Genomic DNA, 72,089 nt, shown 5'->3' on the forward strand with positions numbered 1-72,089 from the left:
TAATAACTTTAGCCCATTAATCAATGCCTGCTTCCGTCAGGTTCAAATCTCATAATTATATTTGTAGCCCAATTTCATTTTAGTGTTGCCAAGTAACAAAGTCTCTCCACTACCATTAAGTATCAGCCCAACATCGGCTCCATAGACATCTAAGCACTCTAACATACCATACATCTTTCTACCAACTACTCCTTTATTAGATTGTAAACTCTAGTGAGTAGACCAAGACTGACTTATGACTGGCTGGCTTGTCAATTTGTTAGATATTTGTGTTGCGTAAATATCTAAACGTTTTTGTGACCAAAGAGCAGTTGAAGCCATATCATCTAAGTCTTCTTAAATAGGTTAATTTATTATACAAAGCATATATACATAAAGCACCAATTGATGACAGATGACCAGATGATTTAACTGGAGTGCTGTGGGTTCTTCTTCTTGACGGAGGAAAGTGTGAATAGTCGTAGAGGTCTAATGTTCTATCCTCTAACAGGTTTTTATACCCTTTTTTCTTAATAAGTCTATATAGGGGAATAGCTTAAATACTTTACCATTAATATATATATATATATATATATATAGTGAAGAATGCAAGACTTTCTAACAGCCAACAGTCATGCTAGAGTATACATATACTGGTCTTAACAGCACACTTCTGTTCATATGGGTCACTTGGTGTTGTGGTCAGGTGTGTCAGCAATACCTATTGCTAACTGTCAATGGGTGCTGCCTTTGCCACAAGTCAGTGCCTGAAATTAGTGGAAATAAAAGCATATAGGAGTACCAACAGCGTAGCCACATGCATAGAATGCATAGTACCTACTGTAAAGTTTAGTGGAGATGGGGTAATGTTCAGGTTAGTTCCAGTGAAGGGTAATGTTAATGCTACAACATGCAAAACTTTGTGGCATCAGGTTGGGGAAGCCCCTTTCCTGTTACAGCATGATTGTGTCCATGTGCACAATGTCCATATAGACATGGTTTGAGGAGTTTGATGTGGAGGAACTCGAGTGACCTGCACAGAGCCCTGACATCAACCTCATTGAAGACTTTTGGGGTGAATTGTAGTGCCAATTGCAACCCAGGTCTTTTTATCATCATCAGTACCTATCCTCACAAATTCCATTTTGGCTGAATGGGCACAAATTTCCCCAGACACACTGCCAAATCTTGTGGAAAGCCTTTGAAGGAGAGTGGAGGCTGTTATACCCACAAAGGGGGTGGGGCAGGCAATTCCATATTAACACCCATGGTTTTGGAATAAGATGTCCAAAAAATACAAAGGATGTTTGCATGCTGGTCAGGTGTCCACATATTTTTGGCCATATTGTATATTTTTCAAAGACAGATATGTTACTCTATTATATTGATGAGATTGAGCAATATTGAAACAGCTCTCTGTAGATAGAACTCTCTGGTAAATGTGATTATACCATATTCCATGCTTGGAGCTATCTACAGTATAAATTAGCAGGTGTATTTAAACAAGGGATCCTAAATAAAAATAGGCAAGGAATCAAATGTGATCATTGTTTCCATGGTTCTGCTTTGTCTTACTTTACAACAAGTAATGGTATTTTTTTTAGATATACACATTTCATAACGAGTTGTCACATATGTATTCATTATTTAACTCTATATTAGATTATAAGTGTGTTTGAGCAGGGCCCTTCTTCGGACGGAGCTACATAATTGAGTGATTAATTAGCTTCCCATAAAGTCATACTGGGGATGACAGGGCAACCTTGGCACTTTACGGCCCTCTGCCACCAATGGCTGGATACGCGCAGCCACACAATATGTTTTTATGCTCAGGTAGCATGCGTATCCAGATGGCCACTCTGAGTCTCGTTTCTATTGTAGCAATGGTGGCTACCAAATGGTGTTAATAATTTATCATTATTTATCATTATAGAAACCATAAATTGTGAGGAGGTAAGGATATTGTTAATTAAGCTACCCGTATTCAACAAGGGATTCAAATTATGAGAAACAAAGAAGAATTCATATTAAAGTACTCTGTACTTTAAATAAACACTTACCTGACCTTATGCTGAGGATCGTAATTTGCCTGATGTTAAATATAATGTACATTGTTAGCTCACATTTCTTTGTTTCAAGTTTCTGTTTGAATTTATATTATGTCCATACACATATTTCCAGGACTGTGGTTTGGTCATTGATCCTGAGCAACCATGTGGATTACAATCTCTCTCCTCTGAGTCCTTGTCCAGACTTTCACAAGCACAGCAGCGGAAATGTGACAGTGGAGATGCAAGAGGTAGGCATTCTAACCATGTGTCACAAGGACGCATAATAAAACTCATTGCTAAAATGTTTTCTTATAAGAAGGATGAGGTGAGTCTAATCATGTCAGATAACACAAAAGGCAGTAAACCATAAAGGGATTTATATACTAAATTATGAGTTGTAGTGAGATAATCGCTGTCATGTTGAGTTGGGTCTTTATAATGAATATTTCATCTGACGAGGTAAAATTCTTCACTTCAAAGCAACTCACTGTTTCAGTGAATAAACCCCTAATGATACCTCTGATACTCAATATAATTTATTATCACAGCCTCCACTACAATGAGATTATCTACATGCATGAGCTGGGTAAGGAATGGTTTTGTAATGTGATTTCAATTGTTGCATGGCCAAAGCGATGTTAATAGTATATTTTTGATGTGTTCCATACAAGCACACTCATACTTCGAAAGGGCATGTGAACCGTGAATGTGTCTGTCCGTCACTAGCATCTGTACACCCAAATGTAATTGGTTAAATGCCGTTGTGGCTCTTTCATGTTCAGGACATAACCTAGCCTGGCAAAATACATATTTGATTTAATTGTCTAATTAACACACTGAAAAAAGAACAAATGTTTCAGACATTCCTTAATGGAATTTTATGCCAGGCATAATACTATGATTAAACGCTGTCTCACACAAAATGTATAAGAGAGTGCTACAACATTTCTTTATGTGAATGCAAAAATATATATATATTTCTTATAATAATGTAATGTAATATATATATATATATATATATATATATATATATATATATAAAATAATAACAAGGGGAGCGTATTTTACACTCTCATCTTTTGACTAGCTGTTAATCTCTGCCCCTTTAGTATTCTGGGGTGATTTTTTTCACAGTCCTTTTTTTTATATCTTATGTTATCTATGTTATTATATTATTCATATTTTTTCTTAGGTCAATGGGTTGTCCCCTGTATGAGCTGTACAGACAATAGGACATGTGATTGGCATGCAGTATCATGGCAAACTTACAATTGTCAGCATACCATCTTATCGAAACTGGAACTGCAGCAGTGCTTGAAGGACAGAAAAGTAAGTTCAATGCTACCTTGCACTGACAGAAGAATTTCTTCTGGCGCTACAAAGTGTATTGTTTGGCTATATATGTTTATTGTGAGTAATATGTATCCATCTAACGAATAGATCCCTGAAGTCCTTTAAAGCTTGTGTGACCTCTTTTTATATATCTGTCTAATAGCAAGTATCACTTTTAACCTACGACCTGATAGATTTACACATATATGCTTCATTTATTTGGTTTTTGGCATAATTAGAAACCGATAATCACCAAAAACTAACAAACTACCAATAATGGTAGAGGTACATGCACTGTACATATATAAACACCAAAACCTATTGCAAGGAGAGCACGTAAGGAAAAAAGGTATATACAAAGTAAATCTTTATTAAACAATATGATTTAAATACATATAAAAAATATATATATAATATAAAAGCATCTCGGCACCAAGACACATATAGGAAGGTACATATGAACAGAGGCACAAGACCACAGGAACTAGGATGGAAATACGTATGTATATGAAGGCACAAATAAGAAACACAAGGATGACCACAGCGATAAAGTGAAAAAGAACAAATTAAATAACATACAACAATGGTACATCAGTGCTCAAAAGTTACTAACCAAACCTAGTAATGAATGGTGCCAAGTCCAAACGTACCAACCCCAACGTACGTTTCGCTGCAATGAGCTTCGTCAGCGGGCGTGATACATGAAAAAAGATAATAAGAAATCGAATAAAACCGATAAAAAATGGTAGTGCATATGTAACACACAGACAAATAAAATATGCAGAGCTACTCATTTCATATTAATTATATTCAGTTTTGCTTTATTATTTAATGCACTACATGTGCTTAGTCAGGTCAAAGAAATCAGCAATCAAGATGAAAAACCCCAGAACAAAGAACTCAAAATGACGTGTGCAGTCATCCAATCAGAACAAAGAGATTTTTTTTTGGTATCTTAGATTACATTTATTAAGTCCTAAGAATGCCCCAGTGGGACAAATCCACTTAATTAGCATGACTTCCTTGCAAGGAAATTACTTTGTGTTTTGATCAGTACAAAAGTGCCCAAGGGAACATATTTGATGTAGTTGGGGACTTTGGACTATGACATTGCTGTTTCCGGAATATTTTGCATAATAATTACAGTGTGATGCATATTTATGGTAATTTAGTTTTAGGACTACATTTTTGTTACTTTGTTACTTTGTTTTTCAGTAATTTGCACAAAGTAAAAGAAGAAATTGGCATGTTTGGTTTTTATTCCATTCAGCATTTTGATAAAAAATGTCAGTTCTTAAACTTTCTCTGTACATTTAACATATTAAGAATTTGCTACAAAACTTTGTGATATTATGAGAGTTTGGATGCACTACATGAGGAGATGTGAAAAATTAGCGGTCACATGGCATTCCAGCCCAAAATTACCCAAATAGTAATTACTAGACTTGTGCATTCCTATTCAGGTGAACATGAAAACGAACACGAAGGTTGTGTTTCCGTTGTTCAGCCCGAATACGAAACATACGAACATGGCGGCGGCAAAACTTATACGAAGATGAATACACACAACACGAAGAATCTTTGTGTTCATCTTTGTTTACTAAACTCCCTGGTCCCTTCCCCATCTAGCCTACCTTATCTACGCAGCATTGCAGGGGTTAACGGGCCATAAGAACGACTTTATTGGTCTCTCCACTTTAATAGTTAAAGGTCTGTACGAGCGACTTTATTGGTCGCCGGCAGGGAGCTTCTTTGCCATTGGTTTATGGCAGACGAGCCCCCTGCCGGTGACCAATAGAGTCGTTTCGAACAGACTTTTTAAATCCTGGTGCCGCAACTTGGCTCCAAGGGTTAAAGGTCTGTACGAACGACCAATAGAGTCGCTCGCCGTGCAAGTGAGTCTATTGGTCGCCTGCATGGGCCTCCTCTGGCATCAACCAATTGGCCCCTGCAGGCCCTTTAACTCCTGACGGCGAACCTACGGATTTCCGCTCCCGTTAACCCCTGCAATGCTACATAGATAAAGTAGGCTAGATGGGGAGATTAGTAAATGAAGACAAACACAAAGATTTCTTCGTGTTGTGTGTCTTAGCCTTCATATACGTTTTGCCGCCGCCATGTTCGTATGTTCGGTATTCGGGCTAAACAACGAAAACACACCATTCGTGTTTGTTTTCATGTTCGTCCGAGGACAAATGCACAAGTCTAGTTTTAATGGTAAGTAAACATGCTAGACTCCTCCAATCAAGGCAATATGTAGAGATATCTATTGACTGGTCTGCATACTGATTGATTGAAACTGGTAGGGCAGTGCACTCAGAAACCCACAGCCATTGGACCACCAGGACATGTAGTTTTGGTATGTTTAGTTGAAACAAACTTTCCAAAAAAATACATATTATACATGATCAGTAACATGTTGTGAATGTGTTTTCCCCTTCCAAAATCAGGTCCTCTTCATTGGAGATTCCACCAACAGAGGAATAATGTACTATTTGATAGAAAGGGTAAATGAAACATTGCAAGAGTGGCAGAAGTCTCACTCCATGACATTTTACAACAATGTGAACCAAGGAAGAACAGCGGTTAGTTACTCTTATTATCCTCAGTTCTGGATAAACGACACCCATCGGCCATCCTTTGAACACGCACTAGAGCAACTCATTAAAAGGTATTAACCAAATGAATATAGGAATATTTTAATTTTAATATAGAGTAATTTAGAAACCGCAATATCACATTGTATAATTGTATTATTAGAGTATTGTATTATTTAATATATTTAATATTCCCAAGACCTGAAAAGTAGCAGCAACAGACTGCAGAACAGCTTTTCAGCATGTTCTTGGACTATGGTATTTGACTTTATCCAGAGAACCTGTTTCATTAACCTAGTCATTGGCGATGCTCTGACAAAACGTTCATTTGTGTCCTCTCTGATTCTTTTTGTGTCCTTTTGTTTTGTGTGTTTATTTTTCTGAATTTTAGATCACGCCCTCTTAAGAATATGAACCAGACCATACTGGTAGTTGGTGGAGTTCAGTGGCTCAGCCCAAACCACTTGCTTATTATTCAAAGAGTTTTGAAAAGGTAATAATTCTAACATTGGGATCTACACGGAGCACTTTTGTAACTGGTACTCATAGTCAATTGACGCTTTGAATCTTCCTTCCCATGATCTTCTTTAAAACTGTCCTTTATTTTAATATTGAACTTCTCCAAAAACTTTGATGTAGTCTGAGCAGACCTCTCATACCATGAATGAAACTCATGGAAAATATGTAATGTCAAGGTTATATTTAATATAATTATTTATATTGAGGATGAACTGTTCACATTCTTAATATATTTACCACTTATGGCCATATGAGGAATTGTAAAGTTATATATTAAATAGTACTAATAGTCCCAATTACCCGGCAACAGCCTACCAGGAAATTACCCACATGCCCCCTAGCCATACAGTTACAAAAAGTGTCCTATTTTGCCAGATTGTATCATGTGACACTGTATCATTTTTAGCATTCATCATAAAATTATAGAAGCAACATAGCTTACCACCACTATAAGGGATAAGGCCAGAGATCATACACAGGAGGGATAAACACCAATAATAAAATGCTAAACTGAAATGTGATGAAGACTGAATTTCACTAGAAACCAAGCCGGTAAATAAGATGACAGGCGCCCCTATTAGAAGGTATATAGTAGGTCAATCTGAAGATTTCTGATTTGCCCATTCATAGTGTAAGTGTGCACTTCAACTGATTTTGCTATGTAACTCAATGCTTAGACTTTGGCTTAATGCATATTTTGAATCTACCAATAATGTGAAGATGCTTGTTATAAAGAAAGCACCTAAGCCTATGCCATTATCTGAATAGAGAATAAGTTATACCCTGTAGAAAACAGTGGCTTCAATACCAGTCCACATACGGTCAATAGCTGCAATGATTCTGGTACAAGTGGAATTTGTCACATAGTAAAAATCTGAGGAGCAAAGGGGCACTGATTAGAATAAAGCAGTGTATTGTTACACTCGTAATGTGTTTGAAACCGACAGTCGAAATGCAGGAAATAGCTACTCTGCCGGTCAAGTTTGGTTTCAATAAAAGTCAGCACAACAAGGACTTTTAGTGACAAATTTGCATATTTTTCAACTTGCTACTTTTATATGGTAAATGTTTCCTGTATTATGTTAATTTATGTATGTTGAGTTATTAATATATTCCTCCATAAGCAGTCTGTGGAAAAAAACATGTGAACCAGTGATGATTTATCCCAGTCTGCCACTAAGTACTAACAAAGCAACTGATTGTGGTATTCACAGAATACTTACTACCATACCTTTAAAACAATGTACAATAGCTTGGCACATTGGTCAGCAGGTAAAATTCAGGCCCAGTGTTAATTTAGGGCAAGGGACCCCATTCCATCATGTAATCTCCCGAGGTAGCCTCCATGTTAAAAAGTCACCCATACACTGCAGTTTTCTGGTTGGGTGGTGCCTCACATCTGAGCAAGGACAACTCTCTGGCTGCCCACATGACCTTTATAGCCACCATCCTCTCTGCTGGGACACTCAAAAGGACAAGCAGCATCGGATGCCATAGAGGCTGGTCGGCTACTGCTGCCAGCAAGAGTGTTACAAATCTGTTCCTTGAACACAGTGGATCAGAATTCAAGGCAGGGATGTGGGAGGAATGTTGCGGTGTGGAACTGCGAGGTTGCATGTGTAGTGGCTATACCACCAATAGAGTGCCTATGGGTAAGGAAAATTGACCGTCAAGGTGTGAAAGACAATATTAGACCTACATTGTCTCCTTTGGGAAACTATTATCAGTAAGAATAGTTATAACAGGTTGGCAGTTAAGTCAGATTAAACTATAATGAAGTTGGTAGTTGAGTACACTTTAGTGAATTAACAAATTATTTACTTTCAGCCAAACACTCTAACTGTTCTGAACAATAATATGTTAAATAAACTTCATAATCATTCCGCATTCTCACTCTCAACCAAAATTAACCGAAATATTTAATTAGCTCCCTTGGGAGATTTTAATTAGGAGAATAACTATTATTATTTAGTGGCAGCAGTTTACATAGGGCTTATTACATAGTTTAAAGGGTAATGAAATCTCATTTGACAGATAGAAAATGAAATATCAGAGTCTTCCAGGGACAAGTGGAACACGTGGTACAGATAGGGTGTCTAAGAGCATGACAGTGTAGGTATAACAATATTGGTTTAGGTGGTAGTAGTTTTAAGACTGAAGAAAGATGGATATTTTCTAAAAAGTGTGTTCTAAAGATCAGAGCCAGCTCTAGAAAAGTGCATCATTATTAAAATGTGTTTCTTTTTTTTACAGGGAAAACCTGTCAAATATTTTGGTAATAGTTAAATCGACAGGGATGGGTTTCCACCTACCAGTACACAGAATTCGCTCTTTGACCCCGGTATGTATTAAATATGGATTGTTGATTGATTTATCTTATTGGACTGAATTACTTGCAAACTGATTTGCAAAATGAAATGAGAACTAGGCATGTCTGGTGTCTTTCACCTTGAAGCTTAGCTAGGAAATCTACACTTTTATAAACAGAAGATAGTTTTTTTGTTAGATTTTAGCCCAGTTTTACAGACTTGTAAGAGGTTTTGAGTTCTTTGTGAAGATTGGAGATGAGATCTAATCCTGATGAGACCCCACTTGCATGCTTCAGACAGAGCTGAGACCACCAACGTTTTATGTAAACCTTTCTGTCCCTGTAATCACACTGTATAATATGTTGGTAGTCTTAAGTAATCCAAAGCAGGAGGTTGTCTAAAAGCATGTGGTGCGCATTACTACGACTTTTATAAATTCTGAGATACTTTAATATAAAATGTACGTTAACTGATGTTGTAGGACTGCATCATTGTGCCAGAGTAACCTAATCTGTAGGTGTTTGTATTGTATCCTAACATGTCGCACAGAACACACTATATATATTTAATTTATTAAATTTGATATGCAGCGTTTGACGAAAAGTGTAAACATGTGACTGTAAAGCCGCAGTCTGAAAGCCGAACACATTTGGATTTTGTAATATTACAACATAATTCACTCAGTGTGTGAGATGCTGGGCCTGTTCAATGTTGACTAAAGTATTCAAAGAACACATCCAAAGTGACTAATGCACACATTCCTCTTACCGTCTGATAAATACAAGCAAACTACCACAGGAGTGCTTTAATAGGATTAAATACAGCATACAGCTCTGCTGTGTGAATGGCGTTCGGAGGGCCAAATGTGAACTGGGGTATTCTATAAATTGTTTATTTTGCCTCCATGCAACAATAATGCTGCTCCTCCATTTCTGCCCTCATAATAAAATACTCCCCTCCTTTATACTGAATGTTCTTTCAGTGGGATAAGACTTTCCTCCTCACTTATCACCTCTTTCTTTTCCTGCTTACCTGTGAAACTTTCTTCCACCTAACTTAAGTAAAATCTCCAAACCCTCTACTTCAGAGAAGCAAACCATCTTTGTAGCTAGAACTTACCTGCCACAGATACAACCTCCCCACCCTACCTTCCTCCGTACCTTCATGTTTCTCCTCACCCCATTCCATCTAGAGTGTAAGCTTGTGAGCAGGGCCCTCCTTACCTAATGAATCGGTTTGTCTTAGTCTGTCAATTTTAAACATATATATCACCTACATTTTTGCGAGGACAAAGACACACTACTACACTTGGGAGGTTTAGGAATACTTAGTACGAAAATTATCTAATGCCCATATAGTTCATTAGTGGGCTCTGTATTTATGTTTCTAACTTTCAAAATAGTTCTGAAAATCTATGTTTTAAAAAAATTATTTTTGAACAAACATAGATTTGCAGACTATTTTACACTTCTTTTTCTGTGTAATGTTAATAAGTAGGGTACAAAAAGCTAGACCTTCTTTACTGAAAGCCATGTAATTTTTAAAAGAGGCTAACCAACATTTTGATGACATGATATCACAAAAAACACAAATGTGAAACAGACTAAATAGAAACAGGATTTGAACAACATTCAAAAGCCAAACCCTTCTCGGTGGAGATCAGGGAGCTGGCCGCAGGCCCCAAGGACCTTATGACAAGCCAGTTGGCCAGTAGATCATAAACTAAACGAGTGGGTAAAATGTAATTTGGGGTTTTGCTGTAAGTTAACTGCCTGGTGCTACATTATATTATGTGGTGGTAGTTGTATTTTGTGAACACGTACATGTGAAACGTAGTCATTACTTTCAGAGGCTGTAAATGCCTCAAATAATCCATTATCTCCTTCCCTGCATACCCAATGATCAAGCAGCAATCTGCTGTTTTTAAGTAAGCAATGTAGATATTAATGTCACATCAGTATAGCAAAGCAAACTCATTTTGCTGCATGTTAAACTGTTTTGTGAATGCTAATTCAGGAATCCAGAGTGCTCCACATTTTCTACCTGGCAGCAGAAAAGCACAGGCATCTTCGGGATAAAAGGAACACGTAGCAAAATTATACAACAGGCGCTGAGCCTATGACATGCATGACTAATCCGGCTTACATGTGTGTCCTTATATTACAAAGCTTTATCCTTAAAGGTTGCTCCTTTACCCTTATCAAACAACACAAGGGTAACGCCGAAGAGGCAAGAAACGTATAATCCATTTATTCCTAAAAATTACTCCTGTCAAACCTTTAGGGCACATAAGTATAAGGTATTTATCCTCTGTCTACTGTACCAGCTCCCACAGCACAGGAGTTATCATCGGAAATCTAATATTTTTTCAAGATTACTGTTATCCTGACACTGTATGCGTTGTTAAAATATATAGAAATATGAGAGGGGAAAGCAGAGTAGCTCTAGTGCTGCTATATTAAAGTTGTGATGTTAAATATGAGTGGGGTGGAACTTTGCTCGGAAATGGTGTTTTAAAATAGTCAGCCCCTATAAACAGGCAAAATTCCTTACACATCTGTTTTAAAGGACAAAGGTTATTAACAAAACGCAAACTTCAATCTTAAAATTAATTAAAATAGTTACAAAGATTTCGAGAAAATAGAACACCCATGATGGAGATGCAGCATTTGAAGCGTAGTTGGTTCAGTGCTGTCCTCTTTAACATCCATGATGTGCACCCTGGTGGCTACATGTGGAACTGCCATACTCACATAGAAAAAGCTTTCTAACACCGATAATACATCATGGGTCATGAAGTGGTTAAATATACTTTTTCCATAACCTGAAATCATATGTAATATAACTGACAACTTTTGAGTGTAATTCAACTAATGTTAGTCACACACAACAACTTTAAGGTTACAAGCCAGGTTACATAAAATCATGGCGAACACATTTGATCAACCATTCAGGATTATTTAATTGGTAAACCATTAACCTCATACCACCATAAAAATAAACATTCAATATAATTATCGATGCCTGTTTTTTTTCACACAGATCCAGATAAAACAGTTACATGATGAAAACCTGCTCATTTTGAAGACAGCAAAACTCTATGGTTATGAAGTAGTTGATACATTTAGTATTACCATGGGACGGTACAAGGAGTTCTTGCAAGGCAAATGTGGATGCCACTTCCATGAGGTATGTAAACTCCATGTAATGGAAGTGGCAAAATGCCATATCAATTAATGCTTTTCTCAGTTGTCAGATCTTTTGACTGAATATTAAAACAAATTACATTCCCCATGAGATGATATTCTTAAAGTGCATAACTACGTAATCCCTCTTTTCAATTTGATCCATGATCAGTAAGCAGGGCTCCATTGCCCTGCATTGCTGTTCACAGTACCTCATCAGAGGTTTCAGGAGGCTCTGCATAGACCAGGCATGTCCAAAGTCCGGCCCGAGGGCCAATTCCGGACTGATAAGGCCCCACAGATATGTTGCCCAAATATAGATCTGTTTTGTTGATATTAAAGGCAGAGTGATTTAACACCTGTTTAGATTTGTCATCCAAGTCACAAAATGAAAAGTATGCCGTTTTCAATAAACTTTGCATAAAATAGTTAATTTGCATTTAATTTTAATGGTTCAAAGAATGTCAGGCAAAATGGTCGGCCCTCGCACATGTTCACTTCATCAAATCTGGCACTCTTCGAAAAAAGTTTGGACATGCCTGGCATAGACCCTCTGAGTAACTTTTTATTTCCAGTTAAACTTGGGAACTTCTCCTCCGGCATGAAAACCATAGGATGTACTAGTAATAGTATGTCCTTAGGCCGTGAATTGATAAATGCATATGATAACTGAGAGACCCCTTTCTATGGAAGCTGGGAATAACTCATGCGGGAACAAAATATCACTTTTTGCCTTATTCTCCTGGCTCGTCATTAACTGACAGTGGTCATAGTAAACACTTTCTCTACAGCATTAGTCTTGAGTACCAGTGTACAGGGCTTATTTTCAGAACTGGGCTGTTTCTGGACAGAAACATGAGCTAACAAATAGGTCACATATTTGGCTAAGTTGCTATAACATAATTGGATTTGATTCTAGTTTTGGAAGAGGTTATAATATTTTTACAAATATGATTTTATTTATTCCCTGCCGGGTCTGTGGAGACTAAAAAATTGTAAGCGGAGCTTTGCTTTTGGCTAGCCCTAAGCCCTTTGTCAGTGGACAATCTTTGTTCTGTATAATGGCTTTGTAGCTATTGTTTGAAAGAACTTTGTTGAAAACACATATATTTAGTCCAAAATATGCATAAATGGCACCTTTTGTTTGATCTGAGTGAGAAGGGAATATCAATTATCACATACTGATGCCCTCACCCCGCAGTATGAGGAGCGTTCTACTGCTGGGGGCGGTTTTGTGATGGCTTGTCCTCCAGGTGGGCCAGGTCTATGTTCATACGTACAGCATTTCACTTGCACAAGCAGAGCATATTGACCCCAGGTGCTTTCCCCTTCATGGCTTGTTTCTAGCCTGAAAGTAACATGGCAATTTACTAGAAAGACTGGGGTTACAAAGCAGATATTAGTTGTGGCTTAGCAGCTCTTTGGGGTACAGAGAGACTGAAGGATGTCAGTTCTTTTATATTAAATAAAAGATTGACATGACTACATCTTCTACTACTTTAATGGTCATATTTATAAAGACACAATAAAAGTACTTTTGACATGTAAATAAAAATCAACACAATTTGTGACAATGCATAATGATACCATAACACTAACAGGATCAACTGTCATTTCAGGTTGTGAAATCCAATGTTTTCAAGGAACATTACACAAGGAAGATGAGATTGTTTAGAAAGTATACTTTGGGCGGCATGCCTTTTCCTCAGCTTCAAGAACTCTCACCAAATTTTGAAACGCCTTATCATGTAATGGGTCCGGTGAACCAGGCCTATTCTGAAATCCTTCTCAGCAGGATGTGCGTATAAAAATGCAAATGAAGAGGGTCTCCCAAAAAAAGCCCTTGGACTGATAATGCCTTTTGGTACAAGGAGCAGACTGTCTTTATTACAGACGTCTCTGATGGATTCAATATGTACAAGCACAGACATGCGGTTTTATACGGAGAAGATGGAGGATAGGAAGATTCCTTTAAGTAATGCCAAGTTTGGGATGAACATTACATATTCTGATTGTAAAGAGAAGCACAATTGTACAAAGTTGTATTTGTATATATGAAAAAAAAAAGAAATTATTTCAGACAAGCCCAGCTGACTTTTAATAATGAAATTATGTTTTACTCAGGTGGTATGAATGCGTAAAACAGAATATATTAAAGATAATTCAAAATGAGTATGTTTAAAGTATATAGACATATGTTTTGGTGAGCAATGTTTTTGTTAAACAACATAGTTTTAAAACCAATAAACCGTTAGAGAAGCAATATAACAATATGGAAAGAAGACACATTTTGAATCTCATAAAACGTGGTTATCGATCAATATCTTTTCAACTTGAAGACATTTTGATATAACATCAGAAGAGGTTTTAGGGACACGTTGAGAATTTATGAACTGTGAAATTCATAATGTTCGATTTTCTGCACAGGTCAGCTGATCCTATTTGTAAATAGATTTTAGTATTTTATGCGCCAAACATAATACTTTTTTCTGTGAACGTATTTAAAGCCACACAGGTGCGCTTGAAGAAATTTATGTGCCTTTGGAAAATGAGAGTGTGTCATTTATCTACACCTCCCAAATAACAATATAGCAAGCCCTAGAGAAATAGAGAGGAGATAGATAAATACATTTGAATGTTTAGTCCATTGTCAGTCCATGATGAACATTTTGCTTTGCTATGTTTATGTATCTCCAGTTACTTGACTTTAATAGGGTTTTTTTCTCACTGCAAAAACATGATCGTAAAATCTACCACACTTCTGTTATAGGAATATAGCTGCAGATCAAGAAATTAAAATCTGCTTGTGACAGCTGAAACCACGATTGATGAATGTATTGAATGTGACATCATAGCAATAGCATTATTTGTTTCACTCTTTAAAAGTTCATGACTCTTCACAGTGGTTTGTCACGTATTAGGAAACAAAGAAACAGTCCACGTTGCACTGACTTCTCTTCTGCACATATATCATATTCTTGTTATTAGAGCGGGCCTTTTCTGGCTCCACTCGCATAAATCCTCCCCAAAGCATACAAGTAGTTCATTGGGAAGAAAAGGAGATTAAAATACAGAGCTATTTAGAGCCTACTAATCACTAATTTTCTAAAGAAAAACATAATTTGTCCGATTCCAAAGGAAACACTTTAGCAGACTTTGTCATCAACATATCTAATTTGAGTACCCCTCAACTGTCTTGAGATTGGCAAGCAAAAAGTGGCCATCATGCATACTCTTTATAGAGAAACCATTGAAAATGTGTGTTTGTCATCAGAAGCACATCTAGCCCAGTGTATGGGTAGTCCCAGCCCCTAATTACATACAGCCCCCCCCATGAGAGGGCAAGCTTCAAGCAACCAACCCAGGTAAGTTTACAGGTATAATAGTTGGCCTTCATGTTAACACCAGTCCTACTTTTAGTCACATAAGTCTGGTGGGCTATCACATTTATAGCTAAAATTTACCTAATACATATTAAACATTATTTGTTTCTTAATTAATTTTGAAGATGGATACCCTTGAGTTTTTGTTTTCTAAACTTTTGTCAGCAGTATATCATTAACCTATGTTGTAGGTTTTTTCTTCAGAATGAAGACATAGGTGAATGAAGACAAAGACTGTGTTCAACACTTACCAGTGTTAGCTTCCTTGATGCTCGGAATTATTAATAAATATTTAGTGGTGTACTGTAGGTATTCTGCAAGGCAAAAATGGTGGACCAAAATCTAGGGTGTTATCACTTATAAATTTATTAGGTGGCATATTTTCCCATACCTAGTAGTATCAAGGATTAGATCTGGTGCACAACGGTTTGGGTTCCCTATACTGCATGGTCCTAACTTCCTGATATTTTCACCTGATATTAACTATGTTGGGCTAACCCCATCCATTACAAGAGACAGGGTCATGGATGCCATAAGAGAAATATCGGTAGTAGACTTGTGGCACCCAGCAAACCACCTAGTTCATCTATTTGGTAGGGACAGCACTACCAAAAGAGAGTACTATATATTTTGCACACGTTCTACCTTATGATATACGCACCACATATTTATTTTCTTAAATCTATTTTAACAAATAATTGATTGACAATGCATTTAGACGTGTAATATGTTTCAGAAATTTCAACAGGTCATTGATTTTTACTTGTCTCTCCAGGATTCAAACAACGCAGAATGGCTGCAGGCCCTAAACTATCAGTAAAGGTGAAATCACATAAATATGAATCTTTATTTGTTTATTTGAAGATTGATTTCAAAAGCTCTTCTGTTTTGGAAACAGAATGAAAGGTCCCTGCGGCGTATGTGCATATGACAAATACTTGAACACATTTAAGGTTTTGACGTCTTCATTATTGCATACAGGGAGATTAAAGAAGTTATTTATCAAATATTGCCAGCTGCTTTTGAATGTTACAATAACTGGTCTTAAGTATTACTGAGCCTGACCTTTAATGGAACATACCTAAGGTATCTTCTCTGTCCTAATATCTAGGGCACCTTGCCTTAAAGTCATCTGGTGGTGATATGCAATGATTCTTGTATCGCATTGATATCTCTGCCAAATTCATGGAGGGATAATATGGTAATGTTCTTAACTCCTCATAGCTACTAATAACATTAATGCTTGGACTGCAGTCTATGGCAGCTGATAAAATACCATAATCTGTTTCTTTTTATATATGCCCTGAAGAACTGCAGCATATACTAGGCTACATTTCAAAGTATAATGAAAGAAATGTCATTGCCATCTTTCATTACTTTCTATAAATATCTTTTACCAATATAGTTAAGAAAAAGTATATATATTTACAGGAATGTTCACCCTAAAGGTTTTTTTCCTGCGTGTTTTAAATTGCTCATACATTCGTAAATGTAAAGCTTAAATGTGAAGTTTAGCAAATTTGTGAAAGTTCACTGGTTGGCGATGCTGCTGGCTCATTAGGACTTTCTCTATTGTGATGGGGAAACAACTTTACAAATTCAAAACAAATGTTTTTTTTACATCCAAAATTATACTTTAACCCCTTAATGACAAAGCCCGTACATGTACGGGCTCAAAATGCATTGTTTTCAATGGGTTTAGGGACTGCCCATTGTCCTTAAGGGGTTAAATCATTTGATTGATTATTTATTTTTACACCATTTTTATAGAACTAAAATCATTATAAATATAAATTATAAATAACGTAGCAGGGTAACTTTAGATTGGCTGTTCAGAGACTCACAATTTTTCTCTAATTCAGTAAATATATCCTAAACGCATATAAATACACAATAATATAGTACGTAACCCAAGGATTATTGGTGATTTTTATTATTATCGACTATTCTCAAAAGGTTTATTTGGTTTTAAAATTGGAATTTTAATTAATCTCAAATGTCCATTAAATATTCAATTTTACGGAACAAATATCAGAAATGTAACACAAGTCTCCAGCTTGGATAAAAGACGTTGGGAGGTTAATTGTACGAAATTATTTTTGATCGTTTTTAAAATACTGCCATTCCGTGAGATGTTGAAACCTTAAGAATTAAAGCCAGGCTGCCAAGTAGGCTGCATTTTCTCAAATAATAGGGCTTATTTACCAAAGCAGGGGCATGCAGATGAATTTGAAGAGTTGCTATTTTAATTCACCAACATCACTAAACATTACAAAGGGCTTGGTGAGCTTCTCGTTTAAGGGGAGCTTGGTTGGCTCTGTATAATGTATAGTTGAAATTTTACCTAACCCATTCAGCTATGCATTATGCAGGGCCAGCTAAACTCCTTTTTTCGGGTGAAACTTGGCATTCATAATGCCTAAATGAGTTGCTGAATTGAAACTGAAACTCCCATTCAAACTCATCTGCAAATTACCCAATGATCCCTATAACAACATTTAGTAGACAATATTGAATACACAAGTTTGTTCACAAATTGCCTAATATCTTATAAAGATGAAATGCTATTGTATACAGAACGGTACCATGTTGTTTTTTTTAGTTGACACTGTTTTCACTGTTGATGAAGGCAAAATTGCCTTAGACATTGGTGGACCTGTACAACAGAGTCTTCTTCTGGAGCAGTTCCACTTCCAGTACCCTACCACTTATTTCGCAATAATGTCACACACCTCACACCTTTCACTGAGTGACTGGGCATCTCCCATTGGAATCTACAGCAGCTAGCAAGAATTAGGCAGATAGGTTAATTCCTTAGCTTAAAGATGGCCTTTATCCTTAACCTAGGACCTAGGACATCACCCTTCAGACCCCATTGGAAGCCACTGCTCCTATGTGAACAGTCACCTTTAATAAAGACAAAACTTGGTTATGTATAAAGCGATTATTGTACTGTGTTTAGTGGTGGTATCACCATACCAACAAATTAAATCAGAAAGAACAATCCAATGGCTGCTATGTCGATAAAAAACACTTTTATACATAATCCATAAAGTATAATTAATAATAAATATTTTCCGTATATATATATACTATACCTTTATTTCATTCAAGTGTTTTCTTTTCAGGATTATATACCAGGTACAAACATATTAACCAGGTAACATTAAGTTAGAGATTAAATAACAAAGACAACCTGGCACCAATAAATACACCAAGCCATTAACCTCTTAATACCCAGAGGTGAATTTAAATAGACTACTAGGGCAAAGCATTGGAATCTGTTAGGGAGCTGAGGGCAGCTGAGTCTTTATTTGGGGAGTGTGGTTACAGCAATATTGAATTCATTTTAATCTCCAGCCTCTGGAGCTCTGCAAGATGTAACAGTGTAAAACCTGCCACTACAGTAACAGGCCAATGAAAACAGAAAATTAAAATTGATTTGCTAAAAGAGTCAGAGAACATTATGTAGTGTTGGGAGAATGTATAACATCTGCTTTGACTTATCCAGAGCCCCTTAATCTGCTATGCATCACATTTAAGTAGCTAATTGTATAGAAGGAGCCTTTTTCAGATGTCTGCAGAAGCCAAGCTCACCCACCGATTAAAAGTTTGTCTCTTAACACATGGAAACTCCAAGGGAAGCTGAGGGGAGAACTTTACCCACTTACTGCTTATTAATCATAGGCTATGACACTATACATGACGTGGGCAGCAACTCTCAATATGCCCAGGCAGCCACAGCGTTACTATTCCTGTTATTTCCTGACACACAATGGACCACATAATTTACTCTAGATCTTAACGGGTGCAGTATGTAACCTACCCATAGTTAAGTACTATTTATTCCTCTCCACAAGGATCAATAACATTATAACAGCACATTGCCTTCTCCCATGGAATCTGCAGCATTAACCCCTAGCAATGTAAGTCCAGTACGAATGGCTGAATTTATTTGATGTTCTTAAGGCCTGCAATATACTGCAGTGACTAACTCAGTAAAAGATCACCAGGAACAAACAGCTGGCAGTGAACAGGTTAATAATATCAGGCTGGAGAAAGTAGTATCCATGACATAAAGTGAGTATAAGCCGAGTCGGAGTTTCTAGAGACAAAACAGGAATTGTTTACTATGTGGGATTGGAATCACAAGTCACTGGGCCAATGCATGGCGTTTTGCTGTTGTAAGTAACTAAATTGTGGTTATTAATGCGATTTCTACACGATAGATCGCAAGAAACCCAGCTTACGCATTTCGCATCATGCTTTGTGCTATATGTTTTAAATGAGAATCTGGCATATTGCACAGCGATTGTTCCACGTAAAATATACAATCTTCCCAATTAATTGTTCCCTATAAAATTAATGTGTTAGTGTAAAGTGTGTGTCCCTATAGCAGTGAATGTGTTAATGTATAGTGTGTGTCCCCATGGCAGTGAATGTGTTAATGTATAGGGTTTCTCCCCCATGGCAGTGAAGGTGTTAATGTATAGTTTGCCCCCCACCATGGCAGTGAAGGTATTAATGTGTAGGGTGTCCCCCCATGGCAGTTAAGGTGTTAATGTATGTTGTGTGTCCCCATGGCAGTGAAGGTATTAATGTGTAGTGTGTCCCCTCTATGGCAGTGAATGTGTTAATGTGTCCTTTATGGCAGTGAAGATGTTAATGTGTAGTGCCCCCCATGGCAGTGAAGATGTTAATGTGTAGTGTGTGATTGTCTGAAGCATTGTCTGCAGTGAGTTAACCCCATCAAGCAGCAGCGCATAACTCCAGGACCTCATGCTGGAACTGCCACCCAGTAGACCTTTGCACCCTCCACCCCCAGCTGGGGTTCTGGCCAATAGCAGCTCTCCCGATTAGATACATTGTTATTCATTAGACTCCAGACCAATCACAACAGGAATTCCATTGTAAATGAAAAGTCTTAACGGGGAGATTGGAGAAAAGAAATCTAATCAGAGGGAGAGATCTCACCTAAGGCGAAAAGACTAGTCTTCCTTGTGCCCAATAATTGGCAACCGAACCCCATCACAGACATGCCAGCTCTGCCAATCCCAAAGACATATTAAACATTTAGTCCAGAGATGGTTGCTGGAAGAAGAGCTCAGTTCCCACATCCCTTTGTCTTCTGAAGTACCTGTTACACTCTGAGACCATCAAGTCCAAATCCACAGAGCTTTCAGGATCAATGTTCTGGAGATGGAGAAGGGGGCTCCTTTTGGATTATATCACCTGTATGTCCTTTCCACTATCCTGATGGGGATTTTCCCTTGTTCCCAGGGCAACTGGATGTAGGTATCTCTTTCCTTTTGCATATATCATTATGAAATTGGTTTGATACATGGTATTTTATATAATCTTGTAGAATGTGCTGCCTTTCATTATATTATTGTAATAGTTTTGTAATTCTTTGTTGCAGATAAACATATATATATATATGTGTATGTATTTATATATAAACCGATTATATTATATGCCAGCATCACATTTTACAGTTCCCAAACTAAATATCCTTCTTCTCGTTGAACATCTGGAGTCTACAAACAAAAAATGACAGATCTCACCCATGTTTACTTGAGGTCCAGAAATATGCTAAACATATTTAACTTTCATTGTAATTCAGGACTCCTTTGTCAAAATATTCCAGTTTGACCTCCCTTTGTTTCAGTTTTGGCACAAACCGTTAGAGACACATTTATTGCTAAGGATTAAAATATTGTGTTAAATCTGTTTTCATACCCTTGATGTTTAGGGGGGAAAATACATCAAAGTATCATTTTCTTCTTGTCAACTTTTACTCTAGATCATTGCAAAATACTTTCCAAAATCAGTAGAAACTGTTGCATATCCCCTGGGAAGTCTTCACTGGAAATATAAAAATGTTACCACATATAAGGCAAAGAAAATAAATATTTCTTTTAACATCTTATCTAAATGCTCTTTATTAGACGTGTTTTTGCTTCCCGTCTTACGCAGCTCTGAAATAATCCTTTATTGCCCTAAATCATTTATATATTGGTTTATAGTATCAGGCTGAAAGTTTATTTCCAAGGCAGGATTATATATTTTTTTTTTCTTTATTTTTATTTTTTTTACACTGCGTTCATTATTTTTACATTTTAATATTAAATTATAATATAAATTAAATTATCTTATTATTATTTTACATATTAACATTATAAAATATTAAAATTAGAATTTAAGATAGATACTTAGTTTATATCCCATTTTATTGATGCAGTCTCTTCCACATTTGTTGAATAATTTCAAGTATTGTAATATTGTCAGAAAAATGCCAGTTAATATTTCTAACTATATTTAACGTGAATTTACCTTTTCTGCATTTGTATGATTTCGCATGGGGTCATTCTCGCTAGTCTTTAGTTAACTGACCACATGTTGTCACCATAGTCTGAAGAATTCAAGGATTTGTTTGCTAATTGGAGCCACTAGTAATGAATGGAACTAATATACTGTAAATGACACAAGACTGCTTTGAGAGCCACACTGGCTTGGTTAACCATTTAAATGACAGGTGTTTATCATCTCTCTGTTCCTCTAATGGTTATTATTTGTGAAGTTAAAAGTGTGAGTTCCTTTCAAAACTTGGTGTATTATTTGAGAAAGAAAGGGTCAGCCAATACGCAATGACCCCAAACTGCCTGGAATTAGCACTTAGTTTGTGATAGGATGCTTGTAAATGTATATAGTGTTCTATTTGTGCTATGTATCTGCCCCTGTGCCATGCAAAGTCTATATATGAGATATTGCTAACCTACATATTTGGATAAAACACTATGGTATTTATATACAAAACAGAATTTTAGTGATATTGTCCAAAACCATTCAGTGATGTATTTGTATACTCAGACATTTCTGTTGCAGTTAGGTATTAGGCTAATTTCTAAACTATTCATTAGTCATTATAGGAATAGAAATAGTCTACTGATCTAGTTTGATGAGCTTGCGAGTAGCCTGACTATACTGGTCAGCTCTCCATAGGTGGCACTCCCATAATAAGAGGGTAAGCATCAGCTTTGAGCTTTCAATATGAATCCATTTAAGAGACCTAAGCAAGTGTAGAATAGTTTCTCAATCTGTACACACATATCCTTCAGGGTACATCTTTAAAGTTCAGAAAGTAACTCAGAGTCTCCGAAATAAAACAAAAACAGTTGTTTTTAGGGGGGTTGGGTAATATGTAAGTCCTGGGGTTTTTTGGCTGTCCGAATATGTTATTGGTGATACTCATAATGAAGGTTGTGAAATAATGTCATATTAATAAAAGCAAATATGTAAGTGAAAACCCGTAGTCTTTCCACACCTTAAAGTATGACAAGTGATATAGAATCCCCCACAATGTACTTTTAGTACATTGTGGGGGATTCTATATCACTTGTCATACTTTAAGGTGTGGAAGGACTAAGGAGAGCTGAGGCACCTAACACATTATTTGTTCATTCATTTTATGTATGTACTGGCTATGGCACCTCAGTCTATAATTTATGATCTGCCCAGCTTTCCACAGAGTACCCCATCAGTTGAGCTTCCAGCCTGTATACATGAGCTGCATCAATTGAGATCTCACATCAGTGGAACATACACACAGTTTAATTTGGATTGCAAGGCTGCAGCTTTCCTAAGTATGGTATCCCTCAGTAAAATTATTAGCCATCTAGAAAAAATATAGGGCTTCACCTTTATTCTTGAGTATTTTATTTGCATCTCACATTATCTTTTTATTTAATCCAATCCCCCCCCCCCTTCATTAAGCAGCAGTACCAACATTTTTTCTTTTTTCTCCCCAACCCTACATATGAGACTATGAAAGAACAGGGTTAAAATCATATTGTAGATATATTAGTGTTTATTCTGGTACTAAATCATCCACCAGTGATTACTTAACTGCTGCTGGAGGAAGCTCTATAATCTGAAGAGCTGTTCATTTGGTAGAATACATTTGTTAAAATTTGGCAGATGAGTTGAGATGATGCTGCTCTTTCAAAGCTAATTTAAAGTAGTCATTAAACACTCAACTAAGTGTCTCATTATAAAGATTTTATAAAGGAAATTATGGTAAAAGGAACTGCAGAACGTGTAGTTACCCTGATTATTTTAACACACTGGTAACACATTTATTCCAATTGTTTCTTAGAAGTACAGCCTCATGATTAGAATAAATGTAGTCTTTTTACTGGGAGAGAACTCATCATTCAAGGTAGTTCCCCAGCACAATGTCTGTAGTATGATCAGCAAACTGAGATACAGCAACACCTATGTCTCTGTATGTGAGAATAATTCATCATCAATAAAAGACCCGAACCTTCTGGATACATGAAGGTTCCACATCATATCACAGGGTTTAATACTTTAACCTGGTAAAAGACCTTTGTGTTCCTAATCAGATGCATATTTGCTAGGCACCAAAAGCTATTTGTCAATTATTGATAATGTCACTCCAAATAATGCAATAATATAATCCATGTGACCTCTGAACAATAGTACATTTATAATATATAGTACAGGATTGGTGGCCAAAACTTTACTTCAGATTGACTCCATACATTTCTCCTGTTTTCCCTATTCCATCCTTGATCACCCCATTTTGGAGTCTTTTCTCCTTCACTTGCTTTTTAATCTTTTCTCCAGGTAATTTATAATTTCAAGCACTTCAGTCACTTTAAACGTGCTGATTGTACGTAACTCTATTTTGACTACTCTGTGAAAAAAAAGTTAGCGTTACTCTTAAATATAATTAGGAGCTGGAGAACCACAGCATGAATGTAAGTTCTAACCAGGGCCCTCCACACCTTCTCTATGCTTATATTTGTTGCTCTGTGTAGCTTCTTGTACAGCACTGCAGAATCTTTTTTTGCTATATAGTTAATAATAATAATAATAATAATAATTTATTAATATTATTACTATTATTATTTAAGGTATTTTGACTTATGCAGATGGTTCGACATACAGGATTATTTCTAAAGGAAATAAACATTCTAAAGTTCATAAACACACTGTACATGCTTTGTACTAGGAAAATAGATTTTCTTTTATTTAAAAATATCCTTCAGCTGTTTTCTTTTAGCTAGGGCCATTATAAAATATCAGTTGCCTTTTTTACGAAGTTACTAGAGAATAAAGCAAGGCATGGAAGGACTAATTGTTGAGCATTGTGCCATCAAAAACAAAATAAAACAAAAAAAAACAACACAAAATTTGCGTATAGCTTATATTACAAAAACTACTGATATGACATAGCAGAATACACCGTTACATACAAGAAATTACAATCATTTTAAATTTGCATTGTGCAGGGCCGCCATAGACCTTACATTGAGAAGCCCCTTATCTACAAACTCATCAAAACAATTCTCCAAAGTCTCATATTCCCATCACTTTTATTCCTAGTTGTCAGTATTTGGAATATTTGGAGTATATGTCAGTGATGTATATTTCAGAACATTGTCAAAAAATAGTAAAAATAACTTGTATTTAACATAGTAAAATAAATAAACTAAATATAATTGTTTAAACATTCAATTTATTTTGATTTATTGGCGCAATCTCAATCTGCTCTCTTAGTCTACTCTGTCCAGTTTGCTTTAATTTCATTGTGTACTCAAAACAAATAATGCAAAAAATAATTGTATATAGGGCTAAAAACTTAAAAACTTAAATAAAACATAGTTTTACAATTACTTAATTGGAGGGATGATATGTCACTGGAACATAGGGAGGAACCTGGGTGTTTCCAGAGGGGGTTTTCTATGAAATGTGACAGAATTTTAGGTAAAAAGCTTTGGTTTTGTCACGACACAGCGTACAGAGGAGACACCGTAGTCAGGTAGGACTGGCAAAGGATGGTCCAGAGAGCCGAGTTCAGGATATCGGAGAGCAGGATAATCGAGGAGCAAGCCGAGGTCAGGATACCAGAGATCAGGATAGTCGAGGAGCAAGCCGAGGTCAGGATACCAGAGATCAGAATAGTCGAGGAGCAAGCCGAGGTCAATAACAGGAACAAGCAGGAAATAACGCGTACTGGGAAGGCACTACCGAGATAGGCACGACCATCAGAAGGCAAGGTCAGAGTGTTAGAGCGTCTCTTAAATAGTCCCAGGAGTTATGGTACTAATTAGGGATCTCCCGCCAAATATTCAAACTGCCGATACGTCACTTCCTGCGCGGCCATCTTGTGAATGGCGTTCACGTAATCTCCCAATATAAGTCGATGTAGTTTCCGCTGGAGCCACTAGGTAGCGTGAAGAAGAACGTGTCCGGACACCAGAGCTGGACCTGTGCTCCGGCTGAAGCTGCTGGGAACGCGGCGTGGATGAGGTAAATCCTCCTTCAAGCTGCAGCGGCTGCCTCCGCTGTGCAGAAGCGGGGGGGTCTCCCCCTTCTCCGCGGCAGCTGCGTCTGCTGTGCAGAAGCGGGGGGTCTCCCCCTTCTCCGCGGCGGCTGCGTCTGCTGTGCAGAAGCGGGGGGTCTCCCCCTTCTCCGCGGCGGCCGCGTATGCTGTGCAGAAGCAGGGGGTCTCCCCCTTCTGTGCGGTGGCTGAGGTTGCCGTGCTGGGGCAGGGGGTCTTCCCCTACCTCGCGGCGGCTGCTGCTGCCGTTCAGAAGCGGGGGGTCTCCCTCTTCTTTGTGGCAGCTGCGGCTGCCGGACCGAAGCGGGGGGTCTCCCCCTACCTCGCGGCGGTTGCCGTTGCCGGCCGGGGGACCCGGAGGATCTCTCTGCCGGTAGCGTGACAGGTTTATAGTTTATTTAATTATAAATTAGACCTCTTAACAATCAGCGTAGCATATATCAATAGATAAATTGTATGCCAACCAAGTGGTGAATTATCCATCATACATACTATTATATAGCTAGGGGTCCCCAAAATCTGATGGGGGCCTGGTGCGCATATGGATAATCCATACTCTACCACCAGCATGCATCCCAGTAGTTGGACTGCACAAACTGTAGCCGGCAGACAGGGGGCTCAGTTGGTTCATTATATATGCTAGACCATATTAGACCGTATCAGAAGGGCAGCAGCATGTGGATGTAGCACCCCGTGATATTTATCAGCATCACCTTACCTTCTGATCTGTTTTCATTTTGTGTTTCTGCAGGTCTGCGTACCTGTGTATGCTGTAGAGATCAGTGTAAGGTTTTGTTTTCCAACAAAATGTAATAATTTCAAACTAGAGAGTCAGAGGTTTAGATGTAATGTCAGGACGTTTTACTTTAACGAGTGGAGATCTATAAATTGAACAGCCTCCTAGCAGAGATAGTAGAGGCTAATAAAGTGAGGAAATTTAAATATGCATGGAATCCAAAAGGAGACCAAGGACTGATTAAGGTCTGAGTCTTTACATTTGGAAAAACTGGCAGACTAGATGGGCCGCCATTTTTTTTCTTCTTTTTTAATTTTAAGTTGTGCGTATTTTTTTGTGCAATGGTTCAAGCAATTATTTTTTAAACAAAATGGTTATACGAGGTGCAGTTTGATGTCTAATGTAATAGCTAATATTTTTAAAAATTGTTTTTTTTCTTCATTTATTTCAGGTGGTTAGGTGTTACATCTTTTGGAGTGCCTGAGAAATTAGGTTGTACAAATCTCCCGCTAAGTGTTCGCCAGAAGGACTTGTGTAAGAAGAAGCCACACTTGTTGTCCAGTATCCGTGAGGGAGCCAGACTGGGAATTCAGGAGTGCAGAAACCAGTTCAAACATGAAAGGTGGAACTGTTCAACTTCCGCCAGCATTTACACGTCCAGCCCATCATTCTCCCTGTCATCCATATCTTCATCACTAGCTTCAGCTCATTCAATCTTTGGCTATGAACTGAGCAGTGGTAAGTAATTAGTAACATTGCATAAACCCAAATGCCAGGAAAGGCATAGGATGTTTATTTTCCAAAGCAAAGACATTCAATTATTCACAATGAATTATTTCATATTTAACAAATGTTATGCTTCTGCTGCCAGTCGGAACAATGCTTGCTATTTTATCTAAATATACATATATAAGTACCAGTTAACGACAACCTAAAACATCTTGTAATTGCAGTCCAATAAATAAAATAAATAGATATATTTAACCGTTAAACAGTTCAAAATGTTAATTTGTCGTGGTTTTTTGCCAAGAAGTGTTTTCAGGGCTTTTGCATGTAGTGAAAATCTAGGTGTTATTCCAATAAAAATACGGCGTGGCTGGAGGAAACCACAGTGTGATCTAATTGCTACATAAAAACAAACTCTGGAAAGTCCGCAGGGAAATGGAGATGACTTTTTAATGTAATGTTCCATATGCATTATGCAGTACATTCTGCGCTGCGTGAAACTGAGTTTCAGATTTCTAGCCTTTAAACAAGTACTTTCCATGCAGAAAAAAAACTGAGAATTCGTAGATTAATGTGTTATGTTAAAATATCTTTGGATCCAAATTGATCATTCTTTCCCTTTATACTTTGTCAGATGTAGATGAATGAAGTGCAGTTGGTTTGTTAACTATTAAAAACTGTTATTATCAGCAAACAACATATAACATATACAGTAATTAAACAGAATGAAGAAGGCAAGAACCAAGATGAAGGTGTATGAAGAGTCTGTGATTGGAAATGAGCAATGCTTTGGATCACTTAATTTACCCAATAACTAGCTGTAGGGTTTAGTATTGTTCTCCTGTAGAACGCCAAAAGATCTTTTCAGAAGATACTTCTTTGATACACATACCCACTAATGTTTGACACCCTAGCCATAGTGACCAAATGTTTTATACTGTTACAACATGGTCTGTTGCCTCAAATTACATAACCAGGGCTGCATCAGGTGACCACAGATTTTTGGTGACCATTCAAAGCATCCTCTTCCTACTAAGCCTGGGCCGCCTAGGTTAATACAATGTCCCAGAATGAATGTATACAGACTTATTTTTATGTTCTTATGTGAACATAAACATCAATTCTGTGAAATCTAGCATTTTGGATATTGCTTTATTTAAGAGGAAGGTTGTCATGGGACAGCATGCATTGACACAATATGCTCTTTAGGCCTAAAGCTGTCAGCCCTCATCTCTATTCTTTGAGGATAGCCAGAGGTTGGATCTCTTTCCTGTTGCTGAGGAAATCCATTTTGTTCCTAAACATAAAAAAAGAGAAAGCACCCCCAATAAAACAACAAACACTGCTACAAAAAAAATAATATTATTATAAGTGGCGCAACAGAGCTGCTGGCTGTTAAGAGAAATATTTGCATTGAGGGAATTAGGAGACTATGAGCCAAAAGCAAGAATTGGAAAACCATTAGGCCTAGATAGATGTTATTAATTATTGTTTTCATTTTAGTCACTGCTAGTGCTCATCTTGGGTTCAAAATAGTTAAGGACCATGGCTTGTTGGAGAAATTTTTCTGAAAGGAGACGGCCTTTTCCATTACATTAGAAATAGTCACATGGCAGAATATTGATTTTATTTTGTCATTGAAAGATAATACAATTATAAGTATCTTTTTAACACTCATTGCTGTCTGTGGTGATTTTTCGCTTCATTAAATCATTGCATGAAATAAAGTGGAATATTGCTAAAGCTTTGAAAGGCTTCTGAAATATATTACCTTATCTTATTATTTCAGGCACTAAGGAAACAGCTTTTATTTCTGCTGTGACGGCAGCGGGTCTTGTACATTCTGTTACAAGATCATGCAGTGCTGGGAACATGACTGAATGTTCTTGTGACACAAGTCTGAAGAACGGAGGCTCACCCAGTGAAGGATGGCACTGGGGAGGCTGCTCTGATGATCTCCAGTATGGCATGTGGTTCAGCAGGAAGTTTCTTGATGCCCCATATAAAAACTCAACTGGACAAGACTCTGATGTGCTAAGAGTGATGCATTTACACAACAATGAAGCCGGGAGACAGGTATTTACTTTTATCATTTGCATACACATCCATGATAATATTCCATGCAGAAGATTCATAATTTGCCTCCTCATGTTGTGCTTCACAAACAAACCAACTGCAAAGTCTTTTTTGGATAATCACCATACCTGGGAACTCTCCGGGTTTGACCCAGAGATTGCCGGGTGAACGCTGCTCCTCCGGTTCTCTGGGTCAAGACCCGAATCCTCTGGGTCAAGACCCGAATCCTCCGGGTCGCGGGAGCGGGATCTTGACACGCCCCGCTCCCCGCCCATTTTTTCCATTAAATGGGGTGTTTCCAGCTGACGTCAGTGTGCAGTCCTGGCTGTGTCCCGCAAGGGAAGGCTCCGGGTAGCCGAGAAGTTCCCAGGTATGATAATCACTTCTCCATATTAGCATTACCGAACCCTTAAAACCCTGAATTTAAGCTTATCTCAGATCAAATTTGAAAATCCAACTTTCAACATACTAAACAATCTTCTAGGTATGTAAAAGCGACTGCAATACTCTTCTGCTTTAGCATTTTGTACAAAATTAAAGTACAGGAAATAACAATTGAGAGGCTTTCCTGTATGTATACTTGAAAAGAAGAAATTGTTGTATCCACTTGCTAGTATTGTAGGTAAATGACAAGTCATTTCTAGACATGTGCAAATGGGCCAAGAATGATTTGGACACATTTCTTGGTTCATTTTTGGCCCATTCATTTTGTTGAGAAATCAGGGGACATTATTTATCGTTGCCCAGTGCCCACATTCACTGTCATTCACTCTCATTCTAGTTCACTATCTCTCATGCTCTATAAATGCTTCCCTACCTTCTCTGCTGACCACTTCCACTTCTTCTTCATCTTCTTTCTTCTATCTTCGTCCCCATCTCCATGGACATAACTTGGCTCGGATTTCCTCCAAAATGGCGGCACATCCGGTGACGTCCTTTCCTCCAATCCTCCAGTTGGGTAGAGGACATCACTGGAAGCACTTCCATTTTGACGGAAGTTTGCGCCAGACATGCGGCCCTGAAAACCATGCATATTTCAGTGTTCCTCTGTGGATTTTTAATCATTTGAATTTATAATTATATTATTTCTGGTTATTAAACACTATTTGGTTTGCTCTGTCATGTTGGAGGGGTTAATATTCAAACCCATCTGTTGGAATAACAACTATATTTATGGTTATATCTGATATTTGTGTGTTGTATATAGGTTAGGATAGACAATTTGCCCCATAAATAGTGCACAATCATAGACAACTGTATTGGCCATACTTCTTTCAGGAAGTAGTAACCTATTGTGTATTTAAACCCTCCCCTTTGTTTGCATCATTCCTGATTAGCATTTTTTTATGTCTCTTTCATTAGGCTGTGGCCAAACTTATGACTGTGGACTGTCGTTGCCATGGAGTATCTGGGTCATGTGCAGTGAAAACATGCTGGAAATCAATGACTTCATTTGAAAAGATTGGGAATTATCTGAAAGACAAATATGAAAACAGCATAGAGATATCAGACAGAATCAAAAGAAAGGTACGAAGAAAAGAAAAGAATCATCGCAAGATTCCAATACAAAAAGGCGATCTCATCTACACTAACAGATCCCCAAATTACTGTGTGGAGGATCGCAAACTGGGGATATCCGGGACACGGGGACGGGAGTGCAACCGTACCTCTGAAGGCCCAGATGGCTGTAATTTACTATGCTGTGGCCGGGGGTATAATACGCACGTAGTCCGACATGTAGAAAGATGCGAGTGTAAATTTGTGTGGTGTTGTTATGTGCGTTGCAGACGATGTGAGAGCATGACCGATGTCCATACCTGTAAGTAAGGCTTTCCCTGGACAACAAGGAACATGGACAAAAATATTTTGTTTTTTACAGGGTAATATTTCTTGGAATACTGAGCATAATGGTGGGGTGAAAAACAACAAAACCCTGGGTATCTAATTCCAACATCATCTAAATCTTATTCTACGATATAACCCTTAATCCAGGGCTAGTTCATCATCAACTATGCAAACCAGAATGTAGCCATTTAATGCTGTAAATGTGTTCATACCTGCTGTTGCTGATATGCCTAACTTTGACTTTATTAGAAATAGGTAGAGCCTCGGTCCCCCCAACCTACCAGGAGGTTTAGAACTACACGAAAAATGTTTTTAGTACATAATTTACAAGGCACTTACATAATCATTTTATAGCTTTCACTTTCTTGTGAACAGTACCCTACAAAAAAAGTTAAACAGGCAATTGCAATTAACAAGGGGTTAGCCGAATGCTTTGTTATTTAGTAAACCGCCTAACACACAGGAGCCTTGCAAGGTTTTAACGGACTAGGTAAAAATCATTAAACAAATACACACTCCAAGAAAGTCGGTCTGCTCTATCTAGTGGCAAACTATCCTTGATCACAGGTACAAAATAATTTACCAGCAAAAAAAAAAACCCCAAAAGCTAAAAAATGGAGCATCACAAGATAACATTTCAGTAACATTTGTTAAAATATGTTAACTGGAAAAACTATTAAAAACGTATATATATTTTCATGTATAAAATACTTTTATACAGGCTTTAAAAGTCTATAAGTATACTGAATTTCATGTTTAAAAAGAACAAAAAGAAAAACTATTTTTTAGTATGAAAATGTGTACATTTTGTAAATTTAATAAATTAATTATGCAGTTGTATGCACTGGGTTGCAACCAAAATTCTTGTGTATAAAACACATTCTGTATTTTAAAAATGAATTGTTTTCTATATATATGTAGATGACTTTAACCTACAATTAATTTGTTGTCCAAGGGCTTCAACTTGTAAATAGTTACATTTTCTATATTGTTTGTAGCTGAAAATGTTAACGAAAAAACATGTTTATATGTATTTGGAATATTAAAAACAAAGTTTCGAATAATTAGAGTGCGCATTGATGTGTTCCTCTTTTCTAAAGATTTTCGTTGGAGTTAGGAGTTCTGGTAATTGGGCCTGGATTGACTTGGCAGCAAAATGGCTGCCATTTGTTACTGAGTTAAGAGTTGTAATAGTCTCATACAGAAAGAGAATATATTAAAACATGTTAGTCTGCTTTTATTCTTGATACATGAAAGAATACTGCAATGTGGTTTATATATATATGATAAACAATAAATATCTAAATTTATATATGTTTGTATATAATGATAAAACTATATTGGGATTTCAGGTAAAGGCAAGACTTCATATCTGCTAATAGAATAGCTACCTAGAAAGGGACGCTTGGTTGTCAAAGGCGGATATATCCGAGGCCATTAAGCTTCTCCCTATTTTACCCTCACTGTGGCAATGGCACGGTATCCGTTGGGAGGGACTGTACTTTTTTTAAGCTTACTTTTGGGTCTAAAAGCAGCCCCTGGCTTTTATTTCCAGGCTTCTAGCCTTGCTACCATTAGCCCCCGATTCTGACGCCGTCATCCGTTTAGACATAGAGTCCCAAGCAGACCTGGCCATGTGGGATAATTTCTTATGGCTTTGGAACAGCATTTTTATGTTCATTCCACAGGCATCTGAGGGTTCTCCGGTAATCATTCGCTGGCGGGCTCTTGGCCTTCTGAGATCCTTTGGTCGCCTGCATTCACGCAAACATCAGCCCTGATTGAAATATATCCCCAAGCTCAGGTTTGGGGTCACTTATGGATGGTGGTTTTTTCTAAGACAACTAGACCACAGCACTCATTCTTCATAAAGGTCGTTCAGGTCCCTGATTATTGTCTTTCATGTGGAAACTGATTTGGTTATCACTTAATCATCAGTTCCATTTGTTTATATCACACATACCAGGGGTGGATAATGTGCCAGCAGATGCCCTATCCCGAGCTAACTTCCCTATGTTCTTTTCAGAGACCAGAAGCAGACCCTATAGCCATGCCTGTACCGCATTTCTCCCATCTCACCATGAATTGAAAGTTCGTATGGACAACGCCATTTCCCTAATTAACAGCTCCCTGTCTCACAATACTTGGAAGGCTTATACTACAGCATGGAATACCTTCTTGAGTTTCCGAGAGCTATGCCCTGCCTGGATACTCGTAACACGGGGTATATACTAACTTTCATCTCGTATTGCCATACTTCGTTACCCTGGCATTTAGTACCATTTAACTCTATTTGAGAGGTATTCAGCATTTTAAGTCTCTGGCCAACCCTGACATTCCTTGTTTGCTTCCCACCCGATAAAAGCAGCATTAACGGGGTTACAGAAGTTACAATGGACATCATTCGACTACCTATTTCTAGAAACCAGGTTCAGGGTATCTCTTCCATACTCAGTACCTCTCCATTTGGGGTGCTGCAGAGCCTGGTCCTCAAAGAAGCCATCTTTTCAGCTTTTTTTTTTTTTTTTGCTACCTGGGTAGGTGGAACTCAACGTGTTATACTAGATACATTCCGGATCCACAGAAGGCAATAGCTGTTGCATTTTCTAAACTTGTCGAGTAATTACTCCTGTTTTACTAATGTTTTTGGCCTCTTTTTGGCATACTGACCATCATGATCTCGGAGGGCCCTGCTCAAACGAGCTAACAATCATATATATAATACAAGAGGACAATTTTCCGCATGTGGCTTTAAGATGGCTCCATTTTGTCTGAAGTCTAATAATCCCTAGATCCCTAATACCATAATACCTCAGTCCATGGGCTGATAACACGTAGCTATTCGGGAACATGATTGTCAGCTGGGTTTTAGCCATTAAAATGTTTGCACTGCTTATTTGTCTTTCATAGAAGACATGTAGAATCCACTATTTTATCTTTGTCCTCAGAATCTGCCTCTATCAGGTACTACATTGCCTCAACTCCCTACTTGTTTAATATAGTCCTACTGGAGAAGAACATACTATGCAGATAACATTTATATTAAAAACAAAAATAAAGCTGATAATCATGAGCTATGTATTTGTTTACTATTAATTGGTAAAAGGACAGCTTTGCAATAAACTGCATAGGGTAAGTGGGTAGCAGCGCAATACATTATTTTGTGGGGTTATTGTAATAATCCTTGCCAATACATAGTGATGCCATAAAATAACTTGCCACCAAGAAGAGTATGTATTGTAATATACAATTAGTGGGAATGAGCAAAGTTGTAGAGTTAAGATTTTTTATTTTTTTTATTTTTAGAGAGATCAGGGCTCAAAGTCTGATAGATAACTTCCAGTAAAACTGATATGCAGATTCAGATGTGGGCTATCCATTAGGCACAATATCCAGCACTGTAGCAGTAGTACTCACCAGTACAAGTGGGACAGCCGTCAATGCAAAGGAACAGAAAAAGAGCAAACCTCCTTGAGAAGATTTTTGTGTTTATGCACCTAGGGGTCCAACACACTGTGCAAGTTACTCTGTACCTTTTTTGGCCACAAGATAGAAGGGCCACTTACCAAAATTATAGGAAGCGTTACTTGAATTAAATAGCATCGCTAGAACGGTGTCATTGGTGTTGTTTCACCGATCTAAGAAAAATAATCTTAAACATGAATTTATACAACTTCACAAAAGGGTAAAATCAAAGTTTTCCTAATACAGGAAATACTACAACAAAGCCTTAAAACCTTTACATTTAATAACCTATTTATGTCATATGAATTACTATAGCTAGAATGAAGCATTCCTTGAGAAAATGTGACATTTTATTTAGGGCTTTCAGAAGTATGAGGGACAATGATCCTAATGTTATAATACATTATAAAAGTGTTTAATTCACCAGAGTAGGTATTACATCCACATTAAACAAAAAGAAAATCTTATTAATGGGTATTTTCCTGGAATGTGGTCATAGTGTTTCAGAGTGTCACAGGAAATAGGGAATTGTGGCATTTAGCTCAATTAAGAAAAAGCTTAAGGAACATCAGAACGAGGATCCCATCAATTAAAAAAAAATGGATACCTCTGAGGTCCCAAAAGCTTACCTGCCTCCAACATTTTTATATATTGGTCTAATATCACCTTCACTTTAAGACCCCATTTACTTTCACATCCAAACATTTTGGAAGCCATACGCACTGTTTAGTAACACAGTCTTAGAGAGCCATCTACTGTCGACTTTCTAATACACATTGAAAAGTCACAGGGTAATCAACATCAATTAGTTTCAGACAACAGAGAAGCAAGACAAGTTAGGTTCATTGTCTGTGCTGTTGGCATGAACAATATTTAAAAAAGGAACTATTTTTCAATGTTAATATCCCTTAAGATGTGTCAAGAAAACACAAATTCCAACATTTCGCAAACAGGATAAAGAGCTAGACTTTTACTCCACGTGGTGTGGCTTTCCTTTTTTTGTGTTTGTAGATCTGGTCAAAGTGTCACTTTAGGAACCTTCTATTATAGCACCAAAACAAATTGGCACTGTTTTAGTGTAGCTCTCACCCTGGCTGTCATGAGACAATTGTGTAATGGTGGTATTTCACCTCCCCCAGAAAATAAAACAAAAAGGCAGAATTTCAGTAATGTTTACTACTTTTATTCTTCATTCCAAAGAAAATGGCTTCTAAATCATAGTGCAGACCATTTTAGTTTTTAAGCAGATGCCGATATAAAAGGTGTCAAACCGCTAGGAACACCGCATTCAGGCCAAACTGCTATGTATAATTTGTGTAAAATGCTATATTCGCTTTCCATCTAACTCCCAAATACCTGCAATGTGCATTACCTTTAGTTTTATTAGCTCAAACAGTTGTTATTCTAATAACTGTAAACCTCCTAATTGGTACAAATCACATTTTTAAAAAAAACATAAGTTAAATATTGTTATGAAAAACATTCAAAATACAAGACAATACCACAAGAGGGCACACAATCCCATCTGAAAAAAACATGGAGCCTGGTGTTTGAAATGGTTACCATCTAGGCAACCCAATGCAAAATCATGCAAATTCATTATTTTGATATAAACCTATGAAGTAGCTGGGTAATCAACCTTTATAGGTGAATTCGCTTTATGAACCTAAAATGTACATTGTGAAGAACAGTAATCTAAATACTTGTCTATTTTCTAAATTAAAAATAATACTTCAAGCACGAGACATACTAAATTGATTATTTATGGTAAATATAAAAGGGACTTTATCAATACAACTGCTGTTGAAATGGATATTAAGCGACTCATAATTCAGTTACTGTACACTATAATACCCATATGCTGGTTACCCCTACTTGTTTCTGAATAATTTTATATAATAAAAGTACATATAGCCTATTGCCCTCTTTAATCACCAGCTAATAGAATGCTATGATGGTGTTTTTTTGCTTTGCGGTATGAAATTTATATTTGTGTCAACATTAATTTAAATACACACACATTTTCATGTGATAGCGCTTTGCCACTAATTATGAAAAGAACTTGTACATCAACTCTATGAATGTCCATTAAGGATACTATGCATATTATAAAAACATGTTATTTGAGACAAAGTGAACAGAGTTAATTGTTGTGTAAAGCTTCGTCTAGTATAATCATCATTGGTAGACTGTTCTACCTGGTCAGTAAAATTAAGACTAATACAAAAAAACAAAAAAACAAAAACAAACAAACCACAATCTTCAATGTATAATATAGCATTTCTCAAAAAATGCACCCCAACTCAAGACAAACAAAAATAAACAAGCATGGACTTAACAGAAATTTATAATATATATGACTGGTTCTGTAGGATTATTTATTAAAAATATGATGCAAAATAACATCTTCTGTCATATCAAGAGTCTTCGGTGAAAAAAACTAAACCTTTTGCAAATCTTTGGTGGAACTAAATAAAAAATAAAACAACAAAAGGGCTGGATTCCTTAGAATAATAAAAAGTAAAACAGAACCCTTGTTACATGCCATGGTGTGCAACCATTTTGGTAAACTGGTTGTCAACAAAAATAAGAGGCACCAGGGTCTGAGAATAACATGGGTCCCAGAAAATATTTTATGTTGTTTCCTTCAAAATTCTGTACAAAAATACCTATTTGTGTTAGCAATAAATAAATCTCATACTCTTGAGTTTAGGCTCATGCTCACATCAACAATGGTGGATGAAGTCCTTTAGCATATATACAGTGGATGACAATTTGTCCCTTCATAATCCAATTAGAGTCCAAAACCATTTCTTAATCCTGTTTCTGAGGGATGCAACCTTCCATTTCAACCACTTCCGGCCAGCCTTCATATTTGTTTGTATCTTTGTTATTCTTTATATGCTGAAAACAAAGATGGTTATTGTTAAGTATTATATAATTGACAAGACCATGCAGGTCCAACAACAAATATAAAAAAGTAGGCGGTGCGATAACATTCAGCTTAATGTTTGCAATTGTGTTTTTGTAGCCATGCATTTAAAGAACTAAGAAGTAATCTGCCAACCCAGTCCTATAATAGAATGCTTTTACTATCGCTTTTAAATCCAGACACATGAAATGTGGCCTTTTTGTCACTGGTTGATGGTTGCTAAGATTGTGTAACTTGCACTAACAACCTATAACTACTGACAATATCATTACTGCAGTGCTGAATTTCTGCATACGGTTACATCCAGAAAAAACGTAATTTTGTGAAATATTTTAACTTTTCAGAAATTTCCTGAATGGTTAAAAATATCAATTTGGTCTCTACCTCTAATTTAATAATGCTAAAAGCTGTGTAGGTGTGGTCCCTCTTCAAACGGAATTATTTTTTTATATCCTAAGGGTGGTTTAGTTTCTGTCAATATCATTTAGTTCTAGATGTTATTAACCCCTTAAGGACTGAGCCATTTCCTACGTTTTGTACACTTTGTGACCAAGGCTGTTTTAACACTCCTGCTGTGTTTAGCGGTAATTGTCTTTTTTCATTTAGTGTACCCACACATAATATATTGGGTGTTTTTCAGGACAAGAAAGACTCTTTAGATACCGTTATTTCCATTGTATCATCTTATTATAAGACAAATAATAAAATTATGGTGAAGAATTTAAAAAAAACTAATTGACTTATTGGAATTTTTTAAAATAAATCTATACAAGCTAATGGAAAAACCTGCTACATAGATTTGAATAGTTGTCCAGAGTTTAGAAATATTCAAGGTTTTTTTCTTTTTTTGCAAGTTATAAGGCAATAAATACAAGCAGAATATTGCTATTTCAATACCAGTTTTTCCAAATCTGGTCATCTTGCACCCATGTCCTACTTGGGACCAATTCAATTTATCTCCATCAAACCATATATCTCTGAAAACTAGTCATCCCAGTGCATTTCAAATGCTAGTATTTTAACACTTTCCATACAGCTGTTGAGAAAAGGAAAAACTACCACAAACTTTGACAAAGGCTGGTGGTAGCATTAGTGCACGGAAATTGTTAATACTGTATTGGCCCGAATATAGGCCGCACCCCCCTCCCACTTTAGTTCTTTAAAGTGGGAGTGCAGCCTATATTAGGGGTTTAGCGCAGGGATGAGCGAAACCCCTAAGGCTAAATGAAAAAGAAAAGAAAGAACACCTGCCCAGCGCCCGGAACTGCATGTACCGGGCGTTGGCCGATACGAACTGTATCGGCCAACGCCCGGTACATGCAGTTCCGGGCGCTGGGCAGGTGTTTTTTCTTTTCTTTTTCAGTTAGCCCTGCTGCAGGCAAGCAGCAGGGTTAGGATCCAGATCCCCGCAGTGCGTGGGGCTTCTATGGTGGAGCAACGGCATGACATAACCTTCCGGTGCTCCACCATAGAACCCCCGGCGGAAGTGCCGGCAGAGTAGGTTGTCTGAAATAAACAGTGTTCGAGATCAGTCTAAAGAAATCTGGAATGCCTTACAATAAGGGAACTATGCAAACCCCTTAAGCCTACATGCGACAAAAAAAGTACCTGCTCAAATGGACTTTTTGTCTTAATGCCTTTCCCTCCAACAAAAACCCAGTTGTCTCTGAACGCTAAAGAATTGATTGATGTACTGCCAAGTTCAGAAATTAGCTTCCGTGCTTCATCATTAAGCCTGTAAATGTGAAAGTAAATTTCTGTTAGCAGCTGCAACACATGCCTTCTAATATGTTACAGAGCAGTTTGCAGATTAGAAAACAGATTTAAATAATTCACTTACTTTGTTGCTCCGTCATCGTAAGTTGCCATTAAAACTACGGTTCCATCAGGAATTTTCTTAACAAAGTCAATAAAAGGTGCAACATCTATAATTAAAAACAAATTTACCATGATGATCTCATTTAAGTTAAATATGTAGCAACATGCGTGGCAACAACGGGGCAGATATAGATTAACCTTCATCAATGAACATCTTCTGCAGTCTTTAATGCAAGAGTACTTGTAGAGGCAAGTAGGTAGAAATATGTATGATTTTGTAAAAAAAACAAAAAAAACAAACAGCTACAATAAGGGATTTAAAAAAATCCATTCAGCTGATTCTGCTGCACTAATCCAGAGAGCCAGTGGAGAATTTAAAACCTCAGGAGGTCCTCTCTTCAGTTACAGCAACTGCACATGCATTATAGGTTGCATTTACCCTTAGATAAAATGTATACTGTTAAGTTAATAATTTTGCACCAAGCAAGAGTTTTTCCTTTCTTACTTACCACCTCCCCATAAGTCATAGTATTTTGTTTCTATCAACTCTCCAGTTTTCCCTGGAATTGAAGATAGATATGTAATTTATATAATACACAAAAAAAGAAAACAGAAAGAAATCTTACATTTGTAACACGGCGTTCATCTTTGATGCATGCAATTAACTAAATAAAAATACATTATTGTGAGTTTTAAGATGTTTTAGATGACAACACAGGAGTCCGAATTAAAGGAATTTAGGAAATTAAATTCTCGTAAACGAACACATTGTATAAATCCCTATATTAACGAGGGTTAATCAATAATGACTGATATGTTTATGTTTTCATTTTGCTTTTGTTACTATACTCTTTGCCATCGCGCACACAAAAAGGAAAAAAAAAAAGTTTACGTAAACTGAATACAATTTCGGCTTACCATTTACTAAAGCGGTGTTTATGCCACGGCCCACATTGTTTTTCACGCCACTCATTAACCTGTAAAAGGAAGGAGGAAACTTTTTTGTTTAACCTAATAAAGTAGCAATTCAAAAAATAACAGACAACACCGAATACTACATTCCATCGACCGAATTCTGCAATCTATGATACCGCAGAGTCTTGATTACCACTAGATGGTGCACTTAAGTCTATCCTGCATCCATAGTCCTATGCACATGTTTAATTAGATGGCTGCAGTCCCAAATAAAACAGATTCAGCTTGGCAGGGCTGTCTAGCTGCGCAACTGCAACACTCATGTGCACTAAAATTGGCATCTAGCTGTCCAAGTGTTCTAAAGTGGAACTGCCACTTTCTTACCAATTCCTATATTTAATTGTTCCTCCTTTTATAAACCCATGTAATGGGGGTTACAGTTAGAAAAAATATCAATATTTCTATCTGAAATCCATTGGGAGCAGTGGTATTAAGATTATTATTATAGCTGCTGAAAATTCTTGTGGATTTTAATTAATGTTTAACTTATGATTTTTTTCTTCAATTACATCTATTATTATTATTATTATTATCCTTTATTTATATAGCGCCAACAGTTTACGCAGCGCTTAATACAATACATAAATTCAAGGGATATGACAAGACAAGAATTGACAGACTAAGACAAACCGATACATTTGGTGGAGAGAGCCCTGCTCGCAAGCTTACATCTAGCAGTAAATCAATGCAAAAATACTCCCTTGTACAGATTAATTTTTTTTTTTTTTACACCTTTGGTACACTTTACAAAAGGTCATTTAGTAGTCTATGAAATTTTTGTACAGCTACGGACATTAGAATGCGGTCTGCCAATACATTATACACAAACCATTACATGAACAGTATTGCAGCTAGGGTTAGTTAATACTCCAGCTGTTGAGACAACAGTTCCCATGACTCTTAGCCAGTCTGGTATGTGGGTATGTTACGAATCATGGGACAGCGGTACTCAACTGGAGGGCCAAAGATTACCTTTTATATTATTGATTGGTACTGTAGCTGTTGTGGAATGCACATCCATTAGGTTGGCTCATCATGAGAACTGTAATAGCACTTTTTAATTATTTTGCAGCAGTTGCGGCTAACATTTGCAATCAAAGTGTCCTATTTTGTTTACAAGCATTGTATTTCTTTTTTTACTACCCTCTTTTTTTTATCATTATGAGGATAGTAGCTATTAAATGTAGATAGGGCTTTGGGGGGCTACACCAAGTCTACAATAATTTTCAGCCAGCCATACTGCTGGCTGAACTTCATGAAAATTTGTAATTATAGATGGGTTGCCTACACTACACACTAACTTTTTAGCTGTTGATTGCAACTTCCATGATATCCATTACTGGCCATAGGAATTGTAGACTCGGGTAGTTGTGGCTAATCTTTGCACCACAACCATTGTGCAACATGAGAACTTTAGTTTACCGGTACATGATGGTCTGTTAGATACTACTACCATGGTCATATTTTTCCTATTAATGGGTAACATTTCCCTCCCACCAGGAAACTCTTCTCTTGATCCAACAAAAGTAGGCACTGGGGAGGAGGTATTAGAGTGGGAGAGGAGGAAGGCGAGGGAGATATCCCTTTCCCTCTCCGGGGAAAAAACCCTGTAGACACCAACACATTTCAGTCCTTGGTCTGGTCCCATAATGAGGGCAGCTACATTTCCTCACAGCACCAAATACTCAGGTTTCATGATGGCAGCCCTGCAGAAGCCTGGGTGCCAAGTAAAGGTTTATAGTCGCCATAATGACTGGGGTTTTTCGAGTCATTTGCCATTTGACATGTTCCCTGAGGTACCCCACTAGTAACAAATCCTTCCTCCGGATATACACCATTAATACAAGCTTCTGCCTCCTATCACTCAGTCATTGCCTTATTCATTCAACTATTTTAACATCCAACCCCAAAGACTGCAATTTATAAGTCTTCTACATGGGACAGTGTCTAATGCCTTACTGAAATCTAGATAAGAGTTATCAACAGTTCCTCCCTGGTCTATTATATTAGTAACCCAGTCAAACAAATTTGTTTGACAGGATATCTGGTATAGTTTCTGATCATGCAAAACATTTTCTTTCAGATATTTAACAATCCGATCTTTTAGCATGGTTTCCATTAATTTGATTTACTGTCTTCTGGAACTAATCTTGCCAAGATACGTCTGCCAACAATTTTTGCCAGGACACCAAGACATAGGATATATTTATGATTAAATGAATCCCGGTTTGTTTTCTTTTTTCACTAATATACTTAGTGAAATCAGCCTTCCTAAAATAAAAAAACCCTAGTGTTAGTGCTGTATAATACAACCTGTGTCCTTATATTAAACAATCCTCCATAGTGATAAACCTACCTTTCTTTGCACTCCTAGTCATTTCTTGAACTAGCATAACTATATATAATATATATATATTTTTTGTTTGTTTGTATACATAAAGGGCAACCCCTCCTCCTTTTCTGCAATCTTTCCTTTCTGTATAACATGTATGCTGGTATGCCAAAATCCCAAACACTTTTGCACATTATACCAGGTCTCAGTAACTGCCACTAAATCCACATTATCACATATTACTAATGCAGCAAGTGCAGGCAGCTTAATCCCTGAATGGCTGGCATTTGTACACATCACTCTTAAGCTACTATTTTTCTGTGTTTATGTTGATCCAACCATTCCTTTCCCAACTTTCCAAAGCCCTGAGCTGAAACTACACTAGCAACCCCTTAAATACCATCTTCAGTCCCTCACACTAGTTTAAAAGCCCCTTCAAGCTCCTCCAAATTATCTACTTTCCTAATAATTAAGTCCCTTACAAGCACAACCTGTCTAGCTTTTTCGTCCCCATCTGTACTAGAGAAGCTACTTACATGGCTGCTAGGCAACTCAGTCTACTAATACTAAACTGATCTTCCCAACATTCTTGCGCAAACTGACAAAAACGTTGGGTTGAGTAAGTCATACAGTCCAGAGCTAGCCTTCCTAAGCCTATTAGCCCTACTTCCCCTCTTGCAACTTGCCCAGCCCTGTGCTTTAGAAACCTCCTTTACCCTCACCAGCACTGACACAAACTAGTAATTGCTCAGTAAGGATTATGCTTCTCTCCTCAATATCCCTCATTAATGCCAGTTGTTCTTAGATCCAATATCTTGGATTCCAAATCGCATGTCCTTGCATTAAGTGCACAGATTTAGCCGTTCCTCTCACCCTGATAAACAGATGGATAGAAAACATGAAAGTAAATGCATACAGACAGCTAGACCTTTGTCAATTGTGTCCTGATTACTGTCCATCACGGAATCCCTAGTGCACCTCAGGTTAAAAAACAATATTAAGCACATTGGGCCATAAATGTAGGTAAAATATTTTTTTGTAATGGATACCTTCAACAGAAACAAATAAATTGCCAAACTAACTGAGCCTCTTACGGATGTGTCCTTGCTCTGCTGAAGGACACAGTCCTTACCTGTCAAGATACATACCAACACCACAACATTTTGCACATATACAATGCACATACATATGGAGAAAAGGAAGACAGAAATCTTTATAGATAATATGCATTAGTACAGGCGGTGGATGGTGTGAGGTACGGTTTAAGTACTTACACATTGTCATCTACACAAATCTTTGGCCCAACCACATTTGCTGCTCCACTTGAAATCTTGAAAGCAAAGTGTTTCTCTGGACATATTTTCAAAATTCCACATCTGTACCTCGGAGCTTTGGTAGCTGCATAAATACATGCAATAATCTATGTATTATAAATCATCTGCTAAAAGTCCGCTACATTAATATAAAGATGACTTGAAATTAATATACATGAATATCATAACAGCATTGATTTGGACATGGTTCCTGGTTTTAGTAAAGGCAGCTGGGGAAGGTGTTCAACGAAACAGATTTTCTAATTCTAATAACGAATGCCTGAACCATTCTTTATACAAAATTGAATTGACAAAACATAAGTGCAGAGATTTTATCAAAGTATTATTTGCACACCGTGATTCAGCCAAGGTCCAACTAGGTTATTGGTAACCCTAACTGCACCCAGTTAAATCAACAGAACACATTGCTAAAGGTACAAATCGAGGCAACTTCTCACACACACACACACACACACACACACACACACACACACACACACACACACACACACAGTCAGTCCAGAAAACTTGTTTCGGTCAACGGCAGAGACTGTATTATTTCAGGTGTACTTACTAGGATGCACTGTGTCCACTGTCCGAGCTGGAAAAATACAGTAGAAAAACAGAATTATAACTAAGGCAAACAGCTTGGGTCATAATTTAAATGATCAATTTAACAGGAACGTCAGTTGTTTGAGGAGTGTATAGAGTTTACATATTTTGTAGCAATTCAACATAACCACCGTTTAAACTGTGAGCCTTCCACTTGACAGCAGCACTAATATACCGGTATATATATATATATATATATATATATTGTGACAGAATACCCCTTCACTTTGGTACTCTGTCCGGGAATCTTTACTTACACACAGTCTTCCAGGCTGCAGAGACGGCTCAGACACGAGGAGGGTAACATAAAAGGCTGGGCCTGTTTTTATTTTTCGTCACAGGCATAACAGAAAATAAATAAATCAAAACAAAAAGCCTCGCTCTTGTGAGCACTAACTAATACAAGTTACTCCAACCTAACTGCAGTTGGACGGCTTATCCGTTCCAACAAAACAAAATAACACAATATATGCAATAATTGCAGCAGTCAGTGTTTTTGGCAGCTCTCTCTCAGGGAGCCAAATGATCTCCCTTGCACTGAGACCAGGAGGCTACTTAACTGCCTCTCCCATTAATTAGTGGAACCAGGTGAGTACTAGGAGAGTATCCGATAATCTCCGGACTGGATTCCCACCTGCTGGTCTTCGGCTGCTCATAAACTGTGGAGTGGAGCACTGGCCCACCCTACTCTCCAAATGCTCCACCCCAGGGACCCAAAACACACAAATAACAACAGACGTTAATAAGTCCAATATTAACAGTACATCTCCCTGGGGCTAGAAAACCTATTGTGGGTAACCACCCTGCAAAATATAAGGGGATATATACACTCCCTCCATTATCATCCCCTGCTTTCTGTCACAATATATATAAACATATCACTGGGCTCAACTCACTACAATGTAAAGCAGGAAATGTTATCCTGAAATACAGGTATCTTAGACACGTTCAGCCTGTCGGATCATACTGCGTGTCGTGAGCTTGCTAGGATACTTGCATTTTGGGATAAGCCTGGGCTCTGTTAATGGATACATAAACGTCTATATATCACAGACACTGACATCTTATCTCGCAAACACGAACACCTTACAATAACACACACAGACGATAACATTCTACACTCATGCTAACACTATACGTTGATAGTACACACGCTTGCTAATGCATTACTGTAACATAAACATCTTACACACTAGCACCCCAACTCTTGTACAAATACACACACTGGTTAACACTATACAACTATGTTTTTATTTTCATATATTACTCAACCTGGCATTCAGGGTTTGTCAATCCTTGCCATAACATCTTATGCTCACAAACACTATACACTAATACACATACTCATTCCATACTGTAACATCAGCAACACAATACATGCTAGCACCACACTGTTATATACATGCACACACTGGCTAAGAGCATTATGCATATACACTAGGGCTGAAACAACTAATCGATAAAATCGATAATGAAAATCGTTGTCACCGATTTTCATTATCGATTAATCGAATCGATTTTTATCGATTAGAAAAATTATAATCCGACTTCAAACAGAGATCGGATTATAACACTAGAATCCAGATCCCCCGCAACGCTGCAGGGGACCTGGATTCCCCTCACTGTCGGCCGGTCTCTCACTTCCGTCTCTCTCCCCACTCCCATACACCCCTCTGACTCCTCCCCTCTCCCATACATCACTCTGCCTCTCTACCCGGCTCCTTTACTGACTTCATAGAAGCCTCAGCGTAAGTGAAGGGCAGTAATGGAGGCTGACAGAGAATCATCCTCTCTGCCAGCCGGTGGGGGTCTGCATCGCACAGACAGCCTCCGTTACTCACCTTCACTTACGCTGAAGCTTCTATGAAGCTTCAGTGAAAGTTCCTGTCAGTAACGGAGCCGGGAAGAGAGGCAGAGCGGTGTATGGGAGGGGGGAGGAGTCAGAGGGGTGTATGGGAGCCACCCTCCCATACACCACTCTGGCTCCTCCCCCTCCCATACGGCACTCTGCCTCTCTACCCGGCTCCCTGGTGTCTTGTGAACCTCCGTGGCTGACAGGAGGCAGAGTGGAGTATGGCAGGGGGGAGGAGGCAGAGTGAAGTATGGGAGGGGGGAGGAGGCAGAGTGGAGTATGGGAGGGGGGAGGAGGCAAAGTGATGTATGGGAGGGGGAGGAGCCAAAGTGATGTATGGGAGGGGGAGGAGCCAAAGTGATGTATGGGAGGGGGAGGAGGCAGAGTGGAGTATGGGAGGGGGAGGAGGCAGAGTGGAGTATGGGAGGGGGGAGGAGCCAAAGTGGTGTATGGGAGGGGGGAGGAGCCAGAGTGGTGTATGGGAGGGGGAGGAGCCAGAGTCGTGTATGGGAGGGGGAGGAGCCAGAGTCGTGTATGGGTGAGTTATAGTGGTGTATGGGGGGTATTATGAATTTCAGGGCATATAGGGGGTATAAGGCATATCAGGGGGGCATAAAACATATCTGGGGTAAAAGGTATATCAGGGGGCTCAGTTGCATATCACTGTCTATAAGAGGTATAAGGCATATATGGGGGCAGAGTGGCAAGCTGGGGGTCAGATGTGCATAACCGGGGGCAGTTTGGTAAATAAAAAAAATTTAAACAAGGCTTTTTTCTCATAGTTTTTATTAAATATGAAAAATAGTTAACATATGAATTAATATTTACTAATAACTTTGTATTAAAACCTAGTTTGAGAAGCACTGTGTTTGGGTTCTTGTAGCTTTTATTATTATGTCAGTAAAATAAGAAGGTGAATAGAGAGAGGCCATTGTGATAAAGAGATGAAAGTGTAAATTGTACGTTTTTTATTACATTATTTTAAATTGAAATTTTTTTTTATTTTTTTTATCCGATTAATCGATTAATCGAAAAAATAATCGGCCAACTAATCGATTATTAAAATAATCGTTAGTTGCAGCCCTAATATACAGACACACACTCACAGACTGACTGCAGCACTATACATATGCACACACAATCACACCGAGTCTGACAGTACAGTATACATACTCTGTAACACTATACATATACACACCATCTGACACTTTAGTATACACTCACATACACTACATCCCCTCCCCACCACCTTGTGAAAACCTGTCACACTGTATTGTGAATCTGGAACCCTATGCTTTTCTGCAGAGGCTTGGTGAGGCGAATGCAATGCATTACGTGACCCGGCTGGGAGCCTCAAAGCACCTGCTGCACCACAGGAAAGTATGGGGTACCAGATTATCTCTGGCCTCCCTGAGCATACATTTTTGAATACAAAGCTAACTTTACCAAGCTTTGCATTATATCATGTAGCTGATCATTCATTGTGTTTTAGAAGTTGCTCCTGTTAGATTCCCCCATCTAAATAATACAATGCCTAACCCACAAAAAAAAAAAAAAAAAAGAGAAAATATGTATTACACATATATAACATGGTTTTCATGTAAAAGGGGCATTTCCAGAAAGTTTGGATATTCATAAAAAGCAACAAGGGTACACACTAGGTGTAGTTTCTTTTCTGCTGTCTAGGTTTAACAGCTGCTAACGTAAAGCATATGCAAATGTTTCCACTATTTGAATGACACTAGTTTACTCTACTTTAGGTGTTTTATCAGACTAGGGAATGAAATCCTCTGTAATTTGGGTTTCCTACAGTATCTAAGAGCAGCCTTCTGGTTGTAAACGGCAAACAAACAAAACACGACACATAGCTTCAAATAGTTTAACCCCTTCGTGACAAAGGCTGATTCTATTTTTTGTACCCTTCGTGACAATGGCTGTTTTATCGTTTCTGCGGTGTTTGTGTTTAGCTGTAATTTTCTCTTAACCCATTTACTAAACCCACACAAGTTATATATAGTTTTTTTCAGGACAAGAAGGGCTTTCTTCAGACACCATAATTTTTTATATATGATGTCATTTTCTATAATAAAAATAATAAAATATGACGAAAAATTGAAAAAAAAATAAAAATTTCTCACTTTTATTTGAAAAATCTTTTATTCATCATAAAAAACTACTGAAAAAACCTGCTAAATAGATTCTACTATTTGTCCCGAGTTTAGAAATACCCAATGTTTTTATGTTTTTTTGCTTTCTTCTACACGTTATGGGGCAATAAGTACAAGTAGCGTTTTGCTATTTCAAAACCATTTTTCTCTGAATCTGGTAATTCTGTCTCCATGTGGTATTTGGGGCATCTTTGAAGCCAGCAAATTAAATTTACCCCACCAAACCATATATTTTTGAAAACTAGACACCCCAGGGTATTTTAGATGCTGATAGTTTAACCCTTTCCATGCACTAATCCTACCACCAACCCTTGTCAAAGTTTGTGATAGTAATTGTTTTTGCTGTTTTTTAAACATACTTTGTACTTCAGGTGTAAAATTACAGCTCCTGGTATATGTCACTGTCACACAACACCCCGATATGTGTTCAGCAACATCTCCTGAGTACATTGATACCCCACATGCATGGGTTTGTCAGATTGTTTGGGGGCAAAAGGGCCAAATTTGGAACATGCCTCCTCAGCCGTATACCGCTGCATGGCAACAATTGCAGCAAAAATAGTAGGGAAGGAAAGGGTTAATGGCTCTAATAAAAAAAATTAAAAAAACCCTAAAAAAAAGTACAAAAAAAAATAAAAAGTAAAAAAAAATGTAAAAAAAAAGAACCCCAAAAACAATTGCCACTATGCAAGATCACTGTTTATGCAGTGATCAATGGCAATGAAGGGGTTAATATTAAATGGGTGGCTCTTATAAGAGCCTTTGGATCAATAATAATATATATTATTGAGAATACCTAAAAACACACTGATCTGTCTCTCTCCCTCACTAGAAGCAAGTGAAGGAGGGAGGCAGATCCAATACTGATCAAAGGCAATGTTTAGAAAACATTGCCTTTGATTTATCAGATCATGATCACTCTTATGAGTGATCTGACCACTAGGGGTGTTATTCACTGGATGTCCATGACATCCAGCAACACCCCCCCCCCGATGATGACAGCAGGCTCCGCCCCCGGCTTGATGGGCGCCGCCATCTTGAAACACCGCATGTGTTTCGAAGACGCCGGCACCGGGAAGGTAAGTTGAGCATTTAGGAAGCGATCGCGAGTCGCTTCCTTTGCTAAACAGGTGTTGCAAAGATGCCTCGATACTGAGGCATCTTAGCAACACCAGCTAAGCAAAGGAAGCGACTCGCGATCGCTTCCTAAACCCGTTTTTCGGCGGCGGGCGCCGCCATGTTTGAAAGACGTGCAGTCTTTCAAACATGTTTTTTTATTTGCTCCTAGGAGCGATCGGGGGGGGACGGGAATGTTTTTTTTGGTGTTGCTCAATGCCTCGATGTCGAGGCATTAGAGCAACACCGTTTGAGTGAAAAAAATCGATCACGGATCGATTTTTTCACCCGTTTAAAGACGTGCCGGTCCTGGCACATCAATTGTCATAATCGTCACGATTTTCGGTGACGTGCCCGGACCGGCAATTGTCATCAAGGGGTTAAATCTCAGTCAAGCCATCTAGAAAGATGACAAGCTATCTTCGCAGAACATTCCAACAGTTCTAATAAACAGTAACAAAGACACTAAATAATAATGCTTAAGCTATCCAGCAGCAGAAGCCTGCATCATTTTTCCAACAGAGAAATACCCTGCCAGCACTCATATGGAGGAAAAGAGAAGTCATGCCAAGAAACAAAGACTACATATGCAAAAAAAATAAAAAATAATAATTAAAAAAAAAAATAAAAACCTTTACTTACCAAAAATGTTACTCAGACTTGAATCCATTTTTATCTCAAAGACTTGTGATATGACATAAAATGTAAATAAAAACACAGCTAGCGCTACAACAAATTTGATTGCACCTAAAATGGCAAAAAAAATAAAAAAATAATGAACATGTCAGCAAAATATAAAGTTTGCAACACACCTCCATATATACGATATTATACATGAACTGTACCCCATTCAGTTAAAAGTATTAATAATAGAACAGGAAATTACAAAAAAAGCATTTTTTTGATATAGTAATTTGTCTGATAGAAGCCCACTCTGGTGGTGTCCTTCGAGCCTAAATACGCACAACCCTAATGTTCTGTCCATTTGAATATTACTGATAACCGAGTGGTCATGTATGAGTCATCCAAAAAACAGCAGACCAAATATCTTTTAAAGAAGGATACATGTTAGAAAGGGTGCTTAGTCTAAAACTAAAGGGTCAGAGGCTTTGAGATAACATAAATAAGTTTTACTGCAGTAGAAAAGAGGAACAGGCTCCTAGCGGAAGTGGTCAATGTTAACAGTTAATTTAAACATAAATGGAAGACGCCTGTGGTTATTCAACATACAAGACAAGACAAGACGGAGAACCAGTTGAGCTTTGAGTCATTATAACAGAAACAATGGGCAGAAACGATGGGCCAACTGGTCGCTATCCAACATCAAATGCTATGAAACATAACATCCGAATGCCCTGACATTTTAGTAGAGGACGCACAACATATCTGCAACACATGCTCAATTTGCTAACTGGAGAATTGATGTGAGGGGTTCAGAAAACTGCCAACGATTCATTCTATACCTGGATAATATCAAATGTCTAAATGAAACCCCCACCAACATAAAAATCAGCAGAGAAACGTTAGATCATTCAAAGGTCCGCACATACACCCCTGTGCAATTTAACAAGGATTTATTATTTAAAAAAAGAAATCAAACCTGCTATCCTCATGTTTTATGTCAAATGCTCCAATTTGCTCCTTATTCACCTATAAATGCAAAAACGATTAGCATTACAAACAGAATGCACTGCATGGGTTTTAGACGTCAGAGTCCTGCCGTTTACAATCAGAGTTGTAAATGTCAGGACGATAACATAACGATAATGCACAAAGATAAGCAAAGCAATCTCTAGATTCCCTCTTTACACGTATGAGCCACAAGAAGCATCGGAAGGTGTTTCATTCAATAAGGTAAAACTTTGACTTTTCATTTTCAAAGTCTGGGTTTTTTTTGTTCACATTACAGACAACCCCAGGAACAGAGTTGGGGAGATTTCTAGCACATTTTTAGGAAAAATGGTCCACCAATGTGTCTTTTTTTATAAAGAAAAAAAGCAAAAAAAAGGATAACTACAAAATTATACGTTCTCCGCTATTTTGGGAAGGTTTTCAAAATTGTAAGTCTTTTTATGCACAGGTTCAGATGCTAAGAGGGTCATGCTATATTCTAGAGACACGGTATTGTATGTAACAGTCAAGGTACACTACTGCCAGTTCACACAACTACACAACACAAACGGGGAAAATGTCACACTCTAGAATGACTCTGAAAGCAGAGGTTTGTGTTCCAAGGAGACAGGCAACCGACTACTCTCAGAGGAAGGTGATCAATAACAGCTTCATTCGCCAATAAGCAGAGGACAGTTTCCATTACTTAGAACTAGCAACCTGTACACTGGGCTCTTTGTGTGCATATAGTATAGTATAGTAATTATATATATACATATACATATCCCCAAGCACCGCAATAAACCACCCAGAAGCACACTCTCACCCACACCCTCTGCCATGATACAGGGAATAGGAGGCTGCATGCAGTGCCCTGCATACACACATATTGCACCCAGAGGACAGGCACACTCTGCCCGTACTGCTCGTGTGGCTGACAGCTGCACTGAGGGCCAGTCCCGACAAAACCTCGGCGACGCAACAGAATAATGTTCTCTCGCGAACGGCTGTGGGTATAAAGCTATTACCGAGCGGTTCCCCTTCTCCCGATCGGTTACGTGCTCAGTCCGGAAAGCCGTGAAAGACTGTCACTATGATCATCTGCGGCGCATGCGCATGAGATTTCCCTACGTCAATTACGGCCGGGTACGCAGCAAGGCGGAGGGCGGCGGTGGGGTCATCACGTGATCCCCTGCGGCACTAGACTTCCGCGCTTCATAAACTGGTAGCGGCGCTCGGGACTCGGGAGGAATGCAATGATTCGATATGGTGTAATAGGATGATTTAACGAAATAGACCGCGTTTCTTATACAAAGTGATGAGTGCATTTACCCTCATCTCAAAAATCTTGTCTGTGTTTCTACTTATAGAGGAAACAATGGGGATAGTTTTTTGATGAGTTGCAAGAGCAACCACACTGTTGCTGGTATTTTGGACCATTCCTCCATGCAAATCTCCTCTAGAGCAGTGATGTTTTGGGGCTGTCGCTGGACTTTCAACGCCCTCCAAAGGTTTTCTATGGGGTTGAGATCTGGAGACTGGCTAGGCCACTCCAGGACCTTGAAATGCTTCTTACGAAGCCACTCCTTTTGTTTGGGGTCATTGTCATGCTGAAAGACCCAGCCACGTTTTATCTTCAATGCCCTTGCTGATGGAAGGAGGTTTGCACTCAAAATCTCACGATACATGGCCCCATTCATTCTTTCCTTTACACGGATCAGTCGTCCTGGTCCCTTTGCAGAAAAACAGCCCCAAAGCATGATGTTTCCACCCCCATGCTTCACCGTAGGTATGGTGTTCTTTGGATGCAACTCAGCATTCTTTCTCCTCCAAACACGACGAGTTGAGTTTCTACCAAAAAGTTCTACCTTGGTTTCATCTGACCATATGACATTCACCCAGTCCTCTTCTGGATCATCCAAATGCTCTCTAGCAAACTTCAGACGGGCCCGGACATGTACTGGCTTAAGCAGGGGGACACGTCTGGCACTGTATGATTTGAGTCCCTAGCACGTTAGTGACCACGGGATGAGATCTTGCGTGGAGCCCCAGATCGAGGGAGATTATCAGTGGTCCTGTGTGTCTTCCATTTTGGAATAATTGCTCCCACAGTTGATTTCTTCACACCAAGCTGCTTGCCTATTGCAGATTCAGTCTTCCCAGCCTGGTGCAGGTCTACAATTTTGTTTCTGGTGTCTTTCGACAGGTCTTTGGTCTTGGCCATAGTGGGGTTTGGAGTGTGACTGTTTGAGGTTGTGGAAAGGTGTCTTTTATACTGATAACAAGTTCAAACAGGTGCCATTAATACAGGTAACGAGTGGAGGACAGAGGAGACTCTTAAAGAGGATGTTACAGGTCTGTGAGAGCCAGATATCTTGCTTGTTTGTAGTTGACCAAATACTTATTTTACCGAGGAATTTACCAATGAATTCATTGGAAATCATACAATGTGATTTCCTGTATTCTTTCCCCCCATTCTGTCTCTCATAGTTGAAGTGTATCTATGGTGAAAATTACAGGCCTCTCTCATCTTTTTAAGTGGGAGAACTTGCACAATTGGTGGTTGACTAAATACCGTATTTGCTCGATTATAAGACGACCCTGATTATAAGACGACCCCCCAAATCTTAATATTAATTTAGGAAAAAAAGAAAAAGCCTGAATATAAGACGACCCTATAGGAAAAAAGTTTTACCAGTAAATGTTAATTCATTTAAACACTTTTTTTAATAAAAGCTATGCTTGAGAAAAATATTTTGGTTTTATTTCCTTCTATTTTCCAACCTGTCCCCCAGTTATGCACATCTGCCCCAGAAGTGCCTTATACCCCCTATATGCCACTGTGCCCCATGATATGCCTTTTAACCCTCTAAATGCCACAGTGCCCCATAATATGCCTTTTAACCCTATATGCCACTGTGCCCCATGATATGCCTTTTAACCCTATATGCCACTCTGGCACTTAGAGGGTTAAAAGGCATATTATGGGGAAGAGTGGCATATAGGGAGGTTTAAGGCATTTCAGGAGGCAGAGTGGCATTAAAGGGGTTAAAAGGCATTTCACAGAGCACTCTGCCTCCAGAAATGCCTCAAACCCACATTTAACACTCCCCCTCCCTCCTCCAAACTTACCGGTGCTTCTGAGTTGGGGGGGCGCATAACACAGGAGGGTCCAGGTCCCCTGCATCTGAGCCCCAGGTGCTTAGTCCGGGCAGCATGTAGAGCTCCACGCGAATCGCGTAGAGCTCTAAGCACCGGGGACTCAGAAGCACCGGTACGTTGGAGGGGGCATAACACAGGAGGATGCAGGTCCCCTGCATCCTCCTGTGTTATGCCCCCCCCCTCCAACTTACCGGTGCTTCTGAGTCCCCGGTGCTTAGTCCGGGCAGCGTTTAGAGCTCTACGCGATTGTATCGCGTAGAGCTCTACACGATACAATCGCGTAGAGCTCTACACGCAGCCCGGACTAAGCACCGGGGACTCAGATGCACCGGTAAATTGGGTCGGGGGTTAACACAGGAGGATCCAGGTCCCCTGCATCTGGGTCCCCAGTGCTTAGTCCGGGAAGCGTGTAGAGCTCTACGCGATTGTATCGCGTAGAGCTCTACACGCAGCCCGGACTAAGCACCGGGGACTCAGAAGCACCGGTAAATTGGGGGGGGGGATTAACACAGGAGGATCCAGGTCCTCTGCATCGCTGCGGGGGATCTGGATCTTAGTCTCATAATCAGACCTATTTGAGGTCTGATTATAAGACGACCCTGATTATAAGACGAGGGGTATTTTTCAGAGCATTTGCTCTGGAAAAAACCTCGTCTTATAATCGAGCAAATACGGTACTTTTTTGCCCCACTGTGTATATATATATATATATATGTTAATATTGTTATTTTTTCTGTCCAATTTTGGAGTGTTGCTTACTTTTAATAAAAGTGTGGTTAACACACCAAAATTGGACAAATAATCAATAACAATATATATATATATATATATATACATAATTGCTAACAGCAATCACACTCCTATCATGCCCAGGCAGCCAGTATATGCTGGAACATGGGCATGGTAGAAGTGAGATTACAGCCTCTCTATGCAATGCTATCCCCTACAGCTCCTTTTCCTCCCCCTCTTTGTTCATCCTCTTGGCTCTCCATCTTCTGTGTCCTTCCGGTGCAGGGAGCGAGGAAGGCGGTGGGCGCAGTTTCAGTGTTGTGCACCGGGATATGACAGTGAATCCCGACTCACAGCATCAGTTGCCGCGTGCATCGCAAGGAAGCAGGGATCGGAGGTCTGCATTAAAAGCCCTCCCGCTCCCTTGATTGCTTTTAAGCCGGTTGGAGGGAGATCCTTCATCTTCCCAACCGAGCCTGCTCCTCTAGCGGTGTATATTACTGTCCGTCTCTGGAGGGGCGTCATCGTTGTGGCACCACCCTGATGATCGGCACCCCCCCCCAGCTAGGTACGCTACTGCATTGTCCTTAGGGCTGAAGCAATCTAAAATAATGCCTATATGAGGAACTACTAGCCTTTGTACCCAATACCACTGTTGCTGTAGACGTGTGTTTGATGCAACAACTTGACAAGTACAATATAGCAATTGACATACAGATACAAGAGAAATGAAGGGCCCTGTTCCCACAGGAACTTACAATCTAAGTGTATAAGGGGTGAGAAACAGGAGGTGAGGACTGTGTGGTAATGAATGACGTTAATGTAGGGCGATATGAGGCTTGTAAGTGGGTGAGAGAGAAGTTTTGATGTTTATGTCAGTGGTAGGCTTCCCTGATGAGAAAAGTTTTTAGGGAGCGTTTGAAGGATGGTAGAGTTAGAGCCCTGCTCAAATCAGTTTATAATCTAGACAGAGCTAGGTTGTATTACACAATAGGTAAAAGTGCCACTGTTAGGGATGGACCAGCCACACTAGTATAAGTATTGCAGGAGAGGGACTAGGAAATGTGAGCTAAAGGAAAATGGGAGGGTGTTAACATGTAAGGTTGGGGTTTTTGATAGAGCTTCTATGCAGGTTCAATTCTGAGATGCAGCTTAAGGCCTGTTACCCCAATATAGTACCCTTTGTCACATGCTGAACATTGTATCATGTACACCACATTTGCACGTTGCATGAGCATGATTCCTTTATGGTCTGTTTTGTTGCTGTGGCTGGCTGTGTTATTGTCACATATATGTGTAAGCTCCTGTTGCTGCGGATCAGTCTTTTTATCAGGTCCAACCTTTGCCAACATCTGTGTGACAGTAACACAGCCAGCCACAACAACAAAACGTGACACTGCTGTGCTGCATCTGAACATTTTACAGAGTGAGATTCCTCTGCGTGAGACATGGTGAGCCTCAGCCTGCCATTTCTCACAAGTGGCAGTCTAAAGTTTTGATTTAATTAAGATCATTAATTGAATTAAGACCATTTTACCAGTCTACTACTATCCTTAACCTACTATCCTTACGTATTGTGTTTATTTCTTGTTTACATGGCAACCAGACGAACAAATGAGATTCCCGAAAATGAAAATGTTGGATGAATTTCGCTGAATATGAAGAAAATGTTTTCTCCAAACACAAACTTTATGTCGGTGCCCAAAGAGGAATGAACCTGTTAAGCATTCTGGAATTTGACATCTAGCATCTTTTCTTATCTGAAAGATGCCAAATACGCGCAATTTATTTATTTATTTATTTATTTATTATAAGTACTTTGGACCACAAATTTGGTGCTTTAAGGAAAACACTCCCATTGAAATCAATGCTAAACACTCTTTGTTCATGCTTACAGTGGGTCTCACCCTGGAACTCTTGCTGAGGCACCATCGCAGCAAACTGATAATAAGTATACCACATGGGCATAGGCTGTAAGAGATGTGTTTGGCCAAACTCATCTCCTGCAAGACTAGGAACTGGGTGGGGGGCTGCCGGGAAAAAGGCAAATGCATTTGCAAAGGGGACCACACAAAGCGGACATGCTATCATATTCATTAAAGTATATACGATGGCTGTAGATTCTCTTTAATACACAAAATAAGACAATATATTAAAGGTTAGAAGGAGACAGAAGAGGAAGTGAAACTGCAGGAAAAAAGAGACAGGGATTTGGAAGGAATTGAGAGAGAAAGTCAGGGAGTGAGAGAGCATGAGAATGTGAAAGAGCCTGAGAGCATGAATAAGAGTGAATGAGGGTGTGACTGAGTGTGAGCATGTGAGAAAGTAAAAGCCTGAGAGTGTGAGCATGAGTGAGAGTGCGTAAGAGTGAGTGTGAATGTAAAAGAGTGGGAGTGAGTAAAAGCGGAACAAAATGCAAACAATTGATAATGAGAGATGGGAGTTATACTGTACCACCATCTGTGTCTGGCTTCCTATATAATGATATGAGTTATACTACCATTGTCTGTGTCTGGCTCACTTTATACTGGTAAGAGTTATGCTATACCACCATCTGTGTCTGGATAAAAATGATAGGCGTCATACTATACCACCGTCTGTGTCTGGCTCACTATATAATGATGGGAGTTGTGCTTACTACCATCTCAAACCAAGCTCTTGCAATATAGAAAAGGTATTCAAACTCATTTGGACCACTATGACAGATCCGCAACAAAATTCATATTTTGTAAAATTACACGTTTTTCATATATGAAATATGTATTTTGGGGAGTTTTTTTTCTTCTTTTGGACAAATGTTGGTATTTACCTTTTTGCACATTCCTTTGCCTTCTACAGCCATAACTCTCCCCTTCTTACTTTAAATGTCTTGTCTTATTCATCTCTTTTTCTTTCCCCTCTTCAAACTTTCCTGCATTATAACAAACTACTTACTACCATCTCAAGCCAGGCTCTACCCCACCTACCCACCCATCTGTTATTTTATTTATACATCCTCCTTTGCATGTTGAAACTACTTAGGCACGGCCGGACTGGCCCACCGGGATACCGGGAAATTTCCCGGTGGGCCGGCAGGTCCGTGGGCTGGGCGGCCGGCAGACTAACACTGAAGACAGAAATCTAATCTAAGCGGCCGCTGGGTGCTGATGCGGCCGGCCGGCGCTACTATAATACTTGTTTTTTTAATTTAACCCCTTCAATTCCCTATAGACATACCGGGACGTCCAAAAAACACCCACTAAGAAACCCCTATGGACGTCCCGGTACGTCCAGCCCTTCGTGCACCGTCAGGGACACATACCTGCCGCTGTACGGGAGACCAGGCTGTCGTTTGACAGCCTGGACTCCCCCCTGGCAGCAGAAGCCGGCATCCTGCTGCCCGTCTCCTGTAACAGCTTCCGGCATGAAAGCCGGTAAGCTGTTACATTTGAAAGTGCCCGATCGCGCGCGATTGGGCATTCCCTTCCGGGTTGCGTCACTGCTGACGTAACCCGGAAGGTCATCGGATATGATATCCTGCCCTCCGATGAGGCACAGAGACGCTGCGATCTCTATGCAGGTGTGTGAGGACCTGCATAGAGATCACAGTGTGATCGGTGCAGGGGGATCGCGGGGAGGGGAGTGAGAAACCATGTCTCTCACTCCCCCTCCCGTCCTGAAACGGAAAAGCTGGAAGAAAAAAAAGTTAAACCATTTTAAAAATAATATTAAATAAATCATTAAAATAATGATATAAATAATACTAAAAAAAATTATAATGTGAGCTGTGATGTCATTGTGACATCACTGGCATGTTCAGGAGGTCCCTAGGAGGACCTCTAACCATTACCGTGTAAAAAAAAAATATATAAAAAAATACAAAAAAATTTAAATAAAATTGTTTTTTTTAAAAAAAAAATATAAAAAAAGATAATAAAAAAATTCTTAAAAAAAACTTACTTCCCATTGCCCTAGCATAACATCTAGCCAGTATAACCCTCCTGCCCCCATTCACAACCCCCAAACCCGTTAAGCCATAGGCATAAAAATTATATAAAAATTGTACACCTTGGTCCAGCTTGCCATATTAAATTTTAAAAATGTATTAAAGCAGCGCCGGCCGGCGGCATCAGCACCCAGCGACCGTGTGCGATGGCCACCTAGTGATGGAAGCAGCGTGAGGGGTGAAAGCTCCGCCCCCTCGCACGGACCTTTCACCCCTCACGCTGCTCCCATCACTATGCAGCCATCAGATTGCTGGGAATGTAATCTAAACGGCCGATGCGTGCTGATGCCGCCGCCGGCCGGCTCTGCTTTAATACTTTTTTTTTTACTTTATATGGCAAGCCGATCCAGCTTACCATATTAAATTTAAAAAAAGGTGTTAAAGTACCTTCGGCCGGCGGCATCAGCACGCATCGGCCGTTTAGACTACATTCCCAGCAATCTGATGGCTGCATAGTGATGGGAGCAGCGTGAAGGGTGAAAGCTCCGCCCCCTCGCACTCAGACTGCTGGAGCACCGGATGTCGTGTCAGTGACATCCTGTCAGGATAGGGAAGAGAACAGTGTGCAGCTACCAGAGAACGGAAGTCAAGAGAAGTAGAAGGTCAGTAAACTAATGTATTTTTTGTACAAACTGTATAATATTTTTTTGTATTTGTTAAAAACAAAAAAATTGGCATGTGTGTGTATGCAAGTGTGTCCCCCTATATGCCACTCTGCCTCCAGAAATGCCTTATACCCCCTATATGCCACTTTGTCCCATGATATGCCTTTTAACCCCCTATATGCCAGAGTGGCATATAGGGGGTTAGAAGGCATTTCATGGGACAGAGTGGCATATAGGGGGTTAGAAGGCATATCAGGGGGGCAGAGTGGCAAGCCTGGCAAATAGTGTAACTCGTGTATGTATAAGGGGTGCGTGTGGGTATAAGAGCTTGACCGTGAGATAAACTATATGGGGCTGGTCTCCAAATTTTTCCAGGGCTGCTTTTCAGTCCCAGTCCGGCCCTGTACTTAGGCCTAAATAATGCTACAAAAGAGCTACTACTTTCCCCTTTCCCCCCTCCATTTGTTTTAATTACACATATTACTCATTTAGTTTGTAAACTCAATCCTCAAAAGCCCTGCCAGGAAATTTGTGTAAAAGTACCAAACAAAAGTCTATATAGCAAGCTTAAGGGCAGAGTTCTCAACTCAAAATTATACAGTGCTACATCATTTTTGCTGCTTAATAAATACAAGATGATATTATTGCTGATATAATCTGTGGCATAATAACTGGCTTTGGCGCTAGCTCGGCGAGCCCTCCATGCGAGGGTCCAACAAGACCTACATGTGCATGCATTGGTGCTACTGTATAATAATAAATGTAATTTAATAAAATACATTATAACTATACAAAAGTAAACTTTTGTATTATAAATAAATGCATCCCTGCCTGGTCTTAGTCTCCATTTCATTGCTGAGATGATCATTAAACAGCCTTGCACTGTACTGTATACTCCTCTGCAACTCAATGGGTTAAATTGTAGCTGTAAAAGATTCAGTAAAAAGTTTGGCCAGAAAGGCTTTTGGTGTTGACATCCTTGGCTGAGCATGTTGAAAATGTAAGGGCGTGTAGCCTGGAAATAACTAGAATAAATTGTTTTTAATAGATTTTCCACAATGTTGGGTATTACCTCATTTGGAACATACAAGTTTCCAATCTTATTTCTTTGAATGTATTTTGCACTGTATAGCATAATTTTAATATATATATTCTGAATTAAAATAGGAAGTTTGAAAACATATTGATAAGGGATGTAAGAAAATAAGCCACTCGTTTAAAAAATCATCTTTTATAGGTTTCATATGATGCTGTGTCTGTGTCTAGGTTAAATTTTAGATTTCACTGCATGTAAACATCCTTGCCATTATCCAGCCTAACCAAGCTCTGATATATATATGAAAAATACCAGTGTCTTTTGTAGTCAATTAAATGGCAAATTGGAGCCGTAGAATGTTAACAAAATGTGCCTGATCAATAAGTCAAACGGTAGTGGAAACAGGGGGTTGATATAGTTATATTTACAATACTTTGCATCATAACAATGTAATAGGGTGAAACAGGAAGAGACATCAGATTGTGTATGGCTTCCAAATCTTTAGGAACTTGTTTTATTATCCCTTTTATGCTTTGAAATGACACTGATTGCGGAGTGTATTTTATGGAGGTGCTGCAACCATAGAATTGCATCCCTTTGTATGATTAGAGAATTTAATGCTGTGATCAAATGTCCACATTAAGTAAGCAAAAGGCCCTGCATGCTCTGCTCACAGGACAAATATCAATTACACCAAGTGGAAAAAAATAAACCCAGGGCAGTCATAGAAACAAGCATGTCTCCCAAAGTAAAATCCGATTACCAGCAGAACTCAATCCACCTTTGCCATAGTAAGTCTAGGTGTTTGCAAACCTTACATAAGCATGTATGATTCGTATGTACACAATTTTCATCAAACTCTTCAACTTAGCTGCGCTACCAATACATTGACTTTTTCGTTCTTGAGCTGGAAGTGGATGCTTGGAAGTGGGTTCGTGAACCATACCATTCCTTCCAATGTGATCATGAATAATATGACATGTCAAGGTAGCAATTTTCCTTCCAGTGCCTTCTAGAGCACATTCATCAATCTCGCCATCATAGTAAGGTCCCATCTTCTAATGCTCCTAAGAAGTACGCGGTCCTGCCTTTTTGCCAACACTACAGGAGTTTATTTCAAGCAGATGAGGGCCAGCTGCATATCATAAAGACCACTTTGCGTCTTAAAACCTTAGTTCATTAAACCACAATTATTCTAGCATATGTGACTCTAGATCTAGCTCTATGTTGGACCAATCATTTTTATAACCTAATAACACTAAAGGCATCTGTTATAATGTCAGAAGTTTGATTATAATAGCTAAATTGAGACATATTCACTCTGAGGGGGCACAATACAAAAGAATGACTGACCTTATTGTCTGTAACTTGATCGTGTTGAACTTTTCACCAGAATCAAATACAAAAAAGGTGGCTAATGGGCACTACTACTACTCAGTCTGCAAGAAAATGAAACCAAACATACAATGAAGTTATTCTGAAGGTTTTTAAGCTATAATTACACAGTTTCTTCTAGTCAGTTTACCTTAAATAGACTTAAGATAGCATTATGTGAACTTATAAAGTAAACATGTGAATTGTACAAACAGTTATATTTCTTATTAGTCAACGCTTTATTTTTTTCATGAAATCCAACTAGTGTTGATTTAGAAAATCCTGGCTTTAAAGGTCATAGTAGGTGTTAAGCAAGCAACACCCACCTTGCTACACTCCCTTACACACTCCCCATATTAATCCTGACCTTTAGCTCAGATCACTAACTGCCACACAAAAATGCTTTAGTCATAGTGGTGGGACAAAGGCCACAAATTCACTAATCAGCTTCATACATAACTATTTGAAGTAATACCTTTCCAGTTAAGTTACCTGAAAATGTATTATATACTGTAAATGCACACACACACACATACTTACACACACCCTGTTCAAGTAGGGAATGAGTTGCTATTTTTACTGTCAAGAAATATAATATGACATAACATTTTTTTTCAGTTAAATATTTTGGCTAAATATATTACATTTTCATTCAGAAACTACTTGCTTGCTTTACATCAGATTTCTTTTTCTACCATGTTGCGTTGGTTTAAAAATTATAAGGACGTATTTACTCTCACAATCAAAACCGATACACTGTACAGACAAAGCCGCCAAACAGGTTGTACTGGACATTTGAATAAGATTTCAATCAATCACAGAGAGACGGTTCCTAAAACATACAGAAGGCACTGTTAAAAAACCTAAACAAAACAAAAAAAAAGGATTTGGTCACAAGAATTTTGAAACAATGTATGTGACGCAGAAAGTTATATATATATAGGAGTAAGATATGTATTTGGCCGTTTTTTGCATGTGTGACTGGGAACCAGCCTAACCAGCTATTACTGGTAGGTAGGAATTTGTAGGTAGGAATTTACCCTGTTTAGTTGGGGTAGGTTCTTGTTTGCATTTAGTTTTTGGTTTTTGTTTTAGGAAAGAGAACCCTGACAACCGTGAGCTTTTGTAAATAAACATGCTACAAAGCAGTGGAGTGGCTATTCCTGCAGAGACCTTGTCACAATAACACAATCTGACAGCAGATTGCAACCATTTAGCATATCTTATCTGTCCATTATTCTTGCCTAAAGATTCAAACCTTAATTGGCATATGGCTGTCCCCATGCATGTTTAAATTTCCTACCTGTATTAACCTCTACCACTTCTCTGCTGTGCTTTGTTAAATTGGTTTGTGTATTTAAATGTTTCTATCACATCCACTCCCTCTTTTGTTTCCTCTAAAAAAAAAAGAAACTATAAAACCTAAATGAATAGCTACTCTTTATGAGCAATGTAATTACTAGCGGTGGGTGACCCAGTCCACGAACACACATGCAGGTCACGAAGAGGAGGAGAAAAGTAAACCATAACCAGTTCTGGGTTATACTGCTAGCCCAGCACTGAACCAGACAAATCCGGAACATCCCACATGCAACAAATACTTCGATCTTTATACTTAGATCTAGTTACTGTAAAGCCACACTTTAGATATTCCCCACAATTTCAGTTTAGTCAGTTCCTGTAGAGCAACAGCAACGTACATCATCCAGAGAGGTTTACTTATTGGCACCAGTGCAAAGCTTGGGTCTGTTGTGGTATGTTTTGGGTTGGCTGGATTTTGATTTATCTAATTCTGCAAGATGTTTGCATCTTTTTTGGCAAACAGTTTTACAAGTTCTTGGCTAATATTTTTTAAAGCATCATTTGGCAACAGGAAACCTGATGTAATAGGATCTTTAATAAACGCAATGTAAAAAAACACCTTTACACTAATCTCTATTGTGTATATAGATCCCGTATGTTGTTTAAGATATTGTAGCAAACAGCAATTATTTTCTTCTTTTGATAAATATATATTTCCCATCAGGGACTGAAACCTCAATGTTTTGACTGCCCATCTTGGAAAAAAAAAAAATATTCAGTAAATAATAGGCGGCTAATAGACCCAGTAGTTCGCTAGAATTTTATTGTCCAGAAGGGCCACAATGGATAACCAGACCCCAAAATCCCCTCAAAAGAATATGCAACCCCATCTTGGCAAAAAAGGTTTGCGAGAGGGTTGGCTCCTCTTGGTCCCTCTTTGAAGAGAGGGGTGACTGGAGTCTTTAAGGGGGTGGCAGGAGCCCAAATGGACAACCCACCTTCCCTAGAAAAGCAAATCTTCAGGGGCAAGTTGCCATCATAGAAACATTGAAAGTGATAGCAGATAAGAACCGTTCAGCCTATGTAATCTATTTATCATATGTTAAGATCCTTTAACCTTTCCTGGTAAGTTTTATCCTGAAATCCATGAACCATTTTAATAGCCCTTCGATCAACTACCCTAAAATCCCTTTCCTTGCATTTTGAGGTTAGGACAGTGTCAACTATTCCATACTCTGCCCTTGGGTTTTTATGCCCCAGGTGCAGTACTTTGCATTTAACCACATTAAATGCCAGTTGACACAGCTCTGACCTTTTTTCCAGTTTACATAAATCATTTGCAGTTTGACTTATCCTTCCAGGAACATCAATCCTATTGCAAATATTTGTATCACCAACTAAAAGACATACCTTACCATCAATACCTTTTGCAAAATTGCTAATGGGTCCAAGTACAGATTCCTGGGGTACCCCACTGGTAACAAGACCTTGTTCGGAATATACTCCATTGACCACAACTCTCTGTTTTCTGTCACTCAGACGCTGCCTAATCCATTCAACAATATTGGGATCTAAACTCAGAGATTGCAGTTTATTGATGCATCTTCAATAAATGTAGGACTGTGTCAAAAGACTTAGTGAAATCTAGATATGCAATGTTTACTACACCACCTTGATCAATTATTTTAGTCACCCAATAAAAAAAATCAGTAAGATTTGTTTGGCATGATCTTCCTGAGGTAAACCCATGTTGTTATTCATCTTGAAACCCATTTGTCTTTAGATGTTCAACAATCCTAAAACCCACAGGCCTGTAGTTGCCCAACTCTTTTTGTGAATTTTCACACAATTGCTAATTTCCAGTCTTCTGGGGCTAGTCCTGTTAACAATGATTGGTTAAATAAATCACGTAACATATTTGCTAGTATGCCACTAAGCTCTTTTAATAACTTGGGGTGTATCCTATCAGGCCCCATTGACTTATTTGTCTTTACTATAGACAGATGAAGTAGAACCTCTTCCTCGATAAACTCACATGTATCAAATGACTCATTTTTTCCTGAGATCCCTTTCCTTCACTTTCAGATGTAAAAACTGAACAGAAATATTCATTGAGGCAGTCATGCCTTTTCGTTCCTACAGATCTGATCTTAACCCAAAGACCAAGAAGTTTTCTCTGGACAAAGTAACTTTGGATCTGTCACTTAAAGGAGTTTGGTTCCCTAGTAAATTTCTAGAAATATCTTTAAACTGTATACCTTTCTTTTAGCTGATAATCCACATACTGATAAAAAAAATACAGGAAATAGAGTTTAGTGTTTGACATTACAGCTACTGTTCCTGATAAGGAATTCAGGAAATAGAATTTATTATTTCACATGAGAGCTACTGTTCTTTTTTCCCTCTGTGACTTTGTACTTCTCAAAGTCATGATAATGGGAAACAAGATAAGCAACACGGCTTATCTCTTTAGAGATGCATCTGGTATCTGCTCCTTTTGTAAAAACATGTTTTATGTATAGTAAAACCTCATATCCAACATCCAACAAAGCATGTACAGCAACCACACAGTACTGTGCTTTTATGTGTCCTAATTGCAAAAACAAAGTAATTCTTAGAAGAAAAGAAGAGAAACAATGAGGAAACAAGGACAAAATGTAGAAGCCCTTCATGCTCGGGAAGCCAGATGTAAAACTGGGGATAACCAACACCCATAAGATTGTATTCTAGGTATAAGGTGGGTCTTGCTATTCTATGTGTTGTATTCTATCATATAAAGACATCCACCGACTTGTATAGAGAGTTTATATCTGGAAGAACAAAGGGAACCGACAAGGGCTTGAAAAAGATACAACAACCTAGGTAACAGCTTCATTTTTATATTATTGACCTCCCAAACCATGAAATAAAGTGCTTCCCCCAGTCTTCCAGGTCAGATTTAATAGTATGTAGCAATGCAGAATTATTCAACTTAAATATGTCTGCAGATTCCACTTCACTCAAAAATGAAATGTCCTGCCAGGCAAGTATGATGTTTTATGAGAAACATAGAAAGTGACGACAGATAAGAATCATTCAGCCCATCCAGTCTGCCCAACCTCTGAATACTTTCCTTAGTACCTGGCCTTATCCTATATCTAGCTTAGCCTTATGCCTATCCCATGCTTGCTTAAATGTCTTCACTGTATTAGCATCAACCACCTCTGCTGGAATGCTATTCCATGCATCCACTACCCTTTCCATAATGTCATATTTCCTGATGTCACCTTAAAACCTTTGCCTCTCTAGCTTAAGACTATGTCCTCTTGTTGTGGTAGTACCGTATTTGCTCGATTATAAGACGACCCCCCCAAATCCGAATATTAATTTAGGAATAAAAGAAAAAGCCTGAATATAAGACGACCCCATAGGAAAAAAGTTTTACCAGTAAATGTTAATTCATGTAAACAATATTTTTAATAAAAGCTATGATTGAGAAAAATATTTTGGTTTTATTTCCTTATATTTTCCAACCTGCCCCCCCAGTTATGCACATCTGCCCCAGAAATGCCTTATACCCCCTATATGCCACTGTGCCCCATGATATGCCTTTTAACCCTCTAAATGCCTCTGTGCCTCATGATATGCCTTTTAACCCTCTAAATGCCACTGTGCCCCATGATATGCCTTTTAACCCTATATGCCACTGTGCCCCATGATATGCCTTTTGACCCCCTATGTGCCACTCTGCCTCCAGAAATGCCTTATACCCCTATATGCCACTCTGGCATTAAGGGGGTTAAAAGGCATATTATGGGGCAGAGTGGCATATAGGAAGGTGTAAGGCATTTCAGGAGGCAGAGTGGCATATAGAGAGTTAAAAAGGCATTTCTGGAGGCAAAGTGGCATTTCATAGAGCACTATGCCCCCCCCACACAAACTTACCGGGAACTCTGATCTCTGACAGCTCCACACCTCCTTCCGGCTGCGGCGTAAGTTGTCTACGCGAATCGCGTAGACATCTACACACTGCCCCGGCTACACACCGGGGACTCAGAAGCACTGGTAAGTGGGTTGGGGGGAGACAGGAGGATCTGAGGGTCTGATTATAAGACGACCCCGATTATAAGACGAGGGGTATTTTTCAGAGCATTTGCTCTGAAAAAAACCTTGTCTTTTAATCGAGCAAATACGGTAATTCTCCTTTGAAATAAACTCTCTTCCTTTATCGTGTTGATTCCCTTTAAGTATTTAAATGTTTCTATCATTTCCCCCCTGTCACGTCTTTCTTCCAGGCTATATATATGTTAAGATCCTTTTACCTTTCCTGGTTACATTCCATAACAGTAATCTAAGCAAAATGATCATTTTTATGCTAGCATTCTCAATAATTTTAAACTATATGCAACATAAAGCAAAACAAGACAAAATTGGGACACTGTTCCAGTATTCCCTCGCTCCATGGGCTGGCTGTTAATGCTGAGCTTTGGGATATGACATCACATTGCATAGGGTGGTAGATAAATGCAACAGCCTCCCATCAGCAATGATAGAAGATAATGCAGTGAGGGAACCTAAATATGCATGGGATAGGCATGAAGCTATCCTGAATCCAAGACAAAAGCAAGGACAGATTACGTTCTAAATCTTCACATAATGAAAAATTAAAAAAAAAATGGGTTGAAATGTTATCTGCCATCAAATCCCAGATGTAAGTCACCACTTTACACTTTGTTCCAGCTCCTTATGCCTGTCAGCAGACCACTCTCGGGGATCCAATTAGAAATGTAGTCACTGCTTTTATTTTTTAACCAAGCAATGCTTTCTAGCACACTTAAGATCAGCTTGTTTAACTTCTCTAGACATATTGCAGACTAGTTACGTCATTTATTCTTGGACCCCCAGCAATTCCATTCTTCAGGGTCAGAGAAGACATATAGACCTGACACAGCAATATATATACTTTTTGGGACAAACGTCAAAATGTCAAGCAATTGGAACTGTAATAAGTTTGTTTGTCCAAACCCAAGAATTTCTGGATATAACAATGCAAAGAAAAAATTTGTGCAAGTAATAGCATGACCATTTTTTACAATATATACAAAAGCAATCCTAATCTCTTTTGAGAGTAAAAAAAAATCCGGAAAGTGTCTAAATTGCTAAACATAAATTGCAATTATGTATTTATAACTAAAAATAATATGACAACTCTACACACAACCTACTAAATTGTATGACATTGGATGCAAAGCCCTAGAGCAAGATACAGATAGAGAAGGTGTAAGAAACAATTTGCGGACTCTCTTCTTTTGTTATAAAAGGTTTTTATGTTAACGATACATAAAATATAAAAGATACAGATAAATATTCCATCACACTAAATAGCACCTCCAATCTCCCTTACCCACGTTACTTTATAGGTATATGTTGGTCCTCATCCCTGTGTCTTACCAGGATGCTTCACCAGCGTGCTTTCTTCCTGGTTGCATGATGGTTTGTGGTTTGAGGCAGTTCTACTACAAACGAAACATGTCCAAAGGCTCACCAGCTGTCACTGCAGCCAGTAGGGGCAGAAGAATCATCCATCCACTCAGACAACCTGATGACTAAGTCCAATACCACTACAGCGGGAGGATTAATAAATTACAGTTCAACCTAAATATAAAATCAGTAGATCCCTCCACCCCAGACAGCGGCTAATTTACAGCAAAAAAATATATGCAAAGGCTGTAAAAGAAATGATGTAAGGCATAGCCAGACATTAAGCGCAGATTTGTCACAAGCAGGGGAAAGAAGGGAATGGAAAATAACAAAAAACATTGTAAACAGAAATAAGACATGTAATGTGTATCATTAGTACTTTCCACGTTATAAAACTGTCAACACAGCATTAACATGTCATTACACATTAGTTACAGGTAAAGCGCTTGTAAGCCTAATGGCTGGTAGCCTAGTAGAAACACTGGTGGAGTAAATAGGTTGAATGGTTCTTATCTGCCATCAAATTCTATGTTTCTATGTAAAAGTGTTTTTTTGGTTTCATCTGTGACTGTCAACCAACAAAAGAACCCAAAGAGACCTTTATCCTCATAAACCGTTGTCAGTGGAGAGTACCAAACATATTTCAAACACATACCCCAATTGCCGAGATGTACCTAGCCTCTTAATCTTGCACCCTCAGAGGATGTCCTCTTTTTTCTTCTCAGGTTTCCTTTTTGGAACCATCAAGCAAATGGTGATATTCTTCCCAGCTTTACTGACTCAGCTTTAGGAAGAAGTTACTCTAAACCCCCTCCTCCCCGTACCTCTTCCCCTTGTAGATTAGCAGAGAGCAGGCTCTGCCTTGTGTTTATCTGGAGAAAACAGCTAAATGAATGACTGCAAACTTGTAGTTCAGCATTAGCACAAAAGAGCAAAGGGGTTGCTGCCTGTTGCTAGGTTAAGTTTTCAGATTGTAGCGTTTCATGTGGCTGAACTTATAAATACAATTATAATAAATCATTGTAATTATAATTTGTTTCATATTTACCTGTATGTTGTAATGATTTATTCACATTAGAATGAAGGGCTCACAATACATTTTTGAGAATGTTTTTTTTTTTTTTTTTTTTTTTAAACTGAATTTTTATTGAGATCAGACATAAAAATAACACAAGTATCCTCCATGTAATGCATAGGAGTAAATACATAAAGAAAAACAACAGAAAAAAAAATGCGCATTACAATTGGACATTACTACAAGTATACCGCCATACAATGCGGAAAAACAATGTAGAAATAGCATATGGGTATAACATGTATACAATATGTCACACAGATCTCGGATTTTACAGTTTTAGGAACAGGGAAGGGGAAGGGACGGGGGAGGGAAGGGGAAGGGATGGGGAGGGGATGGGGGAGGAAGGAGAGAAAAAGAGAAAAAGAAAGAAAAAAAAAAAAAAAAAAAAAAAAAAAAAAAGGGAATGAGGAAAGAGCGAGAAGAAGACAGCAGTAGAAGAAAGAGAAGAAGCCCAAAGGTAATCAAGATGCCAGAGTCGCCTTCCGATACCAAACAGTCCGTAAATCTTTCAGGATATAACCACTAGGCATAGGGCAGAATGTAGCAGTATAATACTCATCCCAGGCCGCCCAAGTGTCATGGAAAATGTGTGGAGTGTTAGAGGCGGAATGCGCCATCTGTTCATAAGTACGGGTTGTAGTAAGCGCATACAAGACGTCCTGAATTGTGGGGGGGAGTGGGTCCTTCCACTTACGCGCAATGCAAACCTTGGCTGCGATCAAGACATGACCCAGTAGTTTTCGCAATGGGGAGGCTAATGACGGGGGAAACATATCTAACAACGCAATCTCCACCTCGGCCGCTATTGGAATATGCAACAATTCCACTATGAGATGAAAAACAGCCGTCCAGTAGGGTTTAAGCACAGGACAGCCCCACCATACATGGAGCGTGGAGCCCACTTCCCCGCACTGTCTCCAGCACAATGGGGAGGAGGAGGGGAACATTTTAGCTAGCCTGGAAGGAACATAATACCACCGAAAGAGAACCTTCCTATTGGTTTCGAAGTGAGTAGCATTCTTTGAGACCCCCTGAAACGAGGAGAGGGCATGATACCAAGTTTGAACATCATATTCCCTGCCAAGTTCCCTCTCCCACTGTAGCATAAATGGAAGTTTGTCATCAGACCCGTGACCCAATAGAGCAGTATAACAAACCGAGATGGCCCCCGGAACACAAGGGGCTTTCAGGCAAAGCCGAACGATCGGGGAGTCAGGACAGGAGGCAGGGAGGTCCCTCAGATGCTGCGAAAGGACGTGCCGAACCTGTAGATACTTAAAGAAATCACGACTGGGCAGGGAAAAAGTACTCTGCAGGTCCTGGAAAGAACGTAGACGACCCCCGGAGAGCAAGTGGGATACCGAAGTGACACCACAACGTATCCAATTATCTAAGTGGACATGAGGGATAACGGGTTTCAACGAAGACAATGGGGCATGCCCGAGAAGGTGATCAGGAAACCGCAACATGGATTTATGTTTGTCCCACACTGCCAACGAGAGCGAGGTCGTGGGTAAGGCATCCGGCAGTGGAGGTCTAGAATTCTTAGGAAGCCACAGAAGATCTCGTAACAAAAATGGGGAAGTAAACAAGGATTCATGGTCCACCCAGGCCACCCTAGATGGATCTGAAAAGAGAAGAAGGGTTTGAGCCAGGTTGGAGGCAAGATAATAGAGCCTGAGATTAGGAATACCCAAACCACCAAGTAATTTAGAGCGCTGTAAAATATGATACGGAAGCCGGGGCCGTTTGTGGAGCCAAAAAAATTTAGACAGTCTGGTTTGCATCGTGCGAAAAAATCCAGAAGGCAAAGCTATGGGCAAAGTCCGATAGAGGTAAAGCAATTTGGGGAGGGAATTCATTTTGAAAGAGACAATACGGCCAAGCCAGGAAATCTCCAGTTTTGACCATCTGTTTAAATCGTCACAGATTTTATTCCAAAGCGGTAGAAAGTTGGATTTAAATAAGGAACCAGCCGACTTAGTAATGCGGACCCCCAAATATGTAATAAAGTCCGTACGCCAAGAATAATGAAAAGTCCCGGACACGGCGCCAAT

At 38.7% G+C, this 72,089-nt stretch overlaps 2 protein-coding genes across 3 annotated transcripts; one reads left to right on the forward strand and one right to left on the reverse strand.

The window, feature by feature from the left end:
• Window positions 1-20,554: 20,554 nt before the first annotated feature.
• LOC149302812 (protein Wnt-16-like) lies at window positions 20,555-31,089 on the forward strand. Its single transcript, XM_089482121.1, has 4 exons — window positions 20,555-20,646; window positions 26,912-27,198; window positions 28,976-29,262; window positions 30,625-31,089. The coding sequence occupies exons 1-4, from the start codon at window positions 20,555-20,557 to the stop codon at window positions 31,087-31,089; spliced, it is 1,131 nt and encodes a 376-aa protein (XP_089338247.1).
• A 6,297-nt stretch (window positions 31,090-37,386) lies between these two features.
• Window positions 37,387-51,303, reverse strand: LOC149302813 (protein FAM3C). 2 transcript variants are annotated; one of them, XM_089482055.1, is made up of 9 exons: window positions 51,291-51,303; window positions 50,333-50,437; window positions 44,536-44,543; window positions 43,904-44,049; window positions 40,241-40,299; window positions 39,832-39,882; window positions 39,345-39,429; window positions 39,113-39,239; window positions 37,387-37,476 (listed from the first exon to the last, which is right to left on the reverse strand). In XM_089482055.1, exons 1-9 carry the CDS (start codon window positions 51,301-51,303, stop codon window positions 37,387-37,389), a joined length of 684 nt encoding a protein of 227 aa, XP_089338181.1. The 2 variants fall into 2 exon arrangements, with proteins under 2 accessions (XP_089338181.1, XP_089338182.1); XM_089482056.1 differs by having other exon boundaries at window positions 43,904-44,027; window positions 44,517-44,543.
• Window positions 51,304-72,089: the final 20,786 nt, after the last annotated feature.

This window comes from Sceloporus occidentalis, unplaced genomic scaffold (genome assembly GCF_023333645.1).
Source record: "Sceloporus occidentalis isolate IW3139 unplaced genomic scaffold, rSceOcc1.0.p SCAF_17, whole genome shotgun sequence".
Lineage (NCBI taxonomy): Eukaryota > Metazoa > Chordata > Lepidosauria > Squamata > Phrynosomatidae > Sceloporus > Sceloporus occidentalis.

What these genes read in the sequence shown, in the direction of transcription:
- LOC149302813 (XM_089482055.1), bottom strand. An exon ending in ATTTGTGTAGATGACAATGT is followed by an intron (nt 40,300 to 43,903) that starts GTAAGTACTTAA and finishes TTCCTTTTACAG; the next exon opens with GTTAATGAGTGGCGTGAAAA. An exon ending in CTATGACTTATGGGGAGGTG is followed by an intron (nt 39,430 to 39,831) that starts GTAAGTAAGAAA and finishes TTTTAATTATAG; the next exon opens with ATGTTGCACCTTTTATTGAC.
- LOC149302812 (XM_089482121.1), top strand. Translation starts at nt 20,555, where the DNA reads ATGGAGAAGGGGGCTCCTTTTGGATTATATCACCTGTATGTCCTTTCC. An exon ending in TGTTCCCAGGGCAACTGGAT is followed by an intron (nt 20,647 to 26,911) that starts GTAGGTATCTCT and finishes CATTTATTTCAG; the next exon opens with GTGGTTAGGTGTTACATCTT. An exon ending in TGGCTATGAACTGAGCAGTG is followed by an intron (nt 27,199 to 28,975) that starts GTAAGTAATTAG and finishes TTATTATTTCAG; the next exon opens with GCACTAAGGAAACAGCTTTT.